Source organism: Octopus bimaculoides, chromosome 1, assembly GCF_046866305.1.
Source record: "Octopus bimaculoides isolate indiv1 chromosome 1, ASM4686630v1, whole genome shotgun sequence".
NCBI lineage: Eukaryota > Metazoa > Mollusca > Cephalopoda > Octopoda > Octopodidae > Octopus > Octopus bimaculoides.
The window spans coordinates 154,406,919-154,479,007 of NC_142928.1; the positions used below are offsets into that span (position 1 = coordinate 154,406,919).

General features: G+C 35.7%; 2 protein-coding genes across 2 annotated transcripts in view; both read left to right on the forward strand.

The window, feature by feature from the left end:
- The first annotated feature begins 18,317 nt into the window (after positions 1 to 18,317).
- Positions 18,318 to 51,164, forward strand: LOC106870639 (pre-mRNA-splicing factor SYF1). Its single transcript, XM_014916783.3, has 24 exons — positions 18,318 to 18,424; positions 21,002 to 21,150; positions 22,956 to 23,079; positions 24,749 to 24,946; positions 25,649 to 25,783; positions 26,963 to 27,127; positions 29,025 to 29,169; positions 30,648 to 30,720; positions 31,637 to 31,715; positions 33,123 to 33,242; positions 35,833 to 35,933; positions 36,030 to 36,105; positions 37,091 to 37,177; positions 38,470 to 38,583; positions 39,089 to 39,175; positions 39,729 to 39,804; positions 41,865 to 41,974; positions 42,184 to 42,287; positions 42,753 to 42,852; positions 44,380 to 44,496; positions 47,080 to 47,143; positions 48,572 to 48,671; positions 50,071 to 50,177; positions 51,042 to 51,164. Exons 1-24 carry the CDS (start codon positions 18,392 to 18,394, stop codon positions 51,119 to 51,121), a joined length of 2,544 nt encoding a protein of 847 aa, XP_014772269.1. The 5' UTR covers positions 18,318 to 18,391; the 3' UTR covers positions 51,122 to 51,164.
- A 13,752-nt stretch (positions 51,165 to 64,916) lies between these two features.
- The window catches only part of LOC106882382 (uncharacterized), a 37,268-nt gene continuing 30,095 nt past the window's right edge, over positions 64,917 to 72,089 (forward strand). The window contains exon 1 of the mRNA XM_052971514.2: positions 64,917 to 66,181. The gene's annotated coding sequence lies outside the window, so the exon portion shown is untranslated. The remainder of the gene's footprint in view (positions 66,182 to 72,089) is intronic.

Below are 72,089 nucleotides of genomic sequence, written 5' to 3' on the forward strand. Positions count from 1 at the left end.
AGCATTAAAGATGTATGTCTGTGTGTGAGTGTGAATGCGACATATAAGAACATAATCAAAGACAGGCCGTCATACAAAGAAAAGTGTGTATGTGAGTGATACATGTGTGTGTATGTGAGTTATTACAGCAAATAGAAAGAGAGTCAATAACACGTGAGCAATTATACCAGTTCTTTAGTACACTATAGGAAAAGTTCTGTATGTGAAAGTGAGGGGGCTGAGTGTGGCAGAGCTGATCACTTGTTGTGATGTCGTGGCATCGATGCCGGGCCGTGATTCTTGTTATACAGATGTTCGTCGCTGGCTGAGAACTCTTGTCTGTTTATTTACCGTGGTGAAGCTGAGTCACCTAACAGAATCGAAGAGAGAGATGTGCCGCGGAGGTTTGGTTTGGTGTACATAGTAAGTCGTGTTGACGCTGGTGGTGTAGAGGCTGCTTGGTAGTAATCGTGTTGGTCATGACGATGTTGCTGGTTAGTAGTCGTAGACTCTTGTTGCTGATGTGGCGACGGCGGTGGTCATCGTTGGCTGGACGAAGCTGTTGAAGTGGTCGCTGGAACTGCTGCTGCTGTCGTGTGGTACACGGAACTGTTCTCAAAGAGAAACTGGACCGAGACAAATTTGGTGGGTATGAGTTGATCTATTTATAGCGTTAAGGGGGCTCACCAGATATCAGAAATATACTCTATCACGTGACCTTATTAAGGGCTGTGATTGGTCAGTTTGCGCTCTGGCGGGAACGGTTCGAAGAAGTTGCCGATTCGAATAATGATCAGTCACGTGATGACAAGGAATGGGTTCTCTACTACGCTCGCATTTATTTATATTTAAATGAGAAGATTGTATGTAATGGCGATAGTAGTTTGTATCTAATGGCGGGAGGTAGTTTCACTACACTTCCTTCAAACTTTGTTTTTGTTACATTTATTCAAACTGCGAAGAATCTCTCTCAACACATAGCTATGATACTCCCCCACTACTCTCATGATCAAAGATGTACATATTATCAGCCACTAAGAGAGATGCTCAAGTGGTTAAGGTCAAGCAATTGGCAAGTAAATCTGTGACATGAAGCAGAATATTTGCTATAACAATAGTTTTACTTCAGCAACTCAGCGCTGAATCTGTTTGAAATGCAATGGAAAATAGGTGGGTTTCAAAACATTGATGTCCATATCACGAAAGCAAAGTTTGAAGGGAACAGTAGTCATTTCCTTTGATTTCTAGATAGAAGCAAATAGGAAATAACACTTACAGACCAACAAGAAAAAAAAGTTAAAATTTTGTCACACAGTGTAATTTTTACTGAATTAGTATCAGTGCACCAAAAATATATTACATGGAAATTACGTCAAAGAAATGATTAAGTAGTCAACTTCTTAAATAAGTGGTCTTTAAAGAAAATAGAACTCTTATGAAACAGTATCACGGCTAACAATGCGAATAGTAATGCATTACCCTTAACTCGCTATAAGAAGACGCACAATTTCAGGGTACTTACTGACTGCCTATTGCTTACGCTATAATGTTGTGTATAAATGGGACTTAAACAACAGTAATATCGTCTTTATAGGACCGCAAATAAACTTTACTATTCGATACTGTTACGGTATGTCTCTCGGTGAGAGATTTAAAACAAGTTGTTTTTTCTCTACAATTTTTATTGCTATGGGATTATTGACTCGCTTCACAATTAACTCATCCACAACTCATTGGATGTTTTACATCAATTTGAATCTTGCAGCTCTCAAGTACCCCCAGCGTTTTTTATCCAATGTCTCACACTACACAATGTGCGACTTGAACACTTAATTACCTCGTGATGTGTTTTCTACTATCACATGTGTGGTTTTCCATCAAGTAATAAATTGTTATGTTTATTTACGAAGGAATACTGTCTTCTGATATTTGTCTTTACATTCATGAAAAATATACATTTGTTCATTACTTACACGCACACAATTCATATACTTACTAAATTGGTGACCCCGACGTGATATTTTTATATTTTCATTCTTAGTCTTTCCTTCGCTACTCCTGCCAGGCATCTCCTACTATTGTCAAAACTTTGACAATAGTTGGAAATGCTTGTCCTGAGCACTTACCGTTGTCTTGGTCATTTCCTTGACCTTATAACCCATGTTATCTCTCTTTTTTTTTCTTGACACCATCAATTAAAATCTTCTTAGCACTAATTCCACTTTTGCTACTCCATCCCTTTCCCTGCCACCTCATTTTCCCCTCTATGTTTCTGTCCTTTCCTCCATCACCATGCCTCCCCATAGATCCTATATATATTTGTAAGCATTACTATGCAATATAATTTTAGCTAGAATCTTCTGATTGGGTTAACATAACTTCGCTTCACGGATCTATAAAAATCCGTGCTATTCCATACACCTACGACATTATTGATTTTTACTGCATGATTAATGTATACGTCATGGCTATCCCGAAACAGCTTTTCAAGATAAGAATTTTGTCTATTTGTATTCTATGTAAATATACTAATTAAGCCTACTCTTGCCTTTTTACTTCCATACCCGCTCGACGAAGATCGTTTTTATAGCCTACTTTTTACTGAACACTACTCATATATATATTGGCACTTATTTTAATTTATTTGTCACATTCCTTTTTTTCTACGAGTATTATTTCTGTGTATTACTTTCTTAATGTCAAAATCGGAGCCTCATATCGTCTGTACTATTAATACTGGACAGTCTAGTTGGTCACAGCTACATTGATTTATCGATTTGTAGATAGTGTAAATAAAACCAATGTTAAATGTTATCCTGCAGATTTTTTTATAACTTTTTTGGAAAAGAAGAAAAAGTCGAAAAAATATCCGTGAGAAAACTGAAGAACCGGCACTTTTCAAACGAAGTCCATTGAAATATTTGTTCTGCATAAAGTTACTGTTAACTGTGTGATTTCTCTAACCGTCAGACATTTAATAGTGATTAGTTAGTTGAAAACCTGTCATCAATGACTATGGTTCCCATCTGCTATATCAAGGCTTACCTAAGGCTACACAATAACAACACCTTTACCAAATGGGTATGCAATAAAAAAAAATCTGTTTACAAGAAAAACATTAGAATCTGTATTAATGTACACTAAGAGCAGCAGACAAGCGTTGCTACGAGCACTGAATTTGAACTTTGTGTTATGATAACAGATATAGAACTCACACAGTAGAACTATTGAAAATGCTGGAATGAAAGAATGAGTGGGTGGTGTTGCAATTAATATGCTTTTTGAAAGCATCAGATGTAAGGAACTGCTTCTTTTTATCATCTGCAGCTTTGGTAGTTTTGTACTATTTCAGAGAGCTAAATAAACTCTTTCGTATCTTTTACTGTTTATTCATGTATGTAAACTTAGTTTTACTCCGCTATTCGTTATCAGTCGTTGTTCTTTTGCCAGCTATTCGAGGTTGCATTTTTTTCCCAGACATATACAATATGACCCTCTCTAACTCTTTAAATATAAACCCGCCTGTAACCATATTTAAATTGAAAGCGATAAATTAAGAAGATCCGTTATCTTTGGTAGTAACTGAACAAAATATGTTATTAAGAGAAATATTTCTGCAAAGGTCACTACTTTCAAATAGGCGACAATATTAAAGGTCAGCTAGTAGAATCGTTAGCACGCCGAGCAAAATGCTTAGTGGCGTTTCGTCTGTCTCCATGTTCTGAGTTCAAATTCCACTGACGCCGACTTTGCTTTTCATCCTTTGGAGTTAGATAAAATAAGTATCAGTTAAACACTGGAGTTAATGCAATTGACTAACCACTCCCCCGAAATTGCTGGCCTTGCGCTAATATTAAGGAATACACAATTTATGAACAGTAAATTTGCATTTGTTTTAGTTTCTCTAGAAATTACTTTTTCATTTTCACTTCACCATATGCCCATTCGGTTGTAGTAGATTTATCCTGTGTAGATTGTTATGCCTGCTAAAAAGATCATAGGAAACATTCCAAAATCTAGACTACTTTCCAAATAGAAACTAATTTGAAATATTTAACTATGTATCGCCCCTGCAGCAAAACATGTTCACGAAATTTAATCAGGGGCGGACCCAAGGGAAACCTGAGGGGCACGTGCCCCCACCTCCTCAATAAAAGTACACTCTTCTAAATAATGTTATTGCGCCCTTTTCTCCTGGAATTGTATTCCCTTCTGACCTTGTGCCCTCCCTTCGAAAAATTCCTGGAACCCCGCCTGTTAATGATGCTAATAATGCAGTTTTTACAAAACTATTGTTGATATTACTGCTGTTTAGTCTTAGTAGAAGTATGTTCCAGCGGGCATAAGCTCAATACTTTCCCTCTTAAGTTTTAAGTGTCTACCGTCTTTTTAAGAAGGTAGAGAGTGATTTGTAGGATATTTGGCTGTTCTTTCTTGCAGGTCTACGAAAACTGAATGTGTACCTTCAGTGTTCAGTGGTTCCAGCAAAATTCAAATCCTGCCATAGTCAACTTTGCCGTTTCTATTACTAGTCAAGACTTGGGACGATTTAATCGACTAACCTCACCCACCAAAATCCCGGCCTCGTGCCTATGCAAGAAATTATCATTATCTAAAAATTCCGAAGAAGCCAGCCTATGAAATGTACCAAAGTGAAATTAAATCTCTACAAATTAGGAAACGTTGCTGATACACAGAGCAAACTATCTGCTGAAAGTATATACATATAGATTTACGAGAGTAGGCAGCAGGTGGAAAATGTAAATAACACCACCAGAGATGTTACTTTCTATATACTCCAACCAGCTGACTAGTCTAACAGTTAGTCAGTTGCTACCAACGCAAAGAAACTAATCGCTAAATACAAAAAGAGTGCAGCACTATTTTCACAGAGAATTTTCTCGACTACATCCTTACCTCACTATTCTTTTTCCTTTTGTTTTTTGTTGTTTTGAGGGGGGGGTTACTTCATCTCTTAGTTCCTCACCGCTCTCTCATAAGAAAGTTTATTTTGATAAGGTACAGAGGCCTATATTTCAGAAAATAAATATTAAGAAGTAATGAAATTCATACTTTTACACACACGCATGCACGCACACGCACACGCACATATACACACACACACACACACAAACATACATACGCGAGCGCGCGAGCGCACACACATACATACATACATGCATGCATACATAAGGCGACACATGTATACATGAATGTGAAGTAGGTAACTAATTAATCAAGACTATACCTGTATTGAGTAGAAGTAAATATTATTAAACAGTGAGTAACTAAACTAAAAAGAGTAAAATCGACAGCTGAAAATAAGATTATATGTACACACACACACACACACACACATACGAGCGCACGCACTCACACACGCAAAAACACACCCACACACACACAGTTTAAATCATCATTTATTTATTTCCACATTATCATTTTCCTATACAACTGAATTTTTACCTAGAATTTTAACTTTGTTGATGAGAAGGTTAAGAAATACAAAATTGGTCACTGAGGATTTTGATCCTTCGAATGAGAGGACGAAAGAATGAAGTAATTTAATCAGTATTGTCTCAGTAAATTTTCTGCTACTCATTCTGTACTATGAATATACTAGCTGACCCCGTGCCGTCAAAAATGACGGCAAATTGTAGTATTTTATATATAAATATGGATGGTAAATCAAATTAATACACTTATCAATGTTCACATGCATTCACATATTTCCCTTGTACACGCACACACATATACTTACACAGAGTTGAAACGCTGTTTGAATTTTTCTTTTCAGCGTTGAATGCTCACCATCCCACTTCCAGTTTGATATCACCCTTTCCTTTTTCATTCATATGTTGTGACGGAGAAAGACACAAAAGTATTATTATAGTAGATTATATTCTACCGACTAGCATATGCATTTGTACATGCCTAAAGTATAATTTCCTCTTTGGTAGGGTATTTCGAGACTGGAATCTCTAATTCAGAAAAGAGAAAATTAAAGTAGACTCATCAGCAACAGCCCCCCGAACACTATTACAACACCGTGCTGAAAATGCTATTCCTCTTATTTAATCCAAGTAAACATATAAAAAAATGCACTTATACATACAAAGCGATGTAGTATTAGTAGCTGTATGTCATGTGCTGAGATGTTCACCATTAATGGTAAGAGTAAAGGAACATCAACTGTCACATTCTAACCAAGTCCGCGGATCTTTTTTAAAACGGGGGCCACATTTTTCATTAATGTTTTACGTAGTGTTTTTGGTACCGAAAGACTTTCAAACTTCGTATACTTATCTATTTTGTGTTATAGAAGAGAAAAATATTTTTGTATTCGAATTTATTTCATGTAAAAAATTGTCTTATTTCGATAATTTCAACCAATCACTGACAAGTATTCAGTTGTTTACATTTACTCCTTTGGCTCATTAAGCGATGTAAAGCGTATTTAATCTCCATACCTTCGTTTTATTTGCTTTTTTCATTTTAAATTTGCTTTAACCCTAACCCTAACTCTAGGGTTAGGGTTAGGGTTAGAGTTAGGGTTAGGGTTAGGGTTAATTGTTTCAGAATCGTTTGTTTATGTAGTCGGCACTTAATGTATATCGGCTGAATGGACGTCAGTGATTGGTTGAAATTACAGAAATACGACAACTTTAACATGGAATAATTTATGGATTTCTTTTTTTTTTAAGAAGACTAAGAGAAAAAGATGTTTTATATGACACATTCTACCAGTGTTCCAAGTTTCAAAGTGTTTCGTTAATGAAAAATGTGGCCCCCGTTTTAAAAAAGATCCAAGTCCGCTTTGCTCACCACTTCTGAAGCCTTTGTAATAAGTTTGATAGTTGTCATAGAGACTTTAGTCTCTCTCTATCACCTTTCAACTGCATTATGAATGAAGAGACATCAGAACAATTAACAACAAAATAAAAAGGTTTTATTTATGATGATACTTGGTTATACAATTCCTCTCATTCTGCTTAGCCGCCGCTGATTAAATTGTAGTTTGTTAATGGAAGGTTAAGGTCTTCCTTGATGCCTGCCAGAGAAGCAAGTAGCTATCACATCGATAGCATCATGGTGAAAAGTGGTAATTCGTGGAGGAGCGAGGTGTTGTCATGTAGAAGGTCTGAGCTCAACTCGCCTAACAAAGTGAAACCACTGTTTAAGTACGAGCTTTACTACGCATGCGCAACTCGAGGAGCTTCCGGTGGTGAAGTCCCCTGCGCATGCGCAGAATAGTACTTCCTCAATGGCGGTTATAATTTCGCGCCACTACACCTTTATCAGATTCTTCGGGCCTACAGAGCCATCAAGAGAGCAGCTACATTGACACTCAACCTGCTAGATTAGCAATCAAATCTCCCTCAAATTACACTACCATCCTAGAAAAGGACATGTTGAATTATGTTGTCTTTGGCTCCTTGCACATTGGGAAAAGAAGGAATGGTCATAACTGGGATGTCTTTGATCAGAGTAAACCTGAAGCTCTAACAGGGCTCAACAACACTAGATTGCGGGTGTAGAAAATGCAACATACTACTCTTCATATGTTTAACGCTGCATGTGCTGTAAGGTCCTTAATTAGGTGGAGAGGTTATATTTGGAATAATGGATCTGCAGTCCGTACTTAGTCGTATGACCAACTACTTCATGTGCAACAAGGACTGTTCGCTCCGGACTAACTTGGAGTCATAAAACAACAGCGCATTCCCTAATTCTTTCTAATCATGGCGCAAGGCCAGTAATTTTGAGGGAAGGAGGAAATCGGTTCCATCGACCCAATGCTCGACTGGTGTGTGTTTTATTGATACCGAAAGGATGAAAGACAAAGTTGACTCAGTAGCATTTGAACTCAGAATGTAAAACCAGAAGAAATACCGTGAGCATTCTGTCCGATGCGCTAACGCTTCTGCCAGTTCGCCACCTTATATACATAAAATATAATGTAAACAAAAATATACAGTCCCTGGAGTGTAGTATATTTATGCATGGAAATTACGCTAACAGTAAAGAATTAAAAATTGTTATAATGAATATGATTATATAACCTACAATATAATCAATACCTGAATCCTCAAAGAAATTTATAGGAAAACGAATAGACACGTCAGGATCAAAAACTAATAAACGAAAGTGCATGTTTCGTTAAAAAATCAAGCATAAAATCCTGTATCGTAAAATTTTATTTTACAACAAAATTCAAATATTTGTTTTTATGCTGACTAATTGTGCAGTTTTTGTGTATATTTGATGGTTACCAGCGGTATTTTTAACACTTAAATATATTTCAAGAACTTTCTTTATTTAAGAAAGCAGAGTATTACAAAAATAATTGTGCGTAATGAGTTAAAAACTACTACAATTTGCTATGTCTGTTTACATCATTTATGAAAAGCAAACTTAACCGCTTATTTCAACATACGCAATACAAAATTTGAATTCTTGCCATTGCATCAATTTTCAATATTTATTATCCCTGCGTAGTTTTAGTAACCGTATTTCACTGATTACATGGCTCACTTTCTCACCACCCAAAAATCTCCTAGTAAATCAGTTTTATAAACAAAGGTCAGAGTTTGGGTTACTGACAAATGGTGGTTCAAGAAAAACCTACCAAACTTGAAATGTGTCTTATAGTCTCAAGCATTTTATAAACCCTATACTTAGTTCAATGTCTCAGAAAGATCAAAATTTTTTTCTAAATAGAGATTTTTACTCAAAGCTTAGACGAAGTTTGATGGATTAATTTTCCGTATGAAGTTTAACATACAAGTACTACGTATTCCATACTTGCTTTTCTGAGTAGACCTAATTGCGATCAGAAACATGCTCTGAATTATTTGAGTATCTGCTAAAAATCAGATTCAGATTAACTTTTCTCCTCACCGCATACCTTGAAGTCACTACTTTTCTTTTTCTGATAAAACAATGAGTTGCCATGGAGTGTAGTAAGTGGTTGCCACTATAAACAAAGGATGAAAGATACTAGATGATACAAGTGGAGTTGAGTTCAAGTTGCGTATAATGAATGCACAACACTCGTGAATAATTAACAGAATTTTATTTTACAGCACAAATAATTCTCATACTGGTCGTGAATTAAAAATTACAACAAAGCTTACACACGGGAAAGAATATTATGTAGCTCTTACAAATAGTTGATTTAAAAGGTTCTGTAATTAAGCTGCCAAGACAGGAGAAAATATACACACTGGGTTCATGCCGGCGAACTGTAGCTTCAAAATCTAGGTTGAGTGAGAGTCCTGATAATGACTGTTAAAAGCAGCAAAATGAGTATGTAGTTAGCTTAGCTGCGGGCGGCTATAAACTGACGTTTGGTGCTCGAAAGTGCCTATTTATAGGCTTTGTTTGGAGACTATTCTGAAGGCTTCTAGAATGACGCATCACATGATGTCTGGTTGCTGATTGGTCTATAACTCGTCCGATTACATGAATTGGCTGTTACTAAGCTGTGATTTTAACTTGGCAGTTCATCGATTCACTTTCATACCTTGCTCTCCTGTGTGACCCCTCCGTCTGGCATTTGCCATGATAGATTGCAAGCCACCAAACCTTTTCTTGTTTTCTCTTCCTCTTTATTTCTGTGTTCCTTTCTGTCGAAGAGCGTAAGCTTGAAACGTAAAAGACTTTCTCACTTCCCGAACGTTAAACTAATACATCTGTTTGTTGTTTACACACCCGTCTTTTTTTTTGTAAATTCTTGCTATAGAAATCTTGGTAAAAGAAACTTGTAGTGCCTTGAGTCAACAAAAAGTAATACAAGTACTTCAAACTTTGGATTATGATAGAACATGAGTCTGACGCTTCGGGCAATTGCCTTTTTTCTTTGGAAAGCGAGAAATATTTGTAAGAACGACCGTGCGAACCAAAGGCGAAATGGTGACGAATGGAAAACAGGATCCTCTTTTAACGCGTCACACGTTCGACACAAAATATAATGATATGTTATAATACTATAACATAGAGAACTAAGAAGTTTGCCAGCAAAGGTAAAAGATAGAAACGCAACCGATAAAGATGAATAACAGTAAGACTTATTGGGGCATTAAACTGTATGTCTGTGTGTGAGTGTGAATGCGACATATTAAAACACAATATCAAACAGGCCGTTATGTAAAACAGAAGAGTGCGTATACAAATATATGTATGTGAATGCAAGAGATACAAAGCATAGAAAGAGTCTGTAACACAGGATAATAAGATACCAGTTCTGTTAAGGTACACAGTAGATTTGTAGGTCTGTATGAATGAGATTAAGGCGTTGGGGCAGAGCTAAGTCACTTGTCGTGCAGTTGAGGCTTCGATGCCGGGCCGGATTCTTGATACAGATGTTCTTCGCAGGTTGAGTTCTGGCTGTTAATTTCGTGGTGAGCAAATCACACAAACAGGGTTGAGAAGCTGCGGTTGCTGTTTGGTAGCTTGTGTACGTAGAGTCCTGTTGACGCTGGGGAAGTTGAACGATGCTGTTGATGTCGTCGCTGGAAACTGGCTGGTTGTGTTACGTATGTGGTCAACGACCAGATCTTAGCAGATCTGTAGCCGCGACGAAGTGGCGCGGATAATTTAGGCTATTTATAGGCACAAGGAGGCTCCAGAGAGCATCAGAATAACACTCTCTCACGTGACCTTATTAGTGGCTACGGTTGGTCGGTTTGCGTCCTGGCGCGAAACGGACTGGAGGCAAATGCCGCGAAAATAAAAGTCAGTCAGGTGATGACACAGTAAGGCGGGAAAGAGTTGTTCTCTGCTACACTCGCATTTGTAAATATATAACCGTGAGAGAGGTGGTTTCACTACATATTCTTATCGCTAATCTGCAAAATTTAGAGCGAGGGAAAAACGAAGAATATATATATATATATATATATATATATATATATATATATATATATATATATATATATATATATATATATATATATATATTCTAAGTCAGTGATTATCCAGCTTTGTACAGAGCTTATTTGTTTTAATTGGAGAAAAGATGATTCTGACATTCATGTTTAAACCAAATTTGTGGTGCAAAAGAGCTACAATTAAGGCAGAAATCTAGTTATAGACGTATATTACATTCATTTGACACGAAACTGTATGGTGGTGTTTATTAGTTTGTTAAACGAAAAGTTGCAGTGCATCACTGACTCATCTGCCAAGCTGTTCTTTGTCCAACAAGGCTTTTGTTCTGTTCATGAATATGTGTATATATGTATGTGTATGTGTTTGTTTGTCTGTGTGTATCTTTGTGTGTGTGTCTCTGTGTGCATGTATGTATGATGTACGTTCATATATATGTTTATATACACGTATGTACATATATATACGTCTATACGTATATTCATATATATATGTATGTATGTATGGGTTGTATGTGTGTGTGTGCTTGTATGTATGTGTGTATCTATATATGTACATATATATATTATACACACACACACACACACACACACACACACATACATACATACATACATACATACATACATAATGGCGCCGTCAATATCGGGCGTGCAGGTGTAGAGGACCGTTTAAAAAGTTCATTTTGAACGCTTTCCTCTAGGAATATGCCGACTTCTCTAGCCTAAATCGGTAGCTGGTTTATTTCTCCAGCAATTAATAAGGGAAACACCTTTTACACGCCATCGTAGGGCTATCCAGAACAGATTTTAAAATATAGATCTATACCACGTGGAATCTCGCTAACACGACTATGGCTGAAACGAACACCACCACAGATGAAACTAACAACTTTCACCACCGATGAAAACAGAACTACTTCACCAGTAAGTTACTTAAGAAGACGTAAGTACTTTTCTCATTTTTCTTGGACTCAACAACTAAACCATGATTTACTTCGATGCTATGAAAAAGCCCGAGATGACCCTTCAATCGGATACATGAAGCGGTTAAAACAATACTAGGACGAAGCTCATCCCAACTTCGAATGCTGCATGGTATCACTCAGGCAGCACCTGCTAAACAACAGCAGCAAAATTAAATGTATTAATGCAGTCCTGGAAAATGAAGTGAGCAACATTGTACGAGTTGGCAGTGAACTCCTCAAGAAACACTCTCTTCCTTATGATCTCCTATACAGCCCCAAAACATCTGGGCTCTCTTACCTCAGAGAAGACCTGGATGGAAAGCACTCTGCGTACAAAAAAAAAAAAGACCATGCATGGATATGTTGCTCGGAAGCTTGAAGAAGACAGTAGAATTGACACGAAGCGCAGCCTCCCTTGGACACAAGACCACTATATTACATCACACTTTCAAGGTTATGCGTTTGCAATCCGGGAACAGGAGATTGCCACAAAGTACCCGGTGAACAAGATAGACAGTGACGCTCTTGTAATCCCAAGATGCAACTGCATGTGTAGGCTATGTCATATTTCTGTGGAAGACTTTGCGCACGTGATAGCAGCTGTCCTAAAATGTTGTCACGGTAATACTTCCCTATGCGACACCATGTTGTTGCTGAAACAACTTACAATGCCATCCGCAAAAAAGACTGTCCTGAAATAAACTTAGAAAATCTCTCTGTTATGGAATACATTCATAAACACTTTCCATCAAAACTTCTGTCAAATGTAAGCATAACAGACCGGATATTATTGTTTGGAGCAGAGGGGCAAAGGTATGTACCACCATAGAGGTTAGCTGCCCTGCAGATATAAAAATCGCTTTGAAAATCAAAGAAAAAGACAACTGCTTGGAAACCTCCAACTTCTATATCCAGACTATGAATTCATATTCATACCAATAATAATTGGAGCACTGGGTTTTGTTAGTAAATGCTTAAAGGAGAATCTGGATAGAGAAATTGACCGGCTGATTCGTACATTACAAGTCCAATCTGTGAGTGGAACAGTAAAAATATGCAAGACTTTTCTCAGGTTCCAAATTTGTATTTGTCTGTGTTAACTACATCCCAAAGATGGAGCTTTATATCTTTGTTGGAAACCGGCTCCCCCCCCCCCCCCCAGTGGAAGATTTATAATAATTAAAAAATATAGAGACACATGCATGCATACATACGTACGTGTGTGTGTGTGTGTGTGTGTGTGTACACACACACACACTCACACATGCTTATGAAAAAAACTTATAGACGCCCCTTGAATTACTATCTCGATCGAAGAAAAAATTATTATAATTCCAAAGTTTGAGGCACGGGACGATAACGAGAAGATAATAAATGAGCTTGTTACAATCTCTATAGGCGTTTTAAGACTCTACTTGAGCGAAGATAATTACGTATAAAATTACCAAACATTTTTTTTAATAACTGGTAATTATCCAACGAACGGAATTTTGTCTGCTAATCGAAAATATGTCCTGAAAGTCCGTGGCCACATCCTCATGTTTCGTCCAGTTAGTTCTGGTTTTAAATTTTGTGGAACTGAAGCATTTAACTATAAAGAACAGTCTTATTGGCATGTTTGTTTTACAAGTGTTCACATAACATCTCATAATTAGCAATGGCTGCTTCACCCACTACTTAATTTATCTGAAACTTACATCTATACCGTCTAGTCGTCTCTGTTCTTACAAGCGGTATCAATTTTCTGTGAGAAAGATATCTTATCACATAAACTTGAGATGCGATATTTCACACAAGTCTCTTTATACATAGTCTATAAATAAATACATTATAAACGTCAAATACTTAGGGTACTATTAACAGTAATATCAGTTATTAAAGATTTCTTACATTGGCACAAAACCATAATTTGTAGATGAAAGGTATCGATTTTATTGCATGACTGGTGCTTATTTTATATGCCACCAAAAAAAAAAAGAAGGAAAATAAAATTTACAGGAGGTGTCACTAAAAATAAAACAAAAGAAAACATAATGTATTTAGTGTGGTAATCCCAGTTTCTGCAATTCGTTACCCAGCAGTAGCACTAAATGAACTCATAAACACATTAGCTCAGAAAACCAGTACGTTAAATATGCCTATATAACTTGGAACACAATTCAATATGCTAAGACAGGAAAGACCTTCGTGTTATCTGGTTTGACCTGGCAAATGTTTATCGATTAGCCTACCGAGTGCTGACCCACAGAACATTTTCTTTTTCATATTGCTACAAATGAAGCGACTTCAGTGATATCTTGAATGAAAATTATGCATTTTGCTTTGTCAACAAATCTCTGCAGACAGACATCAAAATGAGGTGTGCTATCTTTCTGCTCTTCGTTATAGCTTTGAAATTGGCAATGGGAGGTGTACGAAGGTACTCTGAGAAAAGAAGATCGGAGAACACTGGGTCTGGCAACTGTTGCATGCTTTTACAAATGACAATACTGTCACAGTGGAAACAAGAAACTAATCAAAACCTCTTAGAAAAGTTAATTCAACTGCAGTTGAATTAACTTTTCTGTTAATGTCGACTGCATTCCACAGTAAATAAAAAAGATCATAATGTAAGAACATGTTAGAAAATGTCACTTTGAAACTGGAGGAGAACTGACTCTAACTAATAAGGGAGAATGTAATTAAGAACCTTAGCTGTATCTACGCAGTACACTAAAGTATGCCAAGAAAGGTATGTGTTTGAGACTAACTGCGGTTTGGGAGGTAAGTTTAAGGTGTGACCATATCAGCACGACTATTTGCTGAGTTTCTTGGAATGACTGAGCAGTCATTCCAAGTGCATGAAATAGTATTAACAAAAGTAGAAAGAATTCAAATGTATGACAAGTTCCTTTGAAAGTGGCTTAATTTCCCGCCATCCATTGCAAAACTTCAGCTACTTTTAACAGCACTGGTGGAAGAGTTTAAAGTAGCAAAATCTCGCTGCTTCTTGGTATTACGAAATTCGGTGGATCCCATTAATCGTGCAGAAACGAAATGAAGCGTGAGCAAAACTATTGAGATGATAGAAACTATTCTGACGATGGAAAAGGCGATAAGCGAGGTACAAGGTACATAGGTTGGAGTGGGATAGTTACGGAACAAATAGGTATCCCGCTAGAATAACAAAGGTAAGCAAAATATTGTGACCAAAGAAATTCAACACAACGAAGAAGACAAACTTGAGACTAAAACAAGAGGGACAGAAGCCGAAGTGCATGGGTAGCATAAAAGATAATTGAACAGAGAAAGCTTTCTTGAAAAATATTATGAAAATGAAGCCAACCAAGACATGATTCCTCTTGATATCAGTGTACGAAGTTGTTTCATCCCAGCCAATATTAGACAGTGGGATTGCAGTGAGACTGCTAATTGTCATTGGTGAGGAGGTTACCAATTAATGGAAAATGAAAAAACGTTCATGCAATATGCAGACTATTCCTTGCAAAACATGCCAGACAGCATAACCAAGTCGTAAATGTCCTTGCTTTTACACTAAAACAGCAATAAAGTAGCATCAATGCAATGATAATATCAAGCTGCACTTCATTGTTTCCGCAAAAAAGGTAAAGGATGGAAAACCGAGATTGACTTTTGTAAGTGATTGGAAGCGGTTTTACTCTCAAATGATATTGCAAAAGCAATGGAACGTCCATACCTTATGGCTAGTTCTGACTAGTCGAGTGGATACATCAAAGGAGGTTCTAAAATATGTAGAGTTCAAGAAATCGTGTGAGACACAAGAATGACAATGTACAATACCTTCAGTAGAGGAGGGATATATAACTATGTCTCATATAGCTAGCAAGGGACCAGGGCCGGCGTTAAGAAGTGTGAGGCCCAATTAGAGAATTGTCAGTGGAGCTCTCTGCTCTACAAAAACTAAAGATTGATATTTTGTTTCGTGTAGTACGCCAGTCTCAGTCAAAAAGTGTTAAGGACTTGAGGTTTCACCATCAGCCACAATCATATAATAAAAATTGAAAGCTCATATGAAAGTTTTAATCTTTCATTACAAGTTGAGCGTTTGCGCCTAAGTTGAATTATTTTGTCTAATCGGCTTTAAACCGGCCCTTCAAAGGACTTAATGGTGAAAGCAGAGCAGTGGTTCAGGAAATAGAGATGGAAGCAGAAAATACTTCATTATAGATATAGCTGAGGCATGTGAAAGAAAGACGAAAACTGAGAACACATACGAATAGCAAAACAAAATAGTTACAGCCTGGTTGGAGTGGTTCGACCAATTTCCCCTAAAGAAAATCGCATCAAAACACTATATTACTGTTGATTATTTTATCGACTGTGTTTAAAAGCAAAATTGATTCAGGTGAGATTTATTCTCAGAGAAACAAAACTAAATGGTGTATGGAAGTTTGCTTCACAACCCTGGTTACAGGTTCGATTCCTCTGTGCGAAAGATGAGGTCGCACCATTAGCAAAAAGACACTTGAACCTTGAGCACCATTGGCAAAAGTACACTTGAACCTTGAGCAGGTGTCTTCATCGATAAGATCAAATTGACCAATACCTTCTGATGAGTATTTAGAATATGGAAACAACGTAGAAGCTTATTATGTATGCGTGCACACGGTTTGGTGTATCAGCTGCGGGGATAATGAGGATAAAAATAAAACAGGTCTCAGTGTCCACATACACACTCAAACACTAAAAAAAGCGGGAATTCTACTTTAATGTCACTAAGCATTGCTAGTGGGCGCAAAACTATCGCTATGGTGAAATTGTTATGTTTTTCAATCGACTGCTGATAAGGGAGTCCCGACTAACAATAATATTGTATTCCTCTCCGGGGAAAATTGGTTTGTACCTTTTCAAAGTGTGATAGTTGCATTGGGTTGCTGATTTTGGTATCCTGATATATATATATATATATATATATATATATACATACAGAAAACTGGCTACAAAAACCAAAATTGTTGTCTATAAGGCGTGCGTCCTTAGTACGCTACTTTATAACACTGAGACATGGAGACTCTACTCTAGACAGGAACGGCGCTTCAACGTTTTTCCCCTTCGCAGTTTAAAACGCATCTTGGACATCGAGTGGACCGACTACATCACCAACACCGAAGTCTTCAACCGAACCAAGATACCCAGCATACACATCTTGCTCCAGCAGCGTCGTCTGCGCTGGCTCGGTCATGTTCATCGCATGCCAGACGGAAGGATCCCAAAAGACCTCTTGTATGGGGAATTGGCTACTGGCACAAGAGCACGAGGATGACGTCATCATCGTTTCAAAGATATTTGTAAGAGAGATATGAAGTCGCTTGACCTGGACGTCCTGAGATGGGAGGAGGTTGCAAAAGATCGCCCACACTGGAGGCAAATACTGAAAAAGGGAATGAAGAGAGCGGAAGAAAAACAGGTATTCGCCATCAGAGAAAAGCGCACTCGACTGAAAGAAATATCATCAGCACTGACAGAGAGCTCCTTCAAATGCAGTCACGCTATATGCGTGACTGCCACTCCCGTGTGGGCCTGTACAGCCACAACAGGTGCTGCACCACCATCAGTAGCTGACATGATATCTTTGGGCGCAGATCCATGGCCTCTCGAGAGTAGTACGGATAATACTAGTAAGACGTTGAGTTATTTCCCTTGTATATTTTTATTTACTTTTTTTACCACCCTAGACTTGAAGATTACCATATAGGTATATATACATATATATATATATATATATATATATATATATATATATATATATATATATATATATATATATATATATATAATTATTACAATTAAAAGGGTAAAGGATTATCAATTTATTAATTTATTAATAAATTAATAATTAATAATTTACACTTTAGCTGCTATTTCTGAACTTCGGTATGTGGTGAAGCAACTGTTGCTGACCCCCTAATTATGTTTATAAATATATATATTTAGAATTTGGTCATTTTACAAAATAATCATTTTCATAACTAAAGATAAAAATTTGATTGGCGTCCCTGGATATTTCGTCCACCACCACTAGTCATTCTATCATATTCATAAGCACAGTAATTATCTTTGGTGGAAACAGTAGTGTGCCTAATATAATAAGTAACTAATGGTTTTATCCTTCTACTTTCTGTATTCAAGTTACAAGCAGTAACTTTGTCATCAATTCAGAAGTACGTATAAAACTTTCGGAAAATTGGCCTTGTGCCTAGTGGAAAGAAATCAGCTAGAGGAATTAACAAAATGCGGGAAATTCTAAAATCTGGAATTCGGCAGCTCAAAGTGCAAAAAATTTCAGGCCAAAGAAAAGTATATATTCTCAGAATATTATCGTTTTTAGAAAGAAAAAATAGAGGTTATTTTATAGTTATAAGATACTTGTATATTATATTACTTGTTAAGAAATTACTTTTAATGCTAATTCTTTATTTCGTTTCAGTGTATTTCAGCGAGTTTTATAATAACTTTAACTGATTTCTAAAATGGCTGCCTGCTAGAGATTTTATAAAAATGTTTTAAACAATTTAATTGGTATAAAGAAGCAATATGCCGACATCAGCATTAAAAGATATATATTTTGTAAGTATATATAATTAAATTAACATTATTCAGTATTTATCTAATCTTGAATACATTAATTTTAAAAACTTTTATTTCTTTTATAATAATTTGCCGAAGATTTTACTCGACTTCTATTTCTTCTCTATTTCCCAATATTGTGTATTGAACTTTCTAAATTAAATGTAACATAATAACTTTATTTATTTCATTGCAATAATGTTATTATAAAATTCCCTGTCATTTATCCATGTGAACATATTTACGTGTCTTTCAATTTACACTCCATTCCGTCTTACCATATGAATAATCTCCCTTTTGTTTTGAAACATTTCTTAACTACTTTTACAATTTTTTTCATTAAAAACCATACAAATGTTCCTCTTCCGTTTAATAAAAAAAAATTCAAGAGCAACTGTATTTGGTATATAACTTATTTACATAGGATGCTCGTAGTTTCTTTTATTTTGCTTATAATAAACAAGACTGCAATAGTTATGAGAAAACCGGGTTAGATCCACAGTATTACTCCAGTGCGTCAAGTTTCTGAAGTCAAATCCCACTTGGATCGCTTAATTTTTCAGTTTTGCACTTGTTACAGAAACTATTCCACAGATTTCTAACAACTTGTTTTTCTACCTCGAATAATTAAGCTGAATTGAAAATATAACTCAATCTAGTAAAAATGTCAAAGTTCAAACATGTGCCCGACTCTCCAGGAACAATAAAATATTGGAAATGTTTCGTGTATTTTCTTTAGTTTGGGTTTAAAGGAGTGAGTAGATAGGGAAATTTCGGCACTATCATGCTATTAGCTGTCAGAAGTGAAAGTGCTCACTGCTAGTGAAGTATCTGTCTGTCTGCCTGTATGCCTGTCGATTCTTTGGCTACTGACAGCTAATCAGATCACATCTCACAGTCGTTCCTTCTTCCACAAAGGTGATCAAAGGGATTCCAGTCGTGACCATCCCGTTTTTAAGGGTATGTAAGACTACATTATGGAATGTATTCTCTTACATTCCATAATGTAGTCTTATATACCCTTAAAAGCTGGATGGTCACGACTGGAATCCCTTTGATCATAGGTTTGCTAAATCAGATCTGACCTCAGTCTAAGCAAGAACATTGATTACAGTTTAAAAAAATGTATTTGATGAATCTATACATCGATTTCTAAGGGGAAAAACCCTTGTTGTAATAAGGAATAATTGACTATACTCTGTTTTTTATTTATTTTATAGCTTTGCTAACTACTTTAAATTAATCTATCTTTAAAAAAGTATAAAATGAAGTTATTGATGTAACATGTATATTATAAATAGATTAACATTTAAATGATCTAATATCAAGATTGCATATTATAATTTCTCCTATCACTCCTCACATTTTATAAAGTTTTTTGCTAAGGTGCTAATAACGCTATTTTGTGTCCAAATACTCAGTTTTAACAAACCCGGATTGATTCTGCAATAATTTCACCCATCAAATGTTGCTATTAAATAGAGGCTACTGCCTGTGCCAGTTATTTTAAACTTCCGTGATCATTTCTATTCTAAACAGGGAGGTTTGCATTTAAGAAAAAAGTTATTTTTTGTTTCTTTACACAGTTGCAATACTTTATAACCTGTTCAAAAGATTATAAAGCTTTTACTTTTGAGTAAATAAAAATGCATTATATTACTGTTTGATTTATAATTAAAAACAGCTTCGTTAATTGACATATACTCACAAATGAATCTCTAGACCACAGATGTACTTTTTCTTCACTCCCACCTTTTTTCTGCTAAATGCTACTACAGAGATCTCTGCTCCTTAGAACTCCCTGGTCAAGTGCTCAGGCACTTGAGACTCACTCTTCTCTCATCCTCTTGTCACCCATATTGTGTCCACACCTCCAGGTCCTGCACTAGCCACTATGCCTAACTCCTTGCTCCCTAAGATATCATCCCTCTGGAATTCCCTTCCTGAACATGTTTCTCCTGTATGCTTCAGTTTGCATCTAATCATGAGGGGCATTTAGCCCAACCATCTCACAATCCTTTCCTCTAAATCAAACCAAAAAGAAAAAAATTATCTGCCACAATAAGGTCTTGTTGACATGGAACAGCTTGCCTCAAATGTAAATAAGTTACCATTTTTGATTCTGAAAGAACTAAAATTAGCTGCAGTAATCCACATCTCATTTTACTTAGGTTAAACCATAAAAATTAGATTAGATATCTCTTTAGAATTTCTTTAAGATAACAAAATATGTAAAAGCTGTCTGTTGAAGAGTGAAGTTAGTTTATCTTACAAATATGTGATACTACACTTGAGATATCCAATTTCATTCACCTGTGAATGTAGTCCACCAACTGCTTGCATCACTGAAAGAAAAGTCACTAAATCGTTATGTAGATAATTCTAATTTGAACATTTTATTCAAATATTGGAATAGGATATTATTTTAACTTCATATTCTTTCTAATACTAACCACTCTCTCTCTCTCTCTCTCTCTTTCTCTCTCTTATACACACACATGCCACAATAGATAGGTGTAATCATTTATATTTTTACCAACCATCATTATACTGTATGTCTGTCTTTTACATTTCCAGGAAGAAGATGATCTTCCTTATGAGGAGGATATCCTTCGAAACCCCTACTCTGTCAAATGTTGGCTTCGTTATATTGAACACAAGAAAGAAGCTCCAAAAAATGTTATAAACATGATATACGAAAGGGCCATTAAAGAAATGCCTGGAAGGTAATGGTATAATTTGGAAATATGTCTTTATTATTCTTGTTTGATTATTTAGTTTGGCTGATGAGAGCAGTGTAGTAGATGTTCATATTCAGCTTCTGAGGCTGAGGTCATTATGTAAAATGTTAGCAAGAAAAGATTTCAGATGGTTGTGTACTTGGTAGAATGATTTGATCAAAGTGTTTAGTGTGAGATGATTTTTAGGGTAAGACAGAATAGGAATGAAGGGGAGAGATGAAGATGATAATGAAGTTTAGTCCCAGTTTAACTCTCACACAGTAAATCTGGTTACAAATGTTCTAACCCAACCACCTTATCTTTTTTGGAGTAAGTAGGGCCACATATTTAACGTTTTAGTGCTTATTTGATGCAGTAGGTGTCATCTGAAGGAAGTTGGTTTCTATTTCTAGGCAATTGAACAATCATATAGAAGTTTTCTTGACTCAGAGAGGCAGGTGAATTGGGTGGGAGTGGTATACAGCTTACCATATATACTCATATATAAATCACACTCGTTTTGTCTTATAATATCTGGTTTCAGCATTTGACCCATGTATAAGCTTCCAGCTATTTTCTATAAGTACTGTTTGTGACATTGCTTAAATTTATCAACTTCATTTAACATCCGTTGTCCATCCTACCATGGGTTGGACAGTTTGACCAGGGCTGGCAAACTGAAAGGCTGCTCCAGACTCCAGTCTGATTTGGCATGGTTTCTACAGCTGGATCCCCTTCCTAATGCCAACCACTCCGATAGTGTAATGGGTGCCATTTGCATGACACCAGTATCTGCCACGACTGCGGTTTTACTTGGCTTGATGGGTCTTCGTCTCAAGCACAACATAATGCCAAAGGTCTTGGTCATTCATCATTGCCTTCATGAGGCCCACCACTCGAAAGGAGCTTTTCACATGCCACCAGCATCAGCCACTTTACCTCTGTGAGGCCCAACACTTGAAAGATGTTCTTTTATATGTCACTAGCACAGGTGCCAGCTATGTGACATGAGCATCAGCCACGACTATGATTTCACTTGGCTTGACAGGTCTTCTCAAGCATAGCATATCGCCAAAGGTCTCAGTCACTGGTCATTGCCTCTGTGAGGCCCAAAGTTCAAAGATCATGCTTAACCACCTTGTCTTTTACTTGTTTCAGTCATTTGACTGTGGCCATGCTGGAGCACCACCTTTAAAACCTTTCAAATATATTATATTGAAATTACCCCATTTTTCAAAAGCTTTTGACATCATTTCACTTGGAATACTTTCTAATGTTTCTTTTACGCCTTGTACAGCAATATCTCTGCCTACTTTTACTGACCTAATGCTAAACCATTTCTTTTCATGAATCTCATACACCACCCAATTGAAGCATGGAACTTTTGGAGTAATATATTTACTTGGATAGTTGTAATGCCTGGTCATGAGGAAATATTACCTTACTTGGAAACTGGTGAGGGTTGGTGACAAGAAGGGCATCCAGCTGTAGGAAGTCCACCTCAACAAAATTCTGTCCCATGCTTGCATGGGTCTGATACTAAAATGATCATGAAGATAGACATATAGTCACTATGATTAATGATCACAGAATATGAGGACCAAAAAGTTTAGTTGTGTAGCAAGTTTGAAAGGTTTAGTTGTATTCATGTGTAATAGTGCTAAACTATTTCCTTATTGTTTATAGTTATTGTACAAACTCAAAATGGTGAATTTATTAAAGGATATTCATTGTTGGAAATTCAATTAAAATCTATTATAAATTTTGAATACTTAAAGTAATTCTAAAATTCTTTTGTTTTTCTCTTTTAGTTATAAATTATGGTATAATTACTTAAAGCTTCGATGCAGGCAAATCCGTGGTCGCTGTATCAGTGACCCTGCTCATGATGACGTGGCTAATGCATATGAAAGATCTTTGGTCTTCATGCATAAGGTATATGTTATTTGGTTTCTTTTGAATTTTACAGTTTTCCTCCTGTCTATGGCATTCTTCATTCATAATTATTCTTCAGAATGCTTAATATATTTTTCAAAGCAGTGAGCATTTTCCTTTTGATTTACTTTAAATGATATTTTAATACTTTAATTATACTTTAATGAATTTGTCACTAATAATGCATTCATTTTGCGCAAATTAAATTATAAATTCTGTACTCCAACATATATATCAATAACTCTGCATGAAAACTGATACAGAAGGGAACTACTTTAGTCTAGCTTCAGGAAACTTCGCTAGTCCCAGTGGCATGATAATATGCATCTAGCCAATACTGTGAGACAAATACAAAAACAAAGTTGATTGATTTTCACTGTGTGCTAGTTAATGTGAACCATAACAAGATGCTGAAACCAGTCCAACCTCTGCCAGCATGGAAAAATAGACAAAGTGTTGTTGATGTTGATGATAATCATTTAATTTGCATTTGGTATAATCATATTGGCCATGTGAGAAGAACAGCAGGGACTATCCTATAGATGCAACACAAAGGACTTAGCTACTCTTAACTGTAAAGTAGACCAGTTAAGTGACTTAATCATCATCATTTAATGTTCAGCTTCCATGCTAGTGTGGATTAAACAGTTTGACAGGATCCAAAATGTCAGAGGACTTCATATAGTTCCAATGTTTGTTTTGGCATAGTTTCTTTAACCGGATGCCCTTCCTAATGCCAGCCACTTTACCGTGTGTACTGGCTGCTTTTTCATGACACTGGCACTAGTGAGGTTGCCAAATAACTCACAAGATAATAAAGAAAAGCCCCTTGACTGAGTTGGGTTGTAGTAAAAAGGAAGGTGACATGCCAGATGTTAAGAAGCTAAAGTATGACCAAAAGACAAAGACAGATGTCTTCATATTGAGGAAATATGTGGTTTCCCACACATTATATAAGGGTGAGTTGTTGGAAATAGGTGGTTTCCCACACATTATATAAGGGTGAGTTGTTGGAAAGAAGACAATGATGGTGGTGATGAGGTACATTTCATAAGTGTCTAACATAGTGACTCAGGCAGTGTGAGTGAAAAATTGAGTTTCCCCCCTCTTGAATTTTTTTTTTTTTTTTTTTTTTTTTGTCTTGCAAGTACTTGGTGACACTGTCAGTGCAGGTGCCACTTTAAAACACCCGGTTCACATTGCAAAGTGGTTAGTGTTAGGAAGAGCATCCAGCCATAAAACTCCTGCCAAAACAGTCTGGCAGCAGCAGTGAAGAAGAAGAAGAACTGTGTGAAAACTTGTTGGATGGATTGCACCTCTCTTTCAAAGATTCAGCTTGTTACTTTTTATCACAGTATTTCACCAGATAATTATGTTAAAACTGCATTACTATCTGTGAAATGCTCAGCCACTTACATACTAATTTAATGACCATCCTGTTTTATTTTGGTGGGTAATGTTCCTTCTACTACATTAGCCAATATTTCCTTTTTCCTTTCAGCTGGTAAAGTGTGGCTTGAGGGATATTTAGCTGCAATTTTTTTATGTTAAGTGACCATGTATTGACTGTTGGTTTTTACTTGCTATGAATCCTCATTGAGTGCTACTATACTCTCGTATAATATTATAAACCAAATCAAAACTAATGATTTTTATATTCTTTTCACAGATGCCTCGTATTTGGCTTGACTATTGCCAACTTCTTATGGACCAATGTAAAATCACCTCCACTAGATATACATTTGATCGAGCTTTGCGTGCTCTCCCAATCACTCAACACCATAGGATATGGCCTCTATATTTACAGCTGGTAACTATGTATCCCTTACCAGAAACAGCTGTCAGGGTCTATCGACGATATTTGAAGGTAATTTGAGGTCTAAAGTCTTTATATATATAAATATATTTTTTTATTTTCATAAAAACTAAGGTATGAAAATATTTTTCTTCCTTTTTTTTTTTTCCTTTGATTGATATATGCTTTTTTTTTCATAAAGACTGACAAGAGTCAGTTATTGATATTGTAAGCATTTGTTATTAGGATAAACACATACTCCTCATTTGTATGTTTGTGAATATAGGTATCTTATACATAAAAATGCTTGTGAAAAATTCCCTAAGTTTATAAAGATAGTTATACTGTAAAGTATCAAACTCTTAACTCAAAGTTTAATCTAGCCTACAAATTCCTTTTCTTTAAAATCAATTAATATTCTTCATTTATCATACTTTTAATTTAACAAGTAGGCAGTTCAGTTGCTCATTGTCCAAACTATTGTAGGATCCTTCATTGTAGCTTTATCAAAATGCAACATCTTTTACCATATACAGTTTTAGTTTAGATTCTTTACCAGAAATATACAGAAAATGATATTGAAAAAATGTTTACATCAATCTTCTTTTACCAAAATGATTGTAATAATTCTTTTGAAAAGTTTTCATTTAATTGTATGTATAATCATCTCTCTCTCTCTCTCTCTCATCTTATACTTATTTCATTGCAATATAATCATGTAAATAATCTTCACTGATTCTAATATTACTGGTTATTTTATGCATTTTTTTATAGCTTAAGAAAGAAGATACTGAACAATATATTGATTACCTAATATCTATTGATTGGCTTGATGAAGCGGCACAACGTCTAGCAACTATTATAAATGATGAACAGTTTGTCTCAAAAAAAGGAAAATCTAAACATCAAGTAAGTTATTCCACTGATGGACTTCAAGCATTTAAATCATATCAAATAGTTTATGGTGTGTGTGAAAGATAGCTGTTCATCACTATGCTGTTATCAGTTTGGCATTCAGCTTCCTGATTTTGAAGGGCTTGCAATATAGCAACCTTATATACATCTTCTAACATTAATAGAACCAATGCAGTACTTGTATATAGAAAAATAGGATGAGTGTATATCTGAGGCTATGAAGAGAATTAGATTAACCAGCATGCAGTCAGTATTTCATTAACTAAAGAATATCATTAGTCAATATAGTATCTTATTATTAAGAGATTTTGAAAATTAAATTAAATGTTCATTGGTATAAGAACAGTAATGAATTTATATATTTTTTCCTACATTACCAACAGATTATAAATCTCATGTAATCCTCTTTTAGTTGACATAGTTAATAGAATAGTTCTACCAATAAAAATATAATAATTCTACCAGTTACACAGCATGTGATTTGTGAGTACAGATTAAAGTAGGACAGAGTTCAGACAAGAATATAACAGATCTTAATGTATACACCTGTCATTGCAAAGTGTTTTTAAACATACATATATATTTTCATGATTTACAACAACAGTTGTCTATTGTATGTAGAAAATGTTAGAGAGATAATTGACAGGAGTAAAGACAGGTGTAAATAATGTATGCTTTTAAACTAGTAAAAGTTATTCTGTCGAGGCCATGACAAAACATTAACAGCTGGCTAAATGAGAGAGGGAGAAACGAAACAGCTTACCCATAGCTGCCAGTGATGGCAGAGAAAAAGAAATTGCATGTTTTCTTTATGTAGCCAGAAAATGGCTCACAGACTACTACTCTTTGATTGACTAAAATAACAAACAGAACTAAGATGAAACTAAAATCTGCATAAGATTATTAAGAGGTTAAGGAAAACATGTAATGTAAAAAAAGCAATTGTAATATAACAAAAATATATAATTTTTATTTAAATTGTGCAAGATGTATTTTCATTTGAAATCTCATCATTTTTTTGTTTTCTTATAATTATAGAATAAATGAAATAGCTTTCCTTCAGCTGTCTTTTTCTTCTGTTGCTAAAAATAACTGAAAAAAAAACTATTTGTCTTTTGTTTGGTATGTAAAGGTTTATGTATGCTTTATTATTCAATTACCTTTGTATTTCAGTTATGGAATGAGTTGTGTGACCTAATTGCAAAACATCCTGACAAAGTAACTTCTCTAAAAATTGAACCAATTATTCGACAAGGTCTCAAATTGTATTCTGATCAAATTGGAGTCCTTTGGAATTCAATGGCTGATTATTACATTCGAGGTGGACATTTTGAAAGAGTAAGCAGAAATATATTTTAACTCCTATCAACAATTTCTTTTCTTTAATAACAGATATTGTTTTTTCTTTAAATGTCAAAGGGGATCCTTAGAAGTAGTAGATAATTTCTGTTACATAGACAACCAAATTAGCAGTGGAGGAAAATGCTCTAATAGCATACAGCTGGGCAAAGTTGAGAGAGCTATTTTCTCAAACTGAAAGACAGATTGTATGAATCTATGCTACATAGAGGCAAAATGTGAGCTGTGGATGCAGTTCATGCAAAGGTTTGATACATATGAAGCCAGCATGCTCTGCTGGATGTGCAATGTCAGTGTGCATGTACTACAAAGTGTTAATGTGTTGAGATAAAAATTGTTTATAAGAGGTATCAGATGTAATGTGTGGGAGAGAAGACTGTGCTGGTATGGTCATATGATGCATATGGATGAAGGCAGCTGCATAACGAAGTGCCAAACTCTAAATGTGTAGGGAACCTGTGAAAGAGGACCTAAGATCATGTGGCATGAAGTGGTGAAAAATGCTTTTCAGTTGTTAAACTTCACAGAGGAGATGACAAAGGACCAAGTTGATTGGCAATTTGCTGTGCTTGAGAAGACTCATCCAGCCAAGTAAAATTGAGGCCATAAAGGCACATCTTTTATGTCCATGTCCCTGTCAGACCACTCCCCCTCAACCCATCATCCTAACACCTCCCCCTCCTTCCACTTGTGTTCTCCTCTTGCTGTAATTCCCTCCCTTCTATCTCACACTTTCCCTCACACACTCATGTCCTTGTTGAATCTCATCCTCAACATATCCTCCTAACACCACCTCCCTCTCCCTGTATCCACTTGCTACATTCTCTTTCCCACCTCTCCATCTCCTGCTTTCTTTTCACAATCTCAAACTCACCCACTCACTCACTCTATCCAACCTTTTATTCCACTTCGCTTACATACAGTTGCTAGTTACTTGAGTGTACTATCCCCATCACATCTTCCATCATCTCTCTCTCTCTCTCTCTCTCTCTCTCCCTCTCTCCCTCCCTCCCTCCCCCCCTCTCTCCGATGTTTCTTCTCTGCTGCAAAACTCCTGTTTCTGTCCCTGTATTCATACTCTAACCTCTCCTCACCTAGCACGAAGCACCTCTCTCAATACACCCAACTCATTTAAGGAGTCTTGTCCTGTCTCCAAGTTATCTGGTAACCTCACTGCTGCTAGTGCCATGTAAAAAGAATCCAGTATACCTTGTAAAGTGGTTGGTGTTACAAAGGTCATCCAGTAGTAGAGACCATGCCAAAAGCAGATAGTAGAGCTTAGATAGTTAAAATTAAAAAAACTATGATAGTTATGGATGTTTAGTTAGCTAGGAAATATTCACCAACCTGTTCTTTTCATGAAAAATACTTTGAAATATTGTATTTCTACTTATTTGTTTATTTAGTTTTAAAGTAAAATATATCATTATCATCATTGTTTAACGTCCGCTTTCCATGCTGGTATGGGTTAGACAGTTTTACAGGAACTGGTAAATAGGAGAGTTGTGCCAGGGCCCTTCCTGATACCAACCACTCCAATAGTGTAATGGGTGCTTTTTACATGTCACCAGTGTGCCATTTACATGACACCAGTAACAGCCATGACTATGATTTTCGGTGTCATGTAAAAAGCACCCGTTACACTCTTGGAGTGGTTGGCATTTGAAGGCATTCAGCCATAGAAACCATGCCAAATCAGACTAGAACCCAGTGCAGCTCGCCAATATATAATTGTCGTAATTAGCTTATCATTTTTTTGTTCTGTTATATTTTAATCTGACATTTCTATAATGCTGCATTTTAAATTTCTCTTCTAACATTTACAAGTGGAAGATCTTTTTATGTTATTTACTTAAAAATAAATTCTTTATATCAGGCTCGTGATATCTATGAAGAAGCTATTCAGACAGTCGTAACAGTCAGGGATTTTACCCAGGTATTTGATGCATATGCTCAGTTTGAGAAAAATATGGTTAGTGCAAAAATGGAAGCCATGTCTGATTCAGGAACATCTCAAGAAGGTAACATTGTGTTTATTTATTTATTCAACAACTCATTTATCAACTGAACTGTTATTCCTCTTAATATTTTTAGGACTTGTATAAGGTAGCAAGCTGGCAGAATCATTAGTACGCCAGGCAAAATGCTTAGAAGCATTTCATCTGTCTTTATATTCTGAGTTCAAATGCTGCCAGGGTTGACTTTGTCTTTCATCCTTTTGGGGTCAATAAAATAAATACCAGTTGAACACTGGGGTTGATGTAATTGACTTACTCCTTCCCCTGAAACTGGTGGTTTTGTGTCAAAATTTGAAACCAATATTTTTAAGGCTTGTGAATATTATAATGCTTTTTTTGTGGAGGAGTTTTGTATTTAGAGATTTATTATCTAAACCAGTGGTTCCCAACCCTTTAATTTAAATGAGTTTTCCCACGGGCCCCTTTTAATATGCTTGTCCTTGTGTATATATATATATGAAATTTTGAATTTAGTTCACAGACTCCCAGTACTACCTTTATGGACCCCAGTTTGAGAACTACTGATCTAAACTTTATAAACAGTCTATACAGTGTTGATAACCAACTGTTAAAGAAATTACTATAATAACTGTGAGAATACAAATCCAACATGAAAGTTTCTTAGCTCTCTTAGTAAGAAATTAGAGTTGTGAAAATACTTTTGTTCTCAACAGAAACATGTATTTCCACTGCTTTATTGGCATTTACTGTAGTAACAGCACCCAGCTTTTCTCATCTTTGCTTACAAAACTAAGTGGGATATCTGAAATGAACATGTCTTCTTTAAAACATGCCTTTTTTAAAATATTTTTTGAAAAGCTTCTAAATTTGTTTGTTATCAGAGATTAATTTTCTGTATCTAAATGGGAACATTTCAAAATAGAATCATTAATGCATTTTAGAAAAAGTCACCTATGTTTCAAATGTTAACTTGAGCGCACTAAATGCTGGTAGTGTGGAAGCTCCAATTAAGAATCATACTCTGTCAGTGACTCAATATATCAATTATATAGGGTTCCAAATATCTGTGATTCACTTTTGGATTTCCAATCTTTATGTTGAAATGCAAAACATATATGCTTAAAAGAAATATTCAACAATTTTCAATAAGTTAACATAATTCTGCATATTGTTCTATTTTAATGGAGAGATTATGATTTTAGCTCTGTGATATTTAACATTTTTGTGAGCATATTTCTATTGATATACATATATACTGCCTTTGTTTCAATTAATCTTTAAAATGATGAAGAATTTAGTAAAATAACCTTGGCATTATTAAGCTGGTGTCTGGAACATAAATTGGCATAGAATTTTGATGGAAGATTATTACTTAGGTTGCTTTAAAACAATAAGTTTGTGTCATAGAACCAGGAATGGTCTCAGGCAACAAGGTATAAAAAGGGTTTAGATGATCTCTTCAAAATATTCTGACAATTTATGTATCAGTCTAGCATTCTCTCCTTTTATCTAATTATCAGATGATCTTGATGTTGAATTACGATTAGCAAGGCTGGAACATTTGATGGATAGGCGTCCTCGTCTCTTGAACAGGTAATGATCATAACCATCTTTATTTCTCTTTTTACTCCTTTACAACACTATAAAATACAGCAGCTTAATTACATGTTTTGAACTTAAATTAACATCATAATGGAAGCATTAGGAAAAAATATGTTCCTTTTGAATTAGAAAATGTCTATTTATATTATACATCATCATCATCATCATTTAACGTCCGCTTTCCATGCTAGCATGGGTTGGACGATTTGACTGAGGACTGGTGAACCAGGTGGTTACACCAGGCTCCAATCTGATTTGGCAGAGTTTCTACAGCTGGATGCCCTTCCTAACGCCAACCACTCCGAGAGTGTAGTGGGTGCTTTTACATACCCACTATAATACAAAAACTACTATGGTATTATAAATAAAAAATATGCTTTAACATCTCTGCAAACTTAATATCAAAATTCTCTGAACTGCTTTGGTAAAATGGATCAGATGAATGCACTCTTCCAAATGTTTGCTTAGTGCCTGTTTAATAGTAATGTTTTCCAGTTATAGGTAGACAATTTTCTCATGGTTCATTGTAATGAAATTTGGATTTGCGACCTTTTAAATCAAGCAAATCTAGTAGTTGTCATTTATCGATAATAGAATTTAGTGACAGATTACATAACTCACCTAGCAGAAATAAATATATTACATAAAAAAAATAAACTGAAAGTTAGATACCTGCCATTGCTAAAAAAATAAAGATATTAATTTTATTCGTTGATTATAGAATGTATATTTTAAGGATATTAAAATCTGATAAGCCTAAAATCAAGCAAAAATATCAAATATTTGGAAATAGAGATAATAATGCCAATTAAAATGCTTTTAATATCATAAATTTATAATGTTTGATAAAGAGAAGAAAAAGTGATCATATATCTATTGAGTCTTATTAAATACTTTATATTTTTAGTGTGTTACTACGTCAGAATCCACATAATGTCCATGAATGGCACAAAAGAGTAAAACTATTTGAAGGAAAACCTCGAGAGGTATTTTTTTTTTTTTTTTTTTGAAATTTATGTATTCAATATTATCCTTTCAATATTCATATTATATACAAAGAATAAGCCCGGGGGTTGATTTCTTCAACTAAAAGTTGGTACTCCATCATAGCCACACTCAAATGACTGAAACAAGTAACAGTAAAATTGTAATAGATATATAGATATATATATATATATATATACGTGGATATCCCCTTACCACACTGCCCTTGTCAGAGCACATTCCGTGGACCATGCATCTGCTCTCTCCCCCTGCATCCGCCATCACCTGTCTCCCGTTTCCCCTCACCTACCACCTCTCCACCCTATCTCTCCAATGCACCATTCTCCGAGACTTCTGGCAACTCCAGTCCGTCCCCTCCACTTTGCACATCTTCCCTAACCCAACCTCCCAACCCAGCTCGTTCCCCTCCTCCCACCCACGCTGTCGCACTTGCCCTTACCTCTCCAACACCACCATCCTCACAGGCACCCATCATCAACCTTTTCATATCACTTACTCCTTCACCTGCACTTCTAGCAACGTCATCTACTGCATCTCCTGCTCTCTCTGTCCTTCTCTCTACATTGGTTAAACGGGGCGCCGATTGGCTGACTGGTTCACGGAACACCTCTGAGACATCAGACTCAGCAATGATACCTCGATCTCATGCCATTTCCGCTCTACCGGTCATTCTTTACAACACCTGTCTGTGTTCATATTGTCCTCGCACAGGGTCCATCCAGACTCCCATCTTCACCATGAACAGGAATTAATCTTCTCTCTTCGCTCCTTTGCGTCACATGGGCTCAACTCTCTCCTCTCTTCCTCTCACACCTACTTCCTCCTTTCACTCCCATCCACCTCTCCTCTCCTCTCTTGCTCTGACACCTACTTTCTTTTGACTCCTACCCACCTCCCTTCCACTCTCTCCCTTCACTGTCACCCCCTTCCACCCTCTCCCTTCATCGTCACCCCTCCATCGTTACCCTACTCCTACACATTCCAACCTTACCATCCCTATACATCCCACCCTATTCCTATATGCCCCACTCCTACCCTCACCCCCAACCCACACCCCACCCTCGCCTCCCCACACCACACTGCACACCACCACACCACCATACCGCACCACATCATACCACCCCGCACACACTAGCACTGACCACTTCCCAGCACCCACACCATCATCCACATGCACACGTCAAGGTCACCAGCCCCTATCCATACACACATATATGCTTTCACATACACACACTGAATAAGTCTACCACACTGTTTCCATTTACACAATTTCAATTTTATTTTAATAAATTGACACTAAGTATAATGAGAAAAAAAAGTAGCAAGAAATATATATTTTTCTTCTTGAGTATTTCTTAAATTCTCATATGATTATCTTTTATTGGCAGGTTATCAATACTTATACAGAAGCTGTCCAAACTGTGGACCCAAAACTAGCCACTGGAAAATTATACACTCTTTGGGTGGAATTTGCTAAATTTTATGAAAATGCTCAGCAAATTGATGATGTAAGTATCTCTTTCTCGTGTCTTTATTAAAGAATATTAAGTTTTTTCAAAGTCAAAACTTTTAACTTTTTTGTTATAAGAGAAAGAAGTATATTGCTTAATTTCGAATGAGGTTTATTGCTTGCACCTGTTTTGTTTCAAATAAATAAAATTGACCATGGTGAGAATTGAATTTTAAAAATATTTCATCTGACTAAAATCATCATCATCATCATCATCATCACCATTATCATTTAACATCCATATTCCAAGCTGGCATGGGTTAGACAGTTTGACAGGATCTGATGTGTCTGAGGACTTCATTGAATACCAATGTCTGCTTTGGCATGGTTTTTATGGCTGGATGCCCTACCTAACACCAACCACTTTTCAGCATGGACTGGGTGCTTCTTTTGTGCCATCTGCACTAATGAGGTCACCATGCAGCTTGCAGGACTTTGAGCCCTAAGGGAGGTGGTAGGGTCAGCTTCATGCTATGAGAGAATGGGACAGAGTAGGTACCTCAGAAGGATCTGCATTGATACTCACACCTACTGGGAGTAATGAGTGGGCAGAGAAAGAGAGAATGATCAGTAGGAGCTGCAAAACATAGATAATGGTGATAAGTTGACCAGGTGGTCCCACAGGGCTCAAGCTGAGTATATGTGGGTCAGTAGGTGGTTTGCAAGATTGTATGAGAAGGTGAATGAAGGGTGAGGAGGTAAACTGCCGAAATGAGTAGGGTTGAAGGGTAGATAAAACATGATTTGAGGTTCTCAAAAAGACTCTCTCTCCTCAGCAAACCGAGCTCTGGAAATGCTATACTTTAGGTTCTCCACCCATTACAGTGACTCCCCATCTAGGCAGTGCTATGCCTGCCTCTTCCCACCACGCCAACAACTATAATCTTTTTATTATTGCTGCTCATCTCCCCCAAACTCTTCTGCATCCCTCTATCTTCCTCACAGCCTAATAGTAACAAATACAATGTATTGATAATGTATAACATTCTCGTAAACATTCTTAACTGTAGTGGAATCTTAAGTGAATTTTCTGCCTATTATTATGTAAATGGTTTATTTTTAACTGCACTCTTGTGCAGCTAAAGATCATTGTCTACAACTGAAGCAAACCATATTCTAGCCTCAATTGAAACGTATTCATCCACTACTGTAACACACGTACAATCTTCAGTTTCTGTAGCCTCCCTGATTGTTGTCTGGTTCAATGCCAAGAGCATCTCTACTAACTCTTTAGAATTCTCTTATCGGTTCCTCCCTCACCAAGTTGGCTCTAGAAATGCCAATAATGTCGTTATGTTTGCTGCCTAATTTGCTTCAACACTGCATGCAAAATGTAAAAATGTTCTCTGAATTCCTCCTTCCAAATATTTCTTGTCTTATCTCACCTCCTTGCACATACAGCTACTGAGTGTGAAAATTTCTTTGGCTACCCTCATTAAAGGAGACCATCCAAATGATTTGGTAAAGATTTACAGTCTAACACACAACTACTACCCCACCAATTTGCCTCATCCACTGTCGTCTCTTCTGTTGTTACATTAGTTCTTGCTCTTCTGACGTAGTAAGTTGTGTATCACCTCCATCAAATTTATACACTGAACTGTTCCCAAGATGGTGGAGCAAACAATATGTGGTTCACAACTTGTTAGAAGTTGCAACCAAATTGCCCTCAAATTACACACATTGTAGTCCCTAATAAATGAGAAAACAGGTTGGTCAATTTTCTGGAATGCCTTTTTGCTAAAGAAATCAAAGCTAACATCAGTTTCATCAATTTTATCAGTCTGAGATTCTAATTTATCATTCATTTGCAGTTACAAGGTTAGGTGAAATATTGAAGACAATAGAATATTTAATATTAATGTTTATAGACACCAACATGGCTATGTGGTTAAGAAATTTGCTTTGAACCATGTAATTGTAGGTAGGGTTCAACTCCATGAACAATGTCAGTTAATGTTCTATACTATAGTTGTGGATAAAATTTGGAAATTAAAGACACCTATTGTGTGTGTGTGCATGTAACATGCTTTTCTTGCACTATTTTTTTTCTTCTCTCCAGACCTTTCCTCTTTCTCGAAGAGCCATTCTCAGAATGTTACACACCCCTTCTTTTTTCCATCTTAAATTGAGAGTCAACCTAATACATTGACTATGTACGTCATATTGGCTTTTGTTGTTCTGCTTTCATTTTTATTTTCGATTTGCCTCTGTGTGTGTGTGCGAGTGAGTTTATATTCCCTTCATCTTTACTTGTGTTTACTGACTGTAGACAATGAACAGCCTCTCTAGGCAGTGTCGTTTGCTTGCAATCAACTACAAAAGTACATTCAGGCTTCTTTGTGTCATGATTCATTGTACTGTCATTGCAGACTGATTCAAACACTACCATTTGTTTCCAATTCATTGCATAACTATATCCAGGTTGTTCATTGTTTGATGATTAGCTTCAATGAATTCCTTCTGACCCATTGCAAGCATGGAAAATTGGATGTTAAAAACAATGATGATGATACTATTAGCATGATTTAGTGAATACTGTTTATTATCTCATTGCTGTAAATTATTCTGACATTGTGTTATTCTAGGCTAGAATAATCTTCGAGAAAGCTATCAAAGTACCATTCAAACACGTTGTAGATATTGCCTCAGTTTGGTGTGAATGGGCTGAAATGGAAATTCGTAACGAGTGAGTAAATCTTGTTTAAATTACCTCCATCTTATTATCATCATCATAATTCACATGATCACTATTTTTTAATATTGTCTTCTATTTCATTTCTAGAAATTATGACAATACTCTAAAATTAATGCAAAGAGTAACTACACCACCTTCACGGAAAATTTCTTATCATGATGAGGTAAGTAAACAGCATTGGTTATTGAATTTGTTAAAGATGGCTTGAGAACATCACACTCAAAGAAACTACATTTGAAACTACTGAAAAAGAAATCTTTCTTTCAAATGAGATTCTAGCAGACTTCATGAAACTAAATCACTAATTCTCTACAAGCCTGTAAGGGATCCTACTTTTGGTCATTTATCTTACTAGAAATATCAGTCTTACCTCCATCAGACCACAACTAAATATCTGTAAAAAAAAAGGATATATTGGATAATGTGGTCTGAAAAGAAAGACATGTTTCCCATTAGATGGACTGTCTTTGATCATTGGCCAGCATGTTTCGGGTTGACATGGACAAGCTACAACTTCTTTGTGGTTACAGAACTTGCTAGGAATAGCAGCTAAATATCCCACATGTCACACCCTGTTGTCTAAAACTAAAGAGAGAATATACTAGATAAAATACTATTGCTTTAAGGAAAAAAACAATGGTCATGGTTGAAATGTCTTTCTTTATAGGTCAGAGCTGACCTGCATCAAAGCAACAGCAATAAAAAAGTAACTTGATTTTAGCACAGAAATATGCATTGTGTAATTAATATTATTATGAACATACTTGAGAAAAGAGATGTAGATAGTATTGAGTAATTAATGAAACTATGTACATTCTATAATAAATATTGCTTTATAAATGAGGTGCAAGGTTAAGAAGCTTGCTTCCCAACCATGTGGTTTGGGGTTCAGTCCCACTACATTAACCCTAAGCCAACCAAAACCTTGTGAGTGAATATGGTAGATAGAAGCTGAAAGAAGCCTATTGTGTAAATATATTTATATATAAGCATTTCTAATATTTGTTTGTTATGTGCATAAATGGAAGGAAATGGTTGTTAAAAAGTACCATTATTTTAAGAAATATCCAAATGGTAAGTTGACTTAGAGCATTTATTACTTATTGTTAAATTTTTAATTTCTAATGTTATTCATACCTATTTTATAGACTGAAACAGTCCAAGATCGTGTACACAAATCGCTAAAAGTGTGGTCATTTTATGCAGATTTGGAAGAGTCATTTGGTACATTTAAGGTATGTTAATATTAATTATTACTTCTCTTTAGAAGTTGGCAAGCTGACAGAATCATTAGCATGTTAGGCCAAATGCTTTGCAGCAATCCCTCCAGCTTAAAATTCAAAACTCAAATTCCACTGAGGTCATCTTTGCCATTCATCCTTTCAGGGTTGGCTTTGTGCCAAAATTTGAAACCATTCTTACTTCTTTTTAAGATGATGGATTGGTAGAATCCTTAGACATCACACTAAATGCCTCGTGATATTTCTTCCTACTCTTTCCATTCAGAGTTCAGATCCTACAGAGGTCAACTTTGCCTTTCAGGGAAGTATCAGTCAAGTACTTGGGTTTATTTAATTGAATAACCTCCTTCCCTTTAAAAGATTTCAGGCCTTGTGCCTATGTTAGAAACAATTATTATTTAAGGCGGCGAGCTGGCAGAAACGTTAGCACGCCGGGCGAAATGCTTAGCGGTATTTCATCTGCCACTACGTTCTGAGTTCAAATTCCGCTGAGGTCGACTTCGCCTTTCATCCTTTCGGGATCGATTAAATAAGTACCAGTTACACACTGGGGTCGATATAATCGACTTAATCTGTTTGTCCCCTCTGTTTGTAGCCCCTTGTGGGCAGTAAAGAAATAAGAAACAATTATTATTTCTCAGTTTTCAAATTTTTTGTGTCATTGTGGCTCTGAAAACTTATGTAACTGACTATTTTCATTTTTCATTATTTGTTCTCTTCTCCATTTCATTCCTCTTCTACATTAGCTATCATCTAGAATCTGCCTTGTAATTGAACTTCTGAGAATTTCCAAATGATTTTGATAGCTCATTTAATATGGAATCATTTGTTTGGTAATTGCTTGTACCAAGGATAAAATTCTCTACTCTCACAAAACTCAAGATTAATATAGTTTAATTCATTCTCCTGCCTTTTTGAAAATATTTTATAACAATTTATTGCATTTAAAATCAATAGTATACATACTTTTTAATATACTACATAAACCTCACTCATATTTTATAAGGTGTCCTGAAAAGTTCCTGGCTTTGAGGGTATCTTGAAAAGCCTGGTTGGCAACTCACCTTTTAGGTTCTTTACAGGGCTTTGAAAAACTGAAGGACTGCTGCAATAAGTGTGAATCTGAGAGGGGAATATGTTGAATAAAATCATGATTAACTGGTCCTCCTGTATTTTCTTTTACCCAAAGCCAGGAACTTTTCAGCATTCCCTCGTTTGCAACTCTAAATACGAATCTTGTGTCAAATGTCATTTTCATTTGTTTTCTTTTTAATGTAATATTTCAGAGTTGCAAAGCTGTTTATGACAGGATTATTGATTTAAGAATTGCTACACCACAGATTATCATCAATTATGGCATGTTTCTTGAAGAGAACAACTACTATGAAGAAGCATTTAAAGTAATTTTTTTTTTCATGTTTTAATTCCTGTTATTGACTGGCTAATTATACATGCACACTAAGGCAATGTCTTTTTTCAAGTCAAGTAAGATCAAAGTACCAGAAGGTGAACTTTATGGTATAATGACAAAAACATCATAATCATTTCTTTCTTTGACACAAAAAACTCCCCCACCGATGACAATATATTTGACAACACTTTTACTACGGGCATGCATATATTGTTCAAGTAATATGACGTACTGTTATGCATTGTTAATGTAATAAGTGCAGCCTAATTCAACAGCAGTTTTCAAAGATCCTTGTTGGTTAAAACAAATCACAGATTCAATTTTTCAGAAGACCTGCAATCTTATTCCTCCATTATTTTTACTGCATGTTCAGCACAGTATTGAAAGACCAGCCAGTTTAAAAAGCAGTTCTTTTCTGAGTTCAGCATGAATATTGTGATGTTAAGGCTTATTTAATTGAGTTAAATGTTGATTGTTATCGCTTTTACTTTCAGGCTTACGAGAAGGGAATTGCATTGTTTAAATGGCCTAACGTTTATGATATATGGAATACATACTTAACAAAGTTTATTGAAAGATATGTAAGTAGAATTCATTCATTTGATGTATAAATTCTATTTGGATATGAAAAATATATTCAGACTTAAACAGTTTTCTTTTGATGTATTTTTGATTGCTTGAGAAATAATTAGCAAAGCAAACCCTTAGAGAATAGGCGATGATAGATGTGACTTTTGTGTGGAGAATTGTCAAGATAATTCATATAGTATTTTGTATGGTTCACATAACATGTTGCTGTTCTACTTTTTAACAAAATAACTCATATTTTCCTTATTGTGTTAGCAAAGCATAATGTGAAAATTTGAATCCAGATAATATCCCATATTGTGTGTGTGTGTGTATGTAATGGATTTTTGTTTTTCACTATCAATTTTCAATGTAAAGTAAAAAAGTGATGGTCCAGAGCTTGTTCAAATTATAACTGTTTGCTAGAATAATTTATGCACCACAGATGCTGATTCCAACCATAGCAAAACATCACCAGCTTGAATGAACTTCCCAAATTTAAAACCGTTAAATATCATGATATTATTTTTAGATTAAAATGTATATTGTTACATTGTTTTTCTACAGGGTGGTAAAAAACTTGAGCGGGCTCGTGATCTTTTTGAGCAATGTCTAGAAGGATGCCCACCTAAATATGCTAAAGGTAAGCTTTTGCCATTGTACTTTATAGTAAAAAAATTTTAATCTCCAGCTATCTTATCTTGTTTGCTTCAAGTATGTCTTAAATAGAATAACAAAGGTTTCACAAGTATTCATGGATTATTTTATTCAATATACAAGATTTAATATGAAACTGTTTTGCTATTACATAGTATTGAACCTTGGGAGGGGCATTGTGCCAGTAATAATAAACATACACACTGGTTCAGTTCTTTATTGTTAGTTAATGGGTTAGTTACTCTGCAAACAAATATATTGATCAGCCGTCTTTTACTAGTTTTTCAAACTCATATGTTAAACACTTTGGTCAAACAGGTTAATCATTCAGATGTTCAGTATTGTTGTTTGTGTTGTCATTTCTTTTTTCGTCAAATAATTACTTCATCGCATTGTTGTAATCTCTTCAGTGACACATCTCTCTACTTCCATTTCTTCTGAATCTATGTTCCAGCATTGAGATTTGTCCAAGATCTGTCTGAGATGAGTATATGTGTGTGTTTATACATAAGTGTGTGCATCTGTATGTGTATGTGTGTGTGTTTTTTTGTTTGTTTGTTTTTAGATACTGACTATGTCATTTTTCATATACATAAGATAGCGGTTTTGAATTTCTCTTTTATCTTCTTCACAAATGCACATGTTCATCCATATAACATTTCTCTCAAAGACATTTAAACTTTGTCTTCTTTGATGATAAATGTTGCAAACGAATCTTGCAAACCAAATACAAATACGAACTATTACATGGTAGTTATAATAGTTGTCATAATAAATGATATAAAACTAAAAAATTTTATCTCCTTATGCAGTTAAATGGTTTTACATTATTAAATTGCTGCAATTCTTTTTAGGAAACATAAATTGACAGTCCATTTATTACATTATTAAACCGTTTTGGCTTCTGTAGTTTTGTATCATACTCTAATTTTTTTTTTTTTTTTTTGCAAATATAATAGACGTGTGCCAGTGCTGCAAAACAGCGCCCAGTACACTTTGTAAAGTGGTTGGTGTTAGGAAAGGCATCCAACTGTAGAAACCATGTCAAAACAGACATAGAGCTTGAACAGCCCTTAGTTAGTCAGCTCCTGTTAAATTGTCCAACCTGTGCCAGCATAGAAAATGAACATTAAATGATGATGATCATCATCATCATCAATGACTGAATTCAAGGTTTTGAATAACTAACCATATTATGAAACTTTCAATTCTTACAGCTATCATATTGTGATATAACACTGCTCACTCTAGTTTTCCCTGCCTGTGAAAAGTAGATTCCACACAGTGTAGTGATTAACTGCTGAGACCCTCTTCAGTCACGACTGACCATGAGATTGCACCTAGAAAGTTACCCTCCCAGGCACAAGTCCGGGCAAGGTCGTTTATGGAAGACCAGGAGTCGCCCATGCATACCAGCGTCCCCTTTCCACGCCACCAGTGTTATCCAAGGGAAAGGCAAAGGCCGATGCAGCTTAGCACCTCTGGCGTCGCAACTCATTTCTACAGTTGAGTGAACTGGAGCAACATGAAATAAAGTATCTTGCTCAAGAACACAACACGCAGCCCAATCCGGGATTTGAACTCACAACCTCACGATCATAAGCTCGACGCTCTAACCACTGAGCCATGCGCCTTCACAGTGGTTAACTAGGGAAGATATTAAGCTATAAAAATAATTGTTCTCATGAAAACAACACTTCACTAAGTAAAATTAAGCTAAAGTCATTCTTTCATTAGAAAGTTTATTGTTATGATTCAAATCTTTTGAAATTAAACACACTGCACTGTAAATTAAATATATATATTCTCTACTTTCTCAGAAATATTTTGTTGGCACGTTCTATTAGAAATAATTGTCTACTTTCTCAGAAGTATTTTGTTGGCACATTCTACTAGAAATAATCTTTATTTGTTAGTAATTGCATTTTTTTTTTTTTTTGTGTGTAATGATAGATTATAATGAAACTATTTGTGTTATACTTCAGAGATAAAGTCATTTCTACAATCTCAGTTATTATTTTAAAACATTTTATTTTTTGTTCCCAGCTATTTATTTGCTCTACTCTAAATTAGAAGAAGAACATGGCCTTGCTCGCCATGCAATGAAGGTGTATGACAGAGCAATTGAAGGTGTACTTGAAGAAGAAAAACATGAGGTTTGAAATTTTTTAACTTACCAAAATTACATAATTTTCCCTTCTGATAATTATTGATTTTTTAAAATGAATAATTCCAACTTTAACTAGTGATCTAACAATTACAAACAAACTTGACTTAACAAGAACTTGATTAATTTTTGTCATGTTTCTCTCAAAATTTTAAAAGATATATATATATTATCTTACTCCATATTATGTTTGCACAGATGTTCAACATTTACCTCAAGAAAGCAGCTGAAATTTATGGTGTGACTCACACTCGAAGTATCTATGAGAAAGCTATTGAAATATTAGCTGATAATCAATCTCGGTATGCCTTATTTTTTCATAGATTAAACTATTGATTTAAATTCCTCTGTGCACTATTTTCCCAATTGTTTCTTCTAAAATAATGCTTCCTAGGGAAGCATTATACTGTTCTGTCTTCATTGCATTTCCTTTTCACTTTTTTTACCCGTGTACATTACCTGGGAAGCTAGTGTTGTGCATCATCACGTAGTTACGTGTTCAAATTTTACTTCATCTATTGAAGCAAACCTCTAGGCAAGATAACATTGCTGTCCTTTCTTCTGTTTATTTTACTGTGAAAAATAAATATCTGTTTCATGGTTGAACGGTTAGTAACTGAAAAATTATTCACATGTGTAAAATAAAAAGTATCTTCTCTTTTCCTTTTTCTCTTTTTTAAGAATGATCTTACTGATATCTAAAACATTGAACCATATGGCTGCTATTTTCTATTTTTTATCACATATCTTTTTCAATTTTTCATCAGAGAAATGTGTCTAAGATTTGCTGACTTAGAGCGAAAACTTGGGGAAATAGATCGTGCCCGAGCTATATATGGTCACTGTTCTCAAATGTGTGATCCTAGAGTAAGTATTTGAAACAGTTTTAATTTACTTTTATTTTGCATTTTATACTATTTGCGGCAGTTCTCTTCTGAGATTCAATAATAAATATGAAATAAGAAATTTTAGGATTAGAATGAATTAAAAATAGAAAATGAATTGAGAGAATTATTAAGCATGGACAATGGATGTTAAATGATGATGATTGAGTATTTAGGATTTTGAGTTTGAAAACAATTTTAGTTATAAATTCAAATTACAACAAACGTAAATAAACAAACGAAGTTTGCTTTTAGAATCGTTGAGATGTCTTAGAAAGTTAAAGAAGTGATTTTAAATTCTCAATCGCAGAATAATGCTAATATAGCCTGAACAGGATAAACTACCCCTATTTTGCAGAGAAAAGTGTAGGTGGCTAGCTGTGGACACGAACTCACATCCCCGTGATTACGCGTCACGATGCTTTGACCGATTAAGCTAAACTACCCACTACAAATTCCTCTGCAAATTTAAGATATATAAATCTCGCTTTATGAGACGCTTTCATATGTTAAATTCAAATTACGACAAACGTAAATAAATGAACGAAGTTTGCTTTTAGAAGCGTTGAGATGTCTTAGAAAGTTAAAGAAGTGATTTTAAATTCTCAATCGCAGAATAATGCTAATAATATAGCCTGAACAGGATAAACTACTCCTATTTTGCAGAGAAAAGTGTAGGTGGCTAGTTATTTTAGTTATTTAACATAAATTTTAGTTATGTTTAAATATATTTAATTTTTGTGCATGAGAGACTGGAAAAGAGAGACATTTGCTCAAAAGAAGTATGATGAAGCAGCTGTCTTATGAGTTCTCTTCATGAGAGTCTAAAATCAAATATATTAAAATCAGAAAAATAATCTATTAACCTACTCTTTCAGCTTTTTATTAAATTTTATAAAAAAAAAATTTCATCTTGGAATTGTGCAGTTGATAGTTTTTGCTCAAAACCCTTCTTAAGATCTTATTATTATTTGTTATTAAGGCTACAAGCTGGCAGAATCATTAGCATTTTGTCCATCTTTGTGTTTTGAGTTCAAATGTCACCAAGCTTGACTTTGCCTTTGATCCTTTCAGAGACAATAAAATAAGCCCCACTTGAGCACTGAGATTGATGTAATTAACTAATTACCTTCCTCAAAAATTTCAGGTCTTCTACCTATAACAGAAAGGATCATCACAATCCAAATATTTCCAATTTCCTAATCCAAAAACACAGTTTGCAGAAAAAAGTTTTTACACAAGTCATGAGAATGCTTGTGTTGTAATTCTCATCTCACAGATAAAATGAATCAAAATCAAAACATATAGAAAGTTGCTTCAAACTCATCAGTCTTTTCTAGACCAAGATAGACATCAGAATGGCAATGATGGTGTTTTACATGATTAAACCTGAAAGTTTTGGAGTACTTTTAATGCAACATATATTTTCACGAAAAATTAATTTTGGTATCTTAACTAAATATATGAATAAAGATGTATAATCACAGTTAACTTTTATTCTATTAAACAGATTACGCCAGACTTCTGGAAAACCTGGAAAGAGTTTGAGATTAAGCATGGCAATGAAGACACTGTACGTGAAATGTTACGAATCAAGAGAAGTGTACAAGCAACTTATAACACACAGGTAGGTCAAATTGAAGATTTTATTTCACACTTGATTTCATTTTTTTTATTGTTGTTCAATTTTCTGTAAACCCTTTTTTTTCTTTTCTTTTTCATTATATTTCATTTTAATTTGTCTCGTTTTCTTAGCATCAGCTTTTGTTAAGTTTGAAATACTAAAAGAATTCTTTAAAGCTTTGTGGCATCTGAAAACCTGTAATGATTTCTTCATGAATCTTTTGAAAAGCCTAATGATTTTTAAAGAAAATTTAGAACTATGGTATTTACTTATCTCACAATAAATTAATACAGTTTAGCAAATCCATACGATCCAAATATCCAAATATTAACACCAGATTTTATTTTTACCTAGTCACTCCCACTTATGGCCAGCACATTATTAATTAATAAAATTAATTTCTAAAATCTAAATAACTGATAAATAAACAATAGGCTGTAAATTGGTGGTTTAAATGCTGGCATAAATAAAAGAGTTAGAAAACTTGAGTAGTTGTTTATTTCTGATGTTTTTGTATTTCACAGCCAGAGTAAATATGTTTATGAAACATATGGATTTGACTCCATATATTTATTCATAGCCTTTGCTATACTAATATGCACAGTTATTAATCCCTGACTGGTCACCTTGTTCTATTATATGAATGAAGTTGTAATAGGCTACTTTCTTTCAGCTGTTTTAAAGAGACATTTGAGTCTTAAAAAAGATGCTAGTTGATTCAGTCCTTAGTCCAAGCTGCTTGATGCACTGTTGTTTATCTATAAGGCTTCATTTCATAGCAAGACTAAAATGTATATTTATTAAACATTGTGCGGGTGACACAAGAAATTTTTCGAGCGAGACCGTTGCCAGTGCCACTGGACTGGCTCTTGTGCGGGGCCGTTGTAGGATTTTCGAGCGAGATCGTTGCTGGTTCCCCTGGACTGGCTCATGTTCGGGCGACACATGAGATCTTTCGAGTGAGATCATTGCCAGTGCCCCTGGACTGGCTCTTGTGCGGGTGACACAAAAAATTTTTCGAGCGAGACCGTTGCCAGTGCCCCTGGACTGGCTCTTGTGCGGGGCCGTTGTAGGATTTTCGAGCGAGATCGTTGCTGGTTCCCCTGGACTGGCTCATGTGCGGGTGACACATGAAATCTTTCGAGCGAGATCGTTGCCGGTGCCCCTAGACTGGCTCATGTGCGGGCGACACATGAAATCTTTCGAGTGAGATCGTTGCCAGTGCCCCTGGACTGGCTCATGTGCGGGCAACACACAATTTTTTTTTTTTTTTTTTTTTTTTGTGTGGGTGGCACATGAAATGCACTATTTTGAGCGTGGCCGTTGCCAGTACCGCCTGACTGGCCTTCGTGCGGGTGACACGTAAAAGCACCCACTACACTCTCTGAGTGGTTGGCGTTAGGAAGGGCATCCAGCTGTAGAAACTCTGCCAAATCAGATTGGAGCCTGGTGTAGCCATCTGGTTTCACCAGTCCTCAGTCAAATCGTCCAACCCATGCTAGCATGGAAAGCGGACGTTAAACGACGACGACGACATACTATATACAAGGAGTTGCTGAAAAGTTCCTGGCTTTGGTTAAAAGAAAATACAGGAGGATCAGTTAATTATGGTTTTATTCAACATATTCCCCTCTCAGATTCACACACCTACTGCAGCAGTCCTTCAGTTTTTCTAAGTCCTGTAAAAAGAACTTGGAAGGTCGGGCCTCCAACCAGGCCTCTGTAGCAACGATCACTTCCAAATCGGAGTGAAATTTCATTCCATTGAGATATTTCTTCAGTTGTGGAAAGAGGTGATAGTCGGAGGGGACCAAGTCAGGCGAGTAAAGTGGGTGGTCAACAAATTCAAAGCCAAAACTGCATATTTTCTATGGAGTTTCGTGTGCTGGCACTAAAACAGAACACCACAGCTCAGCTTCCCACAGCATTTCTGCTTCAAAGCTTCACACAGTTCATCCAACAGGAACATGTAGCATTCTGCATTGATGGTGCAAGCCTTTGGCAGGTATTTTATGATGAGTACTCCATCTTTGTCCCAGGATACTGAAGCCAGAATCTTTCTAGAAAGAGGGTAAAAATCTAAAAGAAAAAGACTGACTGCACATGTAATCTTAATTCTGTTAAACATAAGTGAGTACGATGAAGGTGAAATCAGGCATTCAACAAATAAATTTGTAAGCGTTAATCATAAACTTTCCATATATGGCATTAGGAAAGACATTCAGTCATAGAAACCAAACTTATATTGGAGCTTGCTGTAGTCCTGCCACTTCTCCAATCCTGTCAGACTATCCATTCCATGTCAGTATAGAAAATGGACATTACATGATGATGTTTTTTTGTTTTTTTTTTGCATAATTTATATAAAATGACAGGTAGTGGATTAGCAGAAACAGTATCCAAGGATTTACTTTTATCTATGTTCTGAATTCAAATGTTCTTCACATTTTTGTAATCAGTAAAATACGTTCCAGCAAAATATGTATTTGAGTCAATTCAATCAACTAAATCCCATTTTTATAAATTTGTGACTTTGAAATCATATGAAATATGAAAAACTTTAATATTTTCTATTTTTACTTTTAGGTTAATTTCATGTCTGCTCAAATGCTAGCTGCGACAAATACAAAAGGAGATGAACCAAACACTGGTAAATTTTGTCATCTTATCTTTTTCCTTTCTTAACAATTAACATATTTGTAAGCTTATTTAACAAGAAGTTACAAAATATCTTATTTAAGCTAAGTAAAAATTGGAACCTATGATCTCAAATTTTCTTTATTTACTTTCTAGCTTCATACACACTCCACAGACAGTTTCATCACATACCTTCATTTTCATTCTAATACTATGTTCTTTGGTTTGATTCCATGAGTAAAACACTCAAAGTAATCAGTTCCCATAGAAATTACATTCACCTGTACAGTAGGTTCTTAATATTTCATTGCATACATTTCCAATGTTTTAATAAAATTAATAATACATTATATTGATAAAAGTATGAAATATATAATGTGACGAAATATTCAGCACGTAACAAAAATTAAAATGTAAAGTACACACTTTAATTTTTGCTCTGCATTTTAAGTTGTTGTCTAGTTTGTTAATAAGATAGAAATTAACATGTGTAGCTTAAAAATATGACTTGTTTCTTCTCCACAAAGGAAATAAACTGCAACTATTGATGGTTACTCATATCACAAAATATTTTTTTTGTTATTATTTCAATTGGCACAATGATTGTATAGGGGGATCTTTTATTCCTGTGTTTTTAAGGGTACGGCAACCTCTCTTGTATTGATGCAACAATAAAATGCATCGCATTAACATTGTAGTATTATAGAAACCATGCCAAAATAAAATATATGATTTGTCTAGGGAGACAGCGACTCCAAATAAGAACTCAGATCATGACAATCCATCTAACTCATGCAAGCTTGGAAAGCAAATGTAAAACAATGGGTTGTTGTTGTTTAAAGATCTGGAATATTGACACCAAAGTCATCAGTTCAGATCTTCAAAAGACATTGTGTTAAACTTGTAACCAAGGTATAATTCTGCTAGCTTCTTTGCCAAATAGTCTTCTATGTGTTTGCTTCAGCCAGCAAGGAACTTTCTAAAAAGTCATTTAACTTGCTAGAATTAGTAACCAAATCTCCTTCAGATTCTGCCCATCTTAAAAAACAGGCAAGACTCATTGGCTAATGCAGTCCTAGGCTTATTATACCTGATAAAAAGACAGAAAAACAAATGAGATGGTCACAGTTGGATCATCTTTGATCATAGATCTGCTTTTTCAAGGTTGACCTGGAGTAAAATAACAATTTTGCTTTGTTCAGTTTATCTATGATCAAAAAGAAAAAAAGCTCCACTCCTATTTGACAGCTGAGAGGATAGGTATCCAGCTACAGAAACTATTGTTCCAACAAATAAACCATTCCACCCATGCAGGTAAAATTAAAGGAATATAAAATTAAAACAAATATAATCCCAAACTATTAATTACATTTATAGCATTATTTCTTACATCATGACTTTGTATATTTTATATTTTGTTTATAATAATTTATCAATGAAGAAGTAAATGAAATGAAGAAACTTGAAGAGAAGGCCCGTCAACTCGCTGAAGAGGCTGTCTCAGACCAGATCAAACCAGACAAAGGAATCTTGTTTGTGAGGTAAGCTTTGTCATTCTATATTTGGCTGTTTTGTTCTCTGTCTTGTGTTTTGCAGATATAGTATATTATTTTAATCTTGTATAGTGTAATTTCATGAAAGTAAATGTAATTAATCTTGATATAAGAGGACACAATGGAAATTACCGTAAACACCCATGTAATTTATGCACTTTTTTCGCAAAAACAAAAATAAACTTTAGTGGGTGCATAAATTACATGAGTAGATCGTTTCCAGAATTTTTTAAGAAATTTTCTTTGTTGAAAAATACCGTACAAATGCAAACATTCATACCGGAAGTTGACTCATTTAATGTCAGAATAGGTTTGGGCCATATTTTACATTGCTTGGAGTCCAGCAATTTCCTTAACTAGATCAGTTTTTCTCCGTTTAGGGAGTCTAGCTTACGTTTCCACCAGGAAGCTATTTGCTCGTTTTCTCCCCATTACGACACAATGAAATTCCAAGTTTGATTCCAGGCAGTGACCTGAATAATAATAATAACATCGAAAAATACCTTAGGAATGAGAACCCAGGTTCAAAATTTCCCCAAGACACCTGATGAAGGCTGGAGGGTATATCAGCTGATATGTGTTAACAACAAACAAAATGAGGACAAATATCCATTAAATGTAAATAAGGAATCAGAATTCTGTTCACATAATCAGTTTCATCGGTCAAAGTTTATTATAAGCAACACAAACACTTCATAATTTAATAGCTTTCAATGTGATACGTCTAACAGATTATTTTTATTTAAGGAAAATTTAATAAAATTTAATCATAAGTAAGTGAAATTATGCTAAATACAACTAAATTAAAAACTTTTTTCCCTGGCTATGTCGGCAATTCTGAAAACTTTTGGGTGCAAATTTTACACAAGTAGAAGCTTTTTTTAACAATTTTTATCCTGAAAATCACCTGCGTAAATTACACAGGTGCGCAAATTACATGGGTTTTTACAATAAGTGAAAAATGATAAGTTGGAAAACTTCAAATTTTTTTTCCTAAAATAGAATAAACAGGATAGGGGTAGTGAGCAGGGGCTGCATGGTCGTGAGCGGCATGGTGGGGAGCCTCTTCTTCCCCACAAGTCATGCCGATGCAGCCATGGCTGCACAACGATGAAGACGTCGCCGCCACCACAGATAATTACATCGAAAAATACCTTAAATCTTTTTTCCTAAAATAGAATAAACAGAATCTATGATACAACTTCCAATACTTAAACAAAAACTTTTTCAACTGAATGTCTTTTCAGTGATACAATTTTTAAACATTTTATCAACTAGCAAGAGGAGATATGTATTATAGTCTTATTTCTGTTTAATTACTTGGCTGTGAAGTTCTCAAAGAAAGTATTTTTATCCTCAGTAAAAGAATAATTATTCACATTAACAGGAGCAACACTACAGATGAAGATTTGGGAGAATATACCAAGACAACGAATCCTGATGAAATTAATATTGATGATGACTTTGATACTGATGAAGATGAAGAAATTGAAGGTTCAGTAGCTAATTTTTCATTTCCTAGTTTTATTAAACAAATCTATATTGATTCTATTTTCATATACAGACCATGAAATGTCACCATAATTTTCTAATTTAATTTGTATGTTGTTCAGTGGCATCAATTTAATATATTAACCCTTTAGCATTCAAATTGGCCCAGTCCTACCACTCACATTTACCCTACTGTGTCGTTCCAAAAAATAAACTATCATGTCTTCAAAATCTTGAAGCTACAAGATAATGCATGATTAATTCAAAGCAATGTGAATAAATAAGCATTACAATTGACAGAGCATAATGTGAATGCTAAAGGGTTAAGTTAAATAAACTTGGAGAAGTTACTGACTTCATTGACAATTAACAGGTCTGAATCTAAATGGAGTCTGGGATGATCAAATTATTTTCAAGGAACAGCATTTTTGTTTATACTTGATCATAATTTTGTATATATGTGTGTGTGTGTATACACACATACACAAACATATGCATACATATAATATGTAAATGCATCTATGAATTAATTTTATAGTCCTGTTGTTGTGGACACAACCTGTTGTTGCTGTATAATTAATGTAATACTATGGTTTTTTTAATTATTTTTTTGTATCCCATAAACAAAGAAATATTGTTTGGAATATAAGTCTTTCATGTGGAATAAATGAAATACTTACTGGGATTTAATATGATGTACTACTATTTAAAAATTCTTAGTTATTTTTGTGTTGTATTTTTTCAATACAGAAAAAGACTGTAAACTGTCAGGCCATAATTTATTTGGATACAAAGTCAAACTTTTATATTCAAAAACTCCAAAATTATGTTTGTTTCATTTGTCTTCTTTTCATTAATTTTTTGCAGAAGTGAATCTTCAACAACAAGCTGTTCCTGCTGAAGTTTTTGGAAGTCTTGCTTCTGAAGAAAATGAAAACGATGAATGAAAAAAGCATTTATTACTCAAAATAAATTTTATATAAATTTGTAGTTTTGTTTTAGTGTTTACTTTTATTGTTTTAGCTTTTGTGAACATGCCATGCCGGTGACACATAAAAAGCACCATCTGAGCATGGCCAATGCCAGTGCCGCCTGACTGACATCTGTGCCAGTGGCACGTAAAATACACCATTCGAACGTAGCCAGTGCCACCTGACTGGCACCTGTGCCAGTGGCATGTAAAAAGCACCATTTAAGTGTGGCCAATTCCTGTGCCGTAAAAGCACCCACTACACTCTCAGAGTGGTTGGTGTTAGGAAGAGCATCCAGCTGTAGAAACCTTGCCAAATCAGATTGGAGCCTAGTGCAGTCTCCCAACTTACCATTTCTCAATCAAAACCATCCAGCCTTTGGAAAGTGGATGTTAAATGACGATGAAGAATGGATGTTAGAGCTCTCAGAATTAAGTCAGCTGGTTATGTTTCAGAGCCTTCTGAAAACATTTGGTATCATTTCACTTCACTTGCAATGTTAACCTTCTCGAAAGGGCTTCAGGTTTAAACTTCCAGTTTTCTCTTTACTAAAAATAGTAACAAACATGCCAGGTGATGAACAGCAATTTGGAAATTCTTGTCCAGGAGATGCATCAAATGATTCACAGGAAATTATTTTGATTTTAAGAATTTAAGAAATGAAAAGACATGCAGTCATAGTTGCTATACATACAAACCACAGTGATTTAGAAATGAGCAACTTTCTAAATGCTACAAAATCATTTGTACACAAAGTTCAGTTGGAATTGGAGGCATGTGATGGAAATGTTTCAAAGAGTCAAAAACATTCACAGTGTTCAAACACTAAAAGGACACTGGAATTTATACCACATGTTCAAAACATTATCAATGATCAATGAAAACTCCAGAAGATCAATGAGGTCCATTTATTTTTTTATTGCCCATAGGGGGCTAAACATAGAGGGGACAAACAAAGGGTTTAAGTCGATTACACCGACCCCAGTGCATAACTGGTACTTATTTAATCGACCCCGAAAGGATGAAAGGCAAAGTCGACCTCGGCGGAGTTTGAAGTCAGAACGTAACTGCAGACAAAATACCGCTAAGCATTTCGCCCGGTGTGCTAACGATTCTGCCAGCTCACCGCCCTAATGAGGTCCATTGCTAAAGAACTTCAGGTGTCAGAGTAGTACCTCGTGGAACATTGTGACATTCGATACAAGTCCTATGTAATGAGGAAAGGCCAATTCGTGTCTGCAAAGACACAGGCAAACTGTCTCATCCATTCAAAAAAGTTACTTAACAAAGTGAAAAACCCTCATAAACTAGGCATGCTTTAGTTTTTCTCTGACGTAAAAAACTTTGACCAGGATCAATAGAAGAAATGACAAGTGGTCATGTGCAGATCCTTCTGAATTACCCAGAGTGATGCACTCAAAATTTCCAGCAACTGCAATGGTTTTAGGAGTGGTGAGTAGCAAAGGTCATGTGATGCCACCCCACATTTTTGCCACGGGGTCTTAGAATTAACACTGCTGAATACATTGAGGTACTGGAAACTGTTATCAAGCCCTGGATTGATGAAGTATGCAATGGAAGGTCATATGTGTTTCAACACAACTCAGCACATTCTCACAAAGCCCTAGTCACCCAAGAATGGTTCTCTGACAATCTTTACACCCAATATGTGGCCTCCAAACTCGCCAGATTTGAACCCCATGGGCTACTATGTGTGGAGCACTGTTGAAAGGGAGACTAATTATCATCCTCATAATACCATAGCTTCAAGAAAGGCCACCATTGTCCAGGTGATGTCTGAAATGAATAAGGACCATGAAGTGTCAGCATGCCAATGGTTTCAGTCCAGCATTGAAGCAGTCATCGAAACTGAAGGCAGTTTCATAGAATAATTTGCTTAAAAAATCATTATCAAGACTAATTGCACAAATGTTTATACGAATACATATCTATTTATGCTGAAATATAGTTGTTTTATTGCATACAAAAACTGTCCTCAAATACCCTTCACACCCTGTATATATATATAAGCACCCATTACACTCTCGGAGTGGTTGGCGTTAGGAAGGGCATCCAGCTGTAGAAACTCTGCCAGATCAGATTGGAGCCTGGTGTAGCCACCTGGTTCACCAGTCCTCAGTCAAATCATCCAACCCATGCTAGCATGGAAAGCGGACGTTAAATGATGATGATGATGATATGTATATATATATAGCATCGTAAATTTATCAACTGCTATTTCTAGTAAACATTAGTGCCTTGTACCACTACTTTCTCTCTCTCTCTCTCTTTCTCTCCCTCTTTATATATATATGTGTATATATATAAAGAGGGAGAGAGAGAGAGAGAGAGATATGTATATATATATATATATATATATTTATATATATATAGTTGTAGTATATTGTCAACTTAATGTGACAATCCCAATAAGGGAATACACTACTGCCGTTTAGCCCTAGGAAGCTGGACCGCATCCTGTCGGCCTTGACACAATTACTGTGTCCTTAAGTTTGCGAGGGGGAGACAAGCTCCTCCACCCAGCCTAGCCAGCATTCAGGGACATGTTTCTGAGTCTTTGCTCGTCATCAGCCTGAAGTAGCTTGCCAGCTGGATAGAGAAGCCTGTTTCGCTTTCGCAAACTTATATAAATCATAGTGAAGTTTATTCACTGATCAGCAAAATTAGAAATATAATATTTCTAAATCTCTCAGAGAGATTTAAGCAGTAGTGGAGTGATAAAGTTGTAGTATATTGTCAACTTAATGTGACAATCCCAATAAAGGAATACATTACTGCCGTTTAGCCCTAGGAAGCTGGACCGCATCCTGTCGGCCTTGACACAATTACTGTGTCCTTAAGTTTGCGAGGGGGAGACAAGCTCCTCCACCCAGCCTAGCCAGCATTCAGGGACATGTTTCTGAGTCTTTGCTCGTCATCAGCCTGATGGGAGAATGTACGAAGAAACAACAGACGAGGACAGGTGGTGTAAACAACAAAAGGATGTATTAGTATGACGCTCGGGAATACGGAAAGTCTTTGACGTTTCGAGCTATGCTCTTCAACAGAAAGAATACGGAGACAAGGAGAAAAACACGGAGAAAAAAAATTGAATAGTGTTCGGTCAACGGTCAATCATAGCTATGGCTGACAGGAAGTTAGAAATTTTACACAGGAGAGCTAAGAAAAGGGGGAGATAACAAAAGGGGGAGAAAGAACGGTGATCGAAGAACGAGGGGCTGTGTGTGTGAGAGATAGAATGCTGGTGATCTTGACGTATGCATGTGTGAAAATGGGGAGAGGAGAAAGGAGTTGGTCAGTTGTAGTGTGTGCCTGGTGTGATGTGAGGGGGTTAGATGAAGAGGGGAGGGGAGTTGAGCCCATGTGGAGCGAAGAGAGAAGATTAATCCCTGTTCACGGCGCAAACAGGAGTCCGGATGGCCCCTGTGCATGGACAATCCAAACACGGACAGGTGTTGCTGCAAGGAGTGACCGGCAGAATGGAAATGGCGTGAAACCGGGGTGTCATTGCCAACGTTGATGTCTCGGAGGTGTTCTGCGAATCGGTCGGCCAGGCGGCGCCCCGTTTGTCCGATGTACAGAGAATGGCAGAGAGAGCAGGAGATACAATAGATAATGTTAGTGGAAGTGCAGGTGAAGGAGTCGGTGATGCGATAGGGTCGGTGATGGGTGCTGGTGAGGAGGGTGGTGTTGGAGAGGTAAGGGCAAGTGCGGCAGCGTGGGCGGGAGCAAGGGAACGAGCCAGGTTGGGAGGTTGGGTTGGGGAAGAAGCTGTGGACCAAGAGGTCTCGTAGTTTATGGGCTCGTTTGAAGGAGGGGAGGGGTCGATTAGGGAAGATGTGGGAGGTGGAGGCGCCGGAAAGCTCGGAGAATGGAGCGTTGGAGGGGTAGGGTGGTGGGATGGTAGGTGAGGGGAAAAGGGAGGCGGGAAACGGCTGGGTGGGTTCGGGGGGAGAGAGCAGATGCACGGTCCACAGAACGTTCTCTGCCAAGGGCGGTGTGGATGGTGGTGGGTGGATATCCACACAGGCTAAAGTGGTGAGCCATGAGTTGAGACTGAGTCTCAAAGTCATGGCTGTCACTACAAAGTCTGCGTAGACGGAGGAATTGGGAATAGGGGATGGAAAGTTTGGTGTGTTTAGGGTGGGAGGAGGAGAAGTTGAGGTAGGAGTGTGAGTCTGTGTGTTTGTAGTGGATGGAGGTGCTAAGGGTGGAGTGAAGGATGCTGACCGAAATGTCGAGAAAGGGGACAGAGGTGTCAGAGATAGTACAGGAGAAGTGGAGGGCAGGATGGAAGGATTGAACGAAAGAGAGGAACGAGTCAAGATGTTTGAGGGAGAGTGAGGTGGCACCGATACAGTCGTCGATATAACGACCGTATAGTTCGGGAGTAGGACCAGTGAAACTGGAGAATATTTGGGCCTCAACATAACCAACGAACAGGTTCGCATAGTTGGGGCCCATTATATATATTTATATATAATTTATATATAATTTATATATATATATATATATATATATATATATATATATATATATATATATAATTTATATATATATATATATAATTTATATATATATATATAATTTATATATATATATATATATAATTTATATATATATATATATATATAATTTATATATATATATATAATTTATATATATATATATATATGGGAGAATATACAAAAAATAACAACAGACGAGGACAGGTGGTGTAAATAACAAAAGTATATATTAGTATGACGTATGTATGTATATATATATATTCATATATAAAACATATATATATACATATGTATTTGCATTTATCTTTACACACACACGTGTGTGAGAGTGGTGGGTGTCTGTCTGTGGTCACAGCAAGCTGGTGCACTTTTGATCATTTATATATATATATATGCATATATGTGGGGGGGGGGGGTGATGAAAGATATTCCAGCTGTGATCACATTGTCCTTTGTTCAAGCATGGAGCATGATGAACCTAGGAATACATTATCTAATGGTACAAACATGGCTGTCTGGCAAAGAAGTTCACTTCCCAATCACATAATTTTGGGTTCAGTCCTACTGCGCAACACACTGGGTGGGCATTTCTGCCATAGCCCTGGGACAACCAAAGCCTTGCAGTGGATTTGGTAGTTGGAAATTGAAATAAGACCATCTCATAAATATCATCATCATCATCATCAGAAGCAGCAGCATCGTTTTAATATACTGTTATGTTTTCAGGAGCTTTAATCTCTTGTTGCCAATAATGTTGACAATTTGGAGTGTGCACAAGGGTGAAGAATAGTATTATCCAATAAATATTTGGATATGGTTATCTAGAATAAGGTTTTGCCGAATCAATATGTTCACACAGAATGCAGAACATGCTTCATACTATGTCAAATGTAGATACAATATCAAACTAACACAGTAATCCAAATAAAAACAATCAACACTGTCAACTGCCAACAGTTCACACAGTTTCTTGATTTTATTGAAATGTGTCAGTCCACTTTTGGTCATTTGGGGGTGGTCAGGATCCTTCCACAACATATCCACTTTTCCATGCTTGCATGGATCAGATGGAATTTGTTGAATCATTTTTTTCTATAGCTAGGTGCTCCTCCTCTCACCAACTCTCACCTGTTTAAAAACAAAGTAAAATTTTTCTATGGTCAATCATCTTTTCAAGGGGACACATACGCGTATACACACACACACACACACACACACACACACAGAGTTGGCCCAGGGCTATAATAGAAGACACTTGCTCACTCACAAGGTTTCACTTAACATAGGCCTTTAGTAGAAGGCACCTGTCCAAGATATCATGCAGTGAGACTGGAATCAAAACCATGTGGTTGGGAACCAAACTTCTTTACCACACAGCCATATATATATAGTTGCTATAATATTTACACAAAAGGCAGCAAGATGGCTGAATTGTTAGCACGCTGGGTGAAATGCTTAGTGGTATTTCGTCTACCATTACATTCCGAGTTCAAATTCTGCGGAGGTCTACTTTGCCTTTCATCCTTTCGGAGTTGATTAAATAAGTACCAGTTATGCACTGGGGTCGATGTAATCGATTTAATCCCTTTGTCTGTCCTTGTTTGTCCCCTCTATGTTTAGACTCCTGTGGGCAATAAAGAAATAAATACAGTTCTATAATTAAGAGATGAGAAATTATGTACATTATTTACATTTGACGGATATTTGTCCTCATCTTGTTTGTTGTTTTCACAATGTTTCGGCTGATATACCCTCCAGCCTTCATCAGGTGTCTTGGGGAAATTTTGAACTTGGGTTCTCATTCCTTAGGTATTTTTTGATCATTCAGGTCACTGCCTGGAATCGAACTTGGAATCTTGGGGTTAGTAGCCTATGCTCTTAACCACTACGCCATTTGACCATGGGCTACTAACCCCAAGATTCCAAGTCTGATACCAGGCAATGATAATAATAATAATAATAATAATAATAATAATAACAATAACAATAATAATAATAACATCGAAAAATACCTTAGGAATAAGAACCCAGGTTCGGAATTTCCCCAAGACACCTGATGGAGGCTGGAGGGTATATCAGCTGAAACGTGTTAACAACAAACAAGATGAGGACAAATATCCGTCAAATGTAAATAATGGAAATAAAGAAATAAATATTTACACTAATTATCAAGATGGTCATACATGATTAATAAATGAAATACTATCATCTTCATTCTCTTAGGTACAAGTGTGTGTGCATGTGTGCGTGTGTGCATGCATGTTGTTTTTTTATTTGTGTGAATTTTTGTGACTGCCCAACATAATAGAATTAGTAGTCAAATTTATCTCAAATCATATATAATAAATTATGAAAGGACACATTAAACATTGCAATCATAAAAAAAAATAGTAACACCAGAAATATCCCATCTGGAACATTTTTTGGTCAGGGAAGAATTTAAAATCACCATTTAAAACACATATATAATGTGAAATTCACTTTTGTTTTATTTTACGGAAATATTGTATATTGTAAAATGTCAAAATAACTTTCTGTACTTTTATGATTTTGTCACTGACACTATTCCACATACATACATACATACACGCAAATACACACACACATACACACATACATGCATACATACATATATACATACATGCATACATACATACATGCATGCATACGTACGTACGTACATACATACATACATGATGATGGCTGCCCCCTCGTTATCGAGTATGGCCATTGCACGAAGCTTAACATGTTGTTATCGTGCAGTGCCTGTGCAAGAAGATTTTTTTTTGAAGTGAGGAAAGGCTGTGCACTGAGTCAATCCCACTCACTAAGCAACAGTAGCCATAACCCGAAAAGAAGGTTTTATGTCGGAGTTATCCCAGTTGCCTGTCACATGGTCGGGCCACAAGCAACTAAACTGGCAATTCTGCCGAGCCTGCCTGATTAAGAGAGCAGCTTTTGTTTTGCATCCTACAGAATGAAAAACAAAACTTATCAAAGGGCAGATGAACTCAGTAGAGTCTACAGCCATTGAATGGCTGAGGGTGAGAGACCCCCACCAAGCTCTCATTTAGATATCTCTCAAGGTGAAGGAAATTCCGAAATAGCATCTGCCTCATTGCAAAGCCAGAGACCTAGGTCTTGCTTGTTTCTGGACTACTTAGCTTTAAATTACAATATGGGTTTTGCTAACAGCCATTGTCTTTAACAGCTAGGATAAGATGTGTAAGCAATGGTCATATTTGTCTATGAGTTGACAGCTGCCATGCATTTGTGTGTGTGTGTGTGTGTGTGTGTGGGCATGTGTGTGTGTGTGTGGGCATGTGTGTGTGTGTGTTGTGTGTGTGTGTGTGTGCGTGTGTGTAAGTGTGTGTGTGTAAGTGTGAAGGGATGATGAGCTGGCTGGCCTATATATATATATATATATATATATATATATATATATATATATATATATATATATATGTATATACATATGTGTGTGTATGTGTGTATATATATATATATATATATATATATATATATATATATATACATACATGCATACATATATATATATATATATATACATACATGCATACATACATATACATACATACATACATACATACATACATACATACATAACAGATCATCCCATAAGTTCTGTCCAATTTTACCTTTTTTGAAATTGAATGAAATTTAATAGTATTTTTGAATGTCTAATGGAATTAAAAATTATTTTTATGCATTTGTGTACATTTAAACTAATTAAATATTATTTTACAGAATAATAGAATTAAAATTTGATTAAAACCCTTTCTAACATGGAAGTATCCAAAGAGCATTTCAGGCACATAATGCTTTATGAGTACAAAAAAGGAAACTCTGCAGCCGAAGTGACTTGAAACATACACTCAGTTTATGGGAAAGAGTGCTTGAATGAAAGAACTTGCAGAAGATGGTTTGCAAAATTCAGAAGTGGAGATTTCAGCCTTGAAGATGGAGATTGTACAGGACGTCCAGTTGAGTTTGATGATTAGCTCCTTGAGGCATTAGCTGAAGAAAATCCTGCATTATCAGTTGAAGAATTGGCCATAAAGCTTAGTTCAAACCATACAACTGTTCATTGTCATCTTCAACAACTTGGAAAGGTTCCTAAACTTGGAAAATGGGTGCCTCATGAATTGTCTGAAAGCAACCGCAAATTCCAAGTTGACACCTGCTCTTCTCTCCATTCTCGCAAATTCATTTCACCCTTTTTGGATAGACTTGTGACGCAAAATGGATCTTCTATTGAAATGTTAAACGTCGTAAACAGTGGCTTGGTAAAAGGGAAAAAGCTCAACCACAACCGAAAAGGGAACTTCATGGAAAAAAAGTTCTTCTCTCTATCTAGTGGGATTGCAAAGGAGTAATTCACTTTGAATTGTTACCACCTAATGCAACAATCAATGCTCAAGTCTACTGTCAGCAATTAGAGTGTTTGAACCAAGCTTTAAAGAAAAAAAGACCTGCTTTAGTGAATCGAAAAGGAGTGATGTTTCATCAGGACAATGTGCGACCCCACACTGCAATGATCACATCACAGAAGATCGAAGAGCTTGGCTGAGAAAAAATTCCTCATCCACCTTATTCTCCCAACCTTGCTCCTTCAGACTACCATTTGTTTCGTAGTTTACAGAATCATTTGAGGGACGTAACTTTCACAAGCCAGGAGGAGGTTGAAAATGACATTTCAGAGTTCTTAGCTTTGAAACCAAAAGAGTTTTACATTGATGGGATTAAAAAGCTTCTAAATAGATGGAAGGAAATCATAGATAATCAGGGAAAGTACATTGATGATTAAATTTCAATTAAATATAACATTTGATCACTTGTTTTCTTTATTCAAAATTCGAACAGAACTTATGGGATGTCCTGATATATATAGTCAACAAATGTGATCCAGAGATTCTCTGATGATGGAGGCTCATCTTATCCAATGTTGATAAGCTTTGGACTAGGTCTGATACCCCAGATAATTTCGACATAGCTATGGGCTTGAGTGATTCGTTTGAAATCCCTAATCTAGTTGGTGCATATCTTTTAAGGTGCCTAATATAGAAATCCCTGAATTACAGGGAGGTCTATATAGAGATGATGCTCTATTTATCACCCCTAGCAACAACAAATCAGTCACAGAAAGAATGAGAAAAAGAATTAGAAAATTCTTAAAAGTTTCAAATTAGGTATTACATATGAATATAGCACAAAGGTAGCAAATTTTTTAGATACTACTTTAGACATTAGCTCAGGATTATACCACCACTATAGGAAAGCAGGTGAAGTTACGGGATACATGAGAAAATTATCAAATCACCCTCGCTAACATGTTAAAATCAGTAGTTAAAAGTGTTTCTAGGAGAATTACAAAATTATCAGCAAATAAGGATATTCTTAATACCCATTCCCATCACTACAACTTTGCTTTGTCTAAGGCAGGATATGACCAGGAAATTACTTTTCTTAGTCCTGAAAGTTTAGCACCTGTTAATTGTGGAAATAATGAGATTTTGATTGATAGAGCGACTACTAACTTACTTAGTTGTGAAAAAATACCAAATGGAAAAGCATCCTATAAACCCAACAACTTAAATAATAATAAAATAAGCAACAACAGGAAACTAGATGCTAAAACTGGTAAGAAGCTCATATAAATTAATAAGCTTATATAAATTAATTTATATTAATTAATTTTTTGTTAGTTTATATTAAAATTAAAATTATTTATTTTACGTTTATAATTTTAGTTTAACCTAAAACTTCGTTTAAATTGTATTTTAAACGAAAGATTCGTTATGATAAGATTTGCATTTAATATCTCTGTTAGTTTATATTATAATAAACGTAAAGTTAATTATGTCATGTTTATAATTTTTGATATGACTAGTATTTAATTTCTTTTTAATAATATTGTTTAACATTTTTCTATCTTAATATAAGTATTTTTATATACATTCATTTGTTATTTATTGTTGGTTGATATATACATTCTTTTTATTATTATTATTATTATTATTGTATCTTGACCTGAAGATTAGCTGTTTTTGAATAGAATTGAATAGAAAGAGAAAGAGAGAGGCAACTCTTTACATTGAGCAGCAGTCAGGTAATGAGGTATCCACAGATCAAGTTAAGACACATTTCCTTGTTCATGAAGGTGTTCTATGATAAAAGTGTGACTTGAATTAAGCTGTTTCACTAATTCTCATGCAGTGGGCTTTGAATCTTCTTCAACTATGGTTTTCAAAATCTTCATATTCACAGAACTTGATCATCAGATTGAGGACAAAATTTCTCAGTGAAGCTGATTAAACCATTGTTGGCATGTCTGGTCACTTAGAGTTTCATTTCCATACATTGATCAAATATTTCTTACTGCTTCCATTATAGAAGAGCTTCTTGTGATAGGGGCCTGATCTAAAATCATTTTTAAAAGGGTTATGAATTTAACCACTATGATATTAAATAGTTTATAAAGAAAGAAAAAAAAGCATTAGAATAGAAAAATTAATACTTAGAATAGAAAAATTAATACATAGGCGCATGAGTGGCTGTGTGGTAAGTAGCTTGCTCACCGACAGTTGTGGGCGAGGAGGAGGACCTTCTGGCTAAGGCGGAAGTATGCCCTACTCCAGTGGTCCCAAAGAAAAAGAAAAAAAAGAACGAGGCACGGCCGGTGCTAGATAGTGCACCGCCGGCATGTTCTGACATTCCGTTGGTGGGAATTGTGCCACCAACGGAGGAAAGCAGGTCGGCGGGAGTTGTGCCGCCGACAGTAGAAGCTGTGGGCTCACTCTGTGAGGAAAAGGATCGGCTAATCCTATTCCGAAAGGGAGGGGCCCTGCAGAAATTTGTGAATAAAAGAAAGCGTCAGAGAGAGGGAGTCCTCACCTGTACTAAGGATCCGGACTGGCCTCCGCAGGTGTCTGCGGAGGTCGTGTCGAGTAGACACATAAGTGCGTTGGTGAATTCCTTCCCCCTTGGCGAATTCAGTATTGAAAAGTGGCCCGACCCAGATCCATCGTTTTGCTTGAGAGAAGCGAAGGCTATATCGGGCGAAAAAACCTAAGAGGACGAGTGCCTCATATTGTGTAATGAAAAATCGTAAGAGGCAAATGCCTTAATTTATGACTGTTTATGTATGAGGTTCATAGCCTCAATGTGAAAATTTAATTTTATAAAGAACAGTGTTATAGAGAAGCAAAGTTCGGCGGGCGGCTTTTGCCTTCTCTCGTTATACCATCATATTTATCATCCATTTCATCTCATTAATGTTTTTGTCCAGCCCGTAGCTACTCTCTGTGTACTGCCTTTATGGTAAATTGAAATGAAATAAAGTAGCTTGCTTACCAACTACATGGTTACGGGTTCATTCCCACTGCATGGCACCTTGGGCAAGTGTCTTCTACTATAGCCTCGGGCCGACCAAAGCCTTGTGAGTGGATTTGGTAGATGGAAACTGAAAGAAACCTGTCGTATATATATATATATATATATATATATATGTGTGTGTTTATGTGTGTGTGTGTGTGTGTGTGTGTGTGTGTGTGTGTGTGTGTCTGTTTGTCCCCCAACATCGCTTGACAACTGATGCTGGTGTGTTTGCGTTCCCGTAACTTAACAGTTCGGCAAAAGAGACCGATAGAATAAGTACTAGGCTTACAAAGAATAAGTCCTGGGGTCGGTTTGCTCGATTAAAGGTGGTGCTCCAGCATGACCACAGTTGGATGACTGAAACAAGTAAAAGAGTAAACGACTTATTTTACCATAATTATTAAAAAAAGTATCCTCAAAAAGATCAGGTCAGAAATGCAACTTTTTTTCCAATCTAATATTTTTTACTCATGTTTGGCGATATATTGAGTACTTCACTGTAAATTATGGTTATTACATTTTTTTTATTAACAGGAACAAGCATGCAAAAATGCACATACATTTATTTTTAATGAGCAGAAGAAGGGCAATCCTCTTAGATTGGTAAAATAGCTGTACAGTAATTGATAGTTACTTGGAACATCTGAAATTTGACATCATCATCATTTTAATGTCCGTGTTCCATGCTAGCATGGGTGGGACAGTACAACAAGAACTGGCCAGATTGAAGCTGGCACCGGACTTCTGTGACTGTTTTGACAGGGTTTTTACAGCTGGATGCCCTTCCTAACACCAACCACTCTGCAGAGCGGACTAAGTGCTTTTTATGTAACACAAGCACAGGCGAAGTGAGTAGTGCTTTTTATGTGGCATAAGCACAGGTGAGGTCAGTTTTGGCAAGGTTTTTACAGCTGGTTGCCCTCCCAAACACCACCCACTTTACAGTGTGGACTGGGTGCTTTAAGTGACATCTGCACTCACCTTGCGAGACAAAAACTTTTAAGAGGTGGGGGAGGCATTGGAGCAGGTGATGATGGAAAGGTTATAGCGAGACAGATATAGGTGTCTTGCTGAAGAAGAAGCACAAGGTTACCTGGCCAGAGAGAGAAAGATCAGGAATGAAGACAGAAACAGGTGTGCTACCGCACAGAAAATACACCGTTGTCCAGCCTGAAGGAAGAGTGGAAATTTCTGAGTTGAAGTTTCTGATAGTAAAGAGTAGGCAAATTGTCTAACTTGGAATTTGGAGGTGAGGGCAAGAAACAACAAATATGAACTACTAAGAAGCGTTGGCTGTGATCGGCATGGTTTGCTGGTGTTAGTATGCAGCTAATTTAAAGTAGTGGTAGATCTAGCATAGCACAGGGAAAAAAAAGAGTGTTTCTGTAATATTTGGTTAGTAATTCTTTGCTAATCAGCTAAATGGCCTTCTTTTGGATATGATCAGATCAGAGTGCATTTTTCTGAAACAGCAGCATATATCTGAGCAATAATCCATTGCAAGTCAAGTTTATTTTGTACATAAACATTCATATAGATCCATGCAAATCCATATTTTGCAAGTTAAATATATCTAAGCTAAAATGTATGCATTGGCATACGATGGGCAGTCAAAGACATGTAGTTAAGAAGTCTTCTTTTGATCCCACAATGCAGCACCTTGACTAATTTTTTTTTTACCTTAATCTTGGCTCTAAATCCTTGGAAGCAATATTTGGTCAACAGCTGATCCAACAGGCTTCCATACAGTTCCTTTTCTTGGGTGGTAGATTTTATCCTAACCACCTGGCTCTTGAATGGCTTTAGAATACTCTGTTGCAACCATTTGGCCTAAGTCTCCAGATTGAGGACAACTTCCTATCAACTGCATTACTTTTCAAGGCTGTGGAAGGATTCGTGGACCCTGCCTTTCATCTTCTGACTAAATGATGTGAAAAACTAACAAAAAGGCAAAACAAAACAAGCTTGCACACGTTCACAAACACACAGCTGCATATGCAAAAGCAGAGAGGAAAGTAAAGATTTTTTTCACTAAATGCAATGTTAATACCTGTTCGAATACGCTAAAAACACGTTCGGACTTGTAAATAAACCATTCACTGTGTTTTGTAATTACACCATAATGTCTACAGCGAGAAATTTTCTCCATGACAAAACACGGTGAATGGCTTGTTTACAAGTCTGAATGTGCTTTTAGCATGTTTGAACTGATATTAACATTGCATTTTTACCCATCACTGTTGAGCATACCTACCCCATAATTTATTACTATAACATAAAATGCAACTTTTTTTTATTTAAATAATAGGTTTCTTGTTTAAAAGTTGTACAAGAGCCACTTTATAAATAGCATTTATAAAAGAGATAGATAAAAACAACTCAAAGTATTTAAGAAATCTGGGTTTATTAACAGTACATTCTTGTATTTTTATTATAGGCGTGGTTTTAAATATAAATAGTCAGCAGCTATAACTTTTCCTAAGTTTTACATGTTGTTTATAAGTACGAAGAAACGCATTTAGTCCTTTTTTTTTTTCAAGGGATATCTTGAACATAATTATCTAATGTGTGCCCTTCTCTTTTCAAAAGACAGCTGCATGTATGAGTGTTCAACTGCTGTTTCTAGCAGAGAAGTGACCACATAGAGGTTTCCTCATTGACTCGCGGTTTATTGGTTAAATGTAAGAGTAATAACCAATAAAAAGTCACTTACACATATAAGGTTTTGACATGTTATACATCTATTTTTCTTTAGTTTGATATTATCGATATTGAAAGGAATTTTGTTTCAACTATCGCATAATTTGTAGCTGAATAAAGCACGACAATCGAGCTAAATTCATAGCCAAGCAGCTATCATCCACTTACCTTTCTAGGCGTTTCATTTCACAACTGTCATATAAACAAACTATATATTTACATAATAAATTACTCAGAGGTACTTTCACAGTTTAGAGACAACCGGTAACACTTATACACAAACTAGCGTGGACATTACTTACGTTTCAAATAACGATACGAAAATTGTAACTCATTCAAAAGAATTTTTTTTTTAAATTGACAATTTTTATTTTAAAAAAAGAACGCTACTTCAACAAAATGTGAAAAAGTAAGTTGCTTATTGTTCTGAGATAATTTGTTTTGAAATTACTTTTTTCTTTCTAATAATTATGTGTATGATGTTAATTTTCTTTTTTGCATGACCTTATACACACCTCATAATGGCCCTTCTATTTTAAAAAATCCTTATAATTTTATGTCGTCAATTCTAATTCCATTTGCATCTCGAATTATGATTTTACATATATATATATATTGTCAAACTTAAGGGTGCGCCTTCAGTTCGCTTTCACTTCGAAAACCCCAGTTGCGATGTCTCTGTAGTCGTATTCCAGTGTAGTTCACTGATCTTTTAATTGCATAGTGTTTAGTTGCCAGGTTATAGAGTGTTCTGTTGCGGGGAGTTGTGTGTTGTTAGGAACGCTATTGAGCTTATGATTAAAGTATGAACTTTTTTTTTTTCCTTCTTTTACTTTAATATTTATTGTGCCTTTTTAACACACTGCTTATCATAGGCGAAACGGGTACAGCGCCCTTAGGGTCTATGGGCTGTGAGGATTAATTACGGAGTGAACGAATTGCCATGTTTGATAAAATTAAAATGGGTTTTCAACTTTTTATACTTATCCAACGCCTAGCGAAGAAGGAAAAATATTCGAATGCAAACTATTTTGCTTTTTCGTTAAAAAGAGTGGGTGGATTGGCAAAAAATTTCGTTTTTCTCTTTTTGGCGGAGGTGATTTGTCAGTTTGAGAGTCACCTATTTAACACCTGCACATGGTACTTAATGACTTGAGTGAAGTTTACTCTGACCTAAACATTAAGATTCAGTTATCCGGATTCATATTTAGGAGGGGTTAATGTTGGTTATATCAACCCCCAATATTTGTTCTTTATTTTATAGATCCTATGGGTATTTTTAATTCGGGCAATAAAGAGGACGTAAGTAATCGGCACTAGGCATTTGTTCGGTGTTCTAATGAGACTGTCATCTACTGACCATAAAAATTTTTTTTTTCTAATATAAGCACAAGGTTTGTAATTGTTTCCTCACATCGACACATGGCCTGAAATTTGGGAGAGGTTGGGGGGGGGGGGGGCTAGTCGATTATATTGATACCAGTACTTTATTCTCTAGGAGATGAAAGACAAAATTAATTTTAGCGGGATTTGAACTTCGAATGTAAAGAGCCTAGATAAACACCACAAAGCATTTTGTCCGATGTTCTAACGATTCTGTCAATCCAATGTCACAAAATGTATAGATCCCGAAAGTATGAAAGACAAACGCAAGTACGCAGTTAGAAATTTGGAAGCAGGAACATCTGCAAAGGTGAAAGTTTCCATTCCATGTAAAGTGAAAGCACCGCATTATTTTGTTTTATTATAGTATAGAGTTTCTTTGAAGGAATAACTTATTTATGGATTTCAGTTCAGTAACGTGTTGTTATTCTCTGTTATGAGAACACATGATATTTAGTTCGGCATTCCTGACTCTGTTCTCAAGTAAGATAAGCAAGGATGTTCATATCTTATACACAGTGAGCATCAGAGACCGTATACAAAAATTAAACCTTTAACTGGTGAATATGGAGAGTTATCAGCGGGAATTTTCTTAAAATCGACATAAATTGATCCTTAATGTCATAAATGACAGACAAATAGTTTGATAGGATTTTATTTAACAAGAAAATTCTAATATCATGACAAATTGTTTCATAACTTAAAAGCGTGCAAATAATTTACATGTCTGTATATAAAAATATTTATAATCTAATCATACCACCACCAAGTGTAAATTGATCAAACCATTTCAACAACCTTTTGGTTCTGTTTGATGTCATTTACATTTGTCATTCTGTTCTCATAGGAGGCACTGAAAGGACAGGTAATCATCCAGTAAGGAATGGCTTATCATGTGCTTCCCTTATATACTGAAAGGGGAAAAAATGCAAAAAGAACTTTGTGTATTATAATTCAAGTTTGTTTTCACTGGTTTGTTTTCACTGGTTTGTTTTCACTGGTTTGTTTTCACATAGTTGTAAAGATCACGGAGTACATTGAGCAAGAACAAAATTGAGAGTAGGTTCATAAATTATTTGATTATTTCACTGCATGCTCCAACCATAAACTGCAAGTTTCATCATCATCATCATCATCATCATCATCATCGTCGTCGTCATCTTTTAACGCCTGCTTTCCTTGCTGGCATGGGTTGGGTGGTTTGACTGAGGGCTGGCAAGCCAGAAGGCTGCACCAGGCTCCAATCTGATCTGGCAGAGTTTCTACAGCTGGATGCCCTTTCTAATGCCAACCACTTCGAGAGTGTAATGGGTGCTTTTTACGTGCCACTCGTATGAGGGCCAGTCAGGCAGTACTGGCATTGACCATGCTTGAATGGTGCTTTTTACGTGCCACTTGATGGGAGCAAGTCAGGTGGCACTGGCAATGACCACACTCGAATGGTGCGTTTTATGTGCCACCAGCATGGGACCAGTCAGTCGGCACTGGCATCGACCACGCTCGAATGGTGCTTTCTACGTGCCACCGGCATAGGAGCCAGTCAGGTAGCACTGGCAACGATCACACTCAAATGGTGCTTTTTATGTGCCACTGGCACGGGCGCCAGTCAGGCGGGGTACTGTCACTGGCCACGACAATGACTTCACCTGACTCAACAGGTTGGCTGAATTATACAATCCAGGCCAGGTAAGTTTTCTAAGTCTTCATTTCATCAGTATTGAATGGCTTAACTAAACAATACCAATTTTTCTTTATACAAGAGATAAAGAATCCTTATCTTCCTCTTATATAAAGAAAAACTGGCCAGTATCAGCATTCAGTATGAATCTCTGATGAATTGAAGGCTTAGAAATCTTACCTTGACCAGGTTTTATAATCTAGTCTTAAACTTCACTGGAACACATGTAACATGATGTAATTGAATAAATTAAATGTAACAACTCACCAGTTGTATTTCCTATTTACACACACATCTCTCTCCCACTAAAGCAGAGTTCTTTGCTTATGTATGAAATCTTGAGATAATCTACACACATTATATGTTGATAAAAATTCATTTATTTATAATGCTATTTTAGGATGTCCAAAAATAATGATCTAGCCAACATTTTTCAAAACTATGAATGCTATATACAGTTGATATTTGCTAGTATTATAATAATGCTGAATTTCCTTCAAATATTTTTTAAATACTTCTAATATCTAGAATTCCATATTCAAGAATATCTTGAATTCTATATTCAAGAATATTCAAAGATAAAACATTTTTCTGTAATAAGAATGCTATAGAGACACCAATTACATCTATTTGTGTGTTAAAAAGTAGGATCCCCTTCAAAGTAGGTAATTTTTTAAAGTGATGAACTTCATAGAATCTATGATCTTGTTGTATACACATGTTTATTGATTGTCTAATAATTCTTTGTAAAGATGGAACCTAGTTAGTTTCAGGATTTAACTGCTTTTATGGCATGGACGAAATATTTGGTTTCAACTTAATTGTATTGAGACCTCTAACTTTATATTATTTCATGTGTCTTTACATTCTGAATTCAAACTATGCCGAGGTCGACTTTGCCTTTCATCCTTTCAGAGGTTGATAAAGTACCAGTTGCGTACTGGGGTTGATCTAATCGACTGGTCCCTTCCCCAAAAATTTCAGGCCTTGTGCCTAGAGTAGAAACAAATATCATATATATGAAGTATATCCACTGCTATGTTTTAATGGATTACACACACACATGCATGCATACATACATACAAATATACATATGTGTGTTTGTGTATACACATGCCCACACACACATGTATATATAAAAAATTTCAGGATTCAAGTGAATCAGATCCTTAGATAGTAAAGCACGAAGATCAGGTTGGTGATACCGCTATTGTGTACAAACAATATTTGAAGATAAATATGTACTTACTAAAGTAAACATGGATTTATACTCAGGCTGAGTATACAATCACAAATGGCCAACTGAATATACGAGTCTTCAAGGTCACACACAGGTATAAACACTACCCATTGTACTACACTCAATAGACTCCAGATCCAAGTAAATCGAAAGTTCCGAGTTTGGTAAATGATTAGCAACTTACAGGTTCCGAGTTAGATGAATGATAAGCTGGTTCACTACAGCTGTTTCTGACATGTTTTTATTGATGAATAGAAGTGTTACATCATGCAACCCCCCCCCCCCCCCACAAAGAAACTGTTTGCATCAGGTGAATACATGTACAAAGTGCCAATTTTGACTCTTACATGTATTCAACTGATGAAAACAGTTTTTTATGCATGCTGTAACACTTATATTCATCAATAAAAAACACATCTGAAACAGCTGTAGTGAACCACAAGCCATCTGTTGCTATTTGTTTATATGTACATAAATATAAAATTATAAACAGAGAAATAGACTATGATGAAATTCATTTTATCATTAGATATTCATATTTAACAACAATTGTTTCACAGCTTAATAAACATGAATAAATAATAAATATTCTATGTTTTGTAAAATGATACATTAAGGAGCTTTTTTTTGAGTACCACTGAATTAATTGAATCCATATAGTCTGACTTAAATTTATACATATATATGTGTGTGTGTGTGTATAGCTATATATATGAGGAGGTATCAAAAAGGTTTCGGACTAGTTATGTAGTGCACAAACTGATGGCAGAATGTGGTTCTGTACGCAGTGAGAGCTACCAATGACCTTCCTGAGGTAGTGTGCTGAGTGGCATCACTGTGTTTACGTTGCAAGTTGTGAAATTTGTGTTTTTGGGATCACATGTATGCTGTGGTCTGTGATTTTGTCATGGACAGGAACAAAGAGCCAATGTGAAATTTTGCATTAAACTTGGGAAGTCTGCTGCAGAGACATTGACCACACTTTAGCAAGCTTATGGTGATGAGGCAATGAGTAGTATGCAATGTTTTAAGTGGCACGGGTGCATGAAAGGCAGAAGAAAGTCCATGGAAAACAATGAGCAACCTCGAAGACCTGCCACGAGCATCACCCCTAGAAATATAGTATTGTGCATCGAAAATTCAACCCCCAGGACTAGACCATCAATTGAGAGTTCTACTGTGACATTTTGAAGAATTCGAAGGAGGACATTTGGTGAAAGTAACTGAATCTGTGTATAATTTACCATCAGGTTCCAAAAAGATTAACATATTACCTCCATTACGGGACTAATAACTCCTTCTGGGCAACTACCTGGGTCTCATTATAATGATAATTATGTACTGATATGTATATTCGACCCAAAGCTTCTCTTCTGTCACCCTCTCTCACTAAGTTTGTCAAACTTATAGAAATTTTGATTACTAATATCCAGAGTTTTATATTTTCAGTCTAAAGCTCCTTCAACCATCTGCAATTAGCTTCATAATTTGTAGTAATATTTATTTACAGTCATTAAAATGAGAATATTTTCTTAATGTATATTAAATTAAATATATTAATTAATGGGTAGAGGTAAAACTCATTTCAAATGAAAAAAATAATTAAAAATATAATTGTTTTTTTTTTTTAATATAAAGTTTTACATCTTTCTTTTACATGTTTTTAAATGTTTTATCTGAAGTCTATTAATTTATATAACTAATAGAATAGACATATAGCTTTTGCAGATTCTTTTTAACACTATCAGGGTTTAGTTAACACACCCTACAATTCAGCTGTCACCTCAACCTACTGAAAATACAAACCAATTCTCACACCCATCAAATACTTAAATAAAGGTTATGTTGAACAATGTATTATCTGACATTTAAATAACAATATTATCATGATATTGTCAACTACAACTTATTTGGGACTACCCAACAAGCAATGAAGCTTACTTTGAACCAATGACAGAAGGCCTCTCCACAAGCAATGTCTTAAATTATTAAGACATACTTTGCAAAATATAGTCC

Bases quoted from the DNA above. Each gene is read 5' to 3' on its own strand.
- LOC106870639 (XM_014916783.3), top strand. From the start codon at position 18,392: ATGCCGACATCAGCATTAAAAGATATATATTTT. The intron at 25,784-26,962 runs GTAAGTTATTCC...TTTGTATTTCAG, and splicing joins AAGGAAAATCTAAACATCAA to TTATGGAATGAGTTGTGTGA. The intron at 36,106-37,090 runs GTAAGTAAACAG...CCTATTTTATAG, and splicing joins AAATTTCTTATCATGATGAG to ACTGAAACAGTCCAAGATCG.